At 33.8% G+C, this 72,089-nt stretch overlaps 1 protein-coding gene across 1 annotated transcript; it reads right to left on the bottom strand.

Moving 5' to 3' along the window:
• Positions 1-27,729: 27,729 nt before the first annotated feature.
• LOC149794493 (uncharacterized) lies at positions 27,730-57,633 on the bottom strand. Its single transcript, XM_089966579.1, has 10 exons — positions 57,556-57,633; positions 43,877-43,908; positions 43,441-43,482; positions 41,220-41,311; positions 40,307-40,378; positions 39,598-39,730; positions 38,441-38,550; positions 35,705-35,773; positions 28,724-28,898; positions 27,730-27,860 (listed from the first exon to the last, which is right to left on the bottom strand). Exons 2-10 carry the CDS (start codon positions 43,899-43,901, stop codon positions 27,799-27,801), a joined length of 780 nt encoding a protein of 259 aa, XP_089822705.1. The 5' UTR covers positions 43,902-43,908; positions 57,556-57,633; the 3' UTR covers positions 27,730-27,798.
• Positions 57,634-72,089: the final 14,456 nt, after the last annotated feature.

Here is a 72,089-nt window from a genome sequence, read left to right on the forward strand (position 1 = left end):
ACAGTTGACACTGCGGAATACATAAGTTCCATTTTCAAACAATATTATTCAGTAACAGTTCATGAGTGAAATCAATATATAAACCTCGCAATATGAGTGATAAACTGTAATAAATACATACTACTATTGCATTATTGTAAAATTGTATAAGAATTGATCAGCATTGGTTAAATACTCACACACTATTCATATCAGTGTATAAGTCCAAAACTTGATACCCTTGGATATATAGTCATGCCGCATTCATATTTGTGTACATATACTATATACCGATCATCCATAAAATCAGATACATTATTCACCCGCATATGAAGTTTTTAAAAATACATCACATTTCCAAAGTATTGGATCTAGCACATCCTGGTCTGACAGGCTCTCTAACGCTAATTATTTATCATTAGCTTCAAATTAACACAGAATAACGTCTTCAAGTTGGGCAACGACGTCAGTATATTTATCGCGCTTAACTGTATGAAATTACAAAATGTTTGGCTTTGGGTGATGAATGGGAGTCACAAACTTTAGTTTGGCTAGCCTCGTTTACAAAATTGTGCACATACATGCGAAATGTTATTGTTTGATATATTAATCAACGCGAACACTCGACATATTTGTCTCATTATTTAATTCAACAAATTTTCCTCTGATACTATATTTGTTGAACATCTCCATCAGTAGACAGTTTTTAGAATTTAATATATCAGTATCATAGATTGACTCGTCCATGAGGTCGATCATTATATAATAATAATTCTTGAATTATATATTTTTGCATAAACAATTTAGTTAAGATTCCCCACTAAAACAAATGTCTTCAACACATCTTTGCTAAATAGTCATAGACGGTTGGCATTATTTTCATCTTTATTCTTTTTTATAATGCCACTTAACAATGCAATAATTAAGGCCCCCACAATTATTAAATAATTGGATTTGACCACGAATACCCACGGGGCATATTAAACGGGCCTTTGGTCTTCTTAGTTATAGTCTTGTTTGGCCACATGCGATCCGCATTAATCGCCCTTGCACGTCTTATCATATTTTTCCGCTGTTCCACTGAGCAACCACATACAATTATGTTTGTAGTATGACATTAACTAAAACTATTATTTACAAATTAAATTAAAAGCAGATCCCGTGTGTCGCATTAAAGTATAGAGATGACACAGATCTAGCAGATGAATTACTCATTTATTGTTTTACGATCTCATATACTGTTGCTCAATGTTACTGAAAAATTAGGTGTGTTAGCCACTAGGGAAAACGCAAGATTGCCAGGTGGAATTAATATGGGTTATATGATGGCAATTCCCCACAATGTACTCATCTTCGTACATCAATATTTACATATGCATCAATAAATCTCTTATCAATGATCAACCGATTTCCGAATGACGCCGTTAGGGACGCCACGGTTTCATTTTACATCAGCAAATCCAAATTATAACCGTTTTACGATTATGTTCCTACTCTGTGTGCCTGTGTGCAAGATCCATATGGTCATGGTTGAGTAAAATTGGGCAAATGATCCTATTTCATGATATAAAAAACTGTTTATATGAATGGTCCTGCTTGTTCTGGTAAAACAACGAGGGCTGAAGAATTATTCAGGAAATCTGATATTGTCATTTTAACGTCTACTCACATACTTACTTAAGGTAGGTAAGTTTCGTGCTTACTACAGTTTATTTTAGATGGACAGGTGACACATGGACTCCAGACAGAATGAGCGACGAGAAATACATCCCCATAATCATTATTTTGGACGAGATTTGCACGGTATCGAAAGAAGTTCTGAACCATTTTTCTTGATTGGTTAGAAACTAAATAAACTGTTGTTATCGTTTGTGGACGTCAGTGGCAACCTCGTCCATTCAAGAGAGAACATTCACAAAGTTCGCTTAAAGGTTAAGTCAGTAATTATGAAGATATGTTGGTAGATCATAGAGCAAGAGAAGAATGACTAAAGGAGTTAAAAGATAAAATTAGAATTCTTGTAAAGGAAAATGACAATTTTGGAACGTACGGCGCCCTCACGATTTTATAGTAGCATCAAGGTAATTAGTTTGCTATTCACTTCAATCAGAATTATTTGGACTTCGTAAGGAAGGTTCCTGAGTTGGCAGTTCCTCTGTACTAGCGTCCAAAATATACTCGTCAGCGGAATATTCTCTTAGAGATGCCAGGTTCCAGTTCTCAGGATAAATATGTAATTCAAAATCTCGTTCGTGTTCCAGGTAGACGTCGTTGAACCATGATACAGGACTCTAGGATATGCCATATAAATTCATTCATCGCAGGCATTAACTATCTTAGATACCAATATGTTGATGACTGCGTTGAAAGATCAAATATAGTGTATTTAGCAGTATCAAGAGTTACAAGCAAGTCTCAGCAATATATTATAGTCCTCGCGTGCAGAAAGCTGTCATGCGACAATAACGGGACTAAAGTTCCTGGCCCGGTAAAGAAAAACTTAGCCGCATTTCAACAAGATAACAAAAAATAAACACGAGTTTGATCTTCATCCTAAAGTCATCATGCCGCTGAAACAACAACAAAATGTTAACTGCTCTCAATGTAAGACAATTACGTTATGGCAATATTTTCATAATGACCCACGACAATTTACCGTAGATAGAACTGATAGTAGCTGTGTCTATACACGCGAAGATATCATGGTGACATGTCTTGAATGTAACTGGCGTAGGGAGTCGAGCTCCCCGGCGACGCAAAATTAACGCAATAACCAGGCTGGTGGTAATTGTGTATTTTCAGGAATTACTAGTAATTATTCACGGACAAATAAACGTTTAGTAGCCACGGAATCTAGCCTGTATTTTGCAGGCTTACCCGGAGATATTACCACCTTGGAACGTTTATGTGCGGGTATACTCCAGATAGGATTAGTCACTTTGTTCACCACCTTCAAGTTCATAAAGTTCATACAAACACATATTACTTTGATATCCAGCATTGGTTTCTGTGAGATCTAGGTTTGCTTTGTCATAGTGCGTTTCTTCGCGAATGAATCGATGGGTTTCATAGAACTTCAACGCGTGACCCCATTACCGTATTATGATTGGCAGTCATGGAATCCATTCATAATATCGATGTCTGTACCGGAGCATATTGATGTCCAAACACTCGTTCAACAAGAATTCGGTTAAATCGTTCAACGGTTTACTGACCACGATGTATTGTGGCGTGTCCACGTCTAACCTTAACATTATCGTTCTGCATCAGCGATGATACTGCACCAAGAAACTCTTTGCCATGATCAACGCGTAGCAATCGTTGCCAGTGCAAGGCAGATCCACAGCCACGTTGATAAATTCGTTCAAACGTGGTTGCGACTTCAGTTGCTGTTTTAGTTGATATGGCTGTGTGCGTACTTAATCACGGGGCAAAAACGAGAAATCTGCCTGATGAAATTCGTTATGGGTGATATCATCAAACCATCCATACTTAATCCATTAAGGTGGTGGTAGATAAATTTGTCATATTGCTTGTCCGGACAACCATTCTGCAATATCATGCTTGACACCTGCTACAGCAGCGAGTCTGCTAATCGCCGCAGTGCCCTTCCAATATCCTCTTGGACTATAATAATTCGATTCCTTTGTTTATTATCAGAACATTGACCGCTAGACTCCAGCCTCTAGTTTGCCGCTCATCGCCGTTCTTATAAACCGGTTAGCAATTGACTCACTCATAATGTTTTATCTAGTTTGGAGTGTGAATCAAAATGACATAAGGGATATGTCGTTGTTTCAGATCTTTATTTTTATCGCGACGTCATGAGTATGGCACGCTTGATTAATCGCAAATAGACAGAAAATCAATGGTGGGGTTCAGTCCGACTACCTGCGTGATCTTTTAATAGAAGATTCGTTTCTAAAATGAACTGTTAGAAAGTCGAATGTGTGGGGGTCTGTCCGATGATCAGTGTGATTGTTTTGATAGGAGATTAATTTTTTTAAATGACCGTTAGTAGGGCAATCTTGTGGGTCGGTCAGACGACCAGATTGATTTATTTTACAGAATGTTATTTGTTTTGTTTAAATAGACCGTTGGAAAGTTAATTGTGTGGGTCGGTCAGACGACCAGAGTGATTTTTTTACAGAAGGTTCGTTGTTTTGTTTAATAGACCGTTACAAAGTCAAACATGGTGTTCGAGCCACACTCCCTGCTGTAACACCAGAAACACGAGATTCAATGACAAAATTATTCAAAATCAGTTCCAGAAACGTCAAAAGATTCGGAAACATTTAAGAAAATGCTTTATTTATCCTTTTGAAACTCAAACATCACGTTTTTGGTTTCAATACAAAATTGATCTTTTGTTAAATCGTTAACATTTATTCTTAAAATGAAATACATATGTCAGCGTAATATATGTTAAAGTTTGTGCACGAATGCATTTATTTTAATGATCCTTATAAACTGGAATTAGTTGGCTCTGTAGTTTGGTACTATTAGTCAATCCTTAAAGAAATTAGAAGGAAGGTTCCATGCAATACAAATTGTATCATGCTGTCCCTTACATATAATCCTTAACGGAAACATGATATTTTCTTAGATGACTCTATTGTCCATCCATTAATGTCACCTGGATGAGAACCGCTCTTATTTCAGAAACTTTTACATTTACTAGCTAGAACCGTCCCGTCCCCAACCTTTCAGAACTTATAAGGCGAGTCTATATGGTGAAGAGAAATTTCATTTAAATCCTTAGGTAGCACGCACGCGTCTCAAAAATAATAATAATAGCATTAATATTTATGAGGATGGTTATCACAGTTATGTACACAGCTGTTTCATTATGCACATTACAGGTGGAAAATGTTTGCATTTATAGTGGGGCAATATAACATTTTTAAATAATAATATGTTATTGAGGACATGCATGTTTCTTATGGTAAAATAATTCTAGTATAATTGGAGTCTCTATATAATTTGTCAATCGAATCGGTATCAGTGTCTTATAAAACGAAGAATTCGGATCCGCTTCATAAGGAAAACGTAACTACAGTGGTACTTGCCTATACTCCTTTCCGGCTATAATGAACGATAACGTACGTTTGACCCATAAAAAGAGTTTCATTCATTACAAATGGTATATATGGTACATGCCTCATACGGCAAATTGCCAGAAAGTTGGATAAATCATGTTCATGATAACGAAAAGAAATGAGACCATTTCGTACTTATGCGTTTTATATTTCTCCTAGTCGTAAAAACAATAAAGTCAGTTCAAACACTGTGAAAATTCATTTTAATTCAGTTAGTAGGCAATAACAAATAACGCTACAACCAATTATTTTAGTATAAACAAGACTTAAAGAACCGGAAGTCTTACTTCAAACTTGGATCATTCAATAAGTATATTTTGATCTGTTAAATATATAGATTTTTCTACAAATAGAATTTCTTGAATCTATTCTCCTTGAGTTGGTCATTTTTTTTTAAAGAATTAGAAACAACTTTCAGTGCCAAATAAATTGCAATATACCCGTATTTATACACATAATCATTAACGGATACATGATATTGTTTCAATCAGATGACTCCATTGTCCACCCATGCATGTAACCTGGTCGGGAACAGCTCTTAATCCAGAAACTTTACATTTAATAATCACAACCATCCCGTCCAGTACTATCTTAAAAGACTGTGCTGAGCCTACATCGTAAAAATAAACTGCATTTAAATCAATAGGTAAAACGCAAGTACTTTAAAAATAATAATACTGTAATAACATTAATATAATGAGGATAGTTATCACACTTATATTTATACAGCTATTTCAGTTTCCTAGGTCTTATTTCAGCCATGAAAGCTTATTGATAAAATACTACGTTTCTTTAATTGTTTGGTTTTGGTTTATGTCATTTGTAACATTTACCACCAATATACAGTGTCTTTCGTCCTTCATATGTTTGTTTTCTTTTCATAAATTCTCCCAAACGATCATGTTGCTTTCTCACCTGACATATGCACATTACACGTCATTATACTCAGTGATGAATTTTTACTTGTATAGTGGGCATTATTGAACCTATATCAGTGGCTAATTGGTTAGCAAGATCCGCGATGAATGGTAAACTAGTATTAGGGGCTGGTTATTAATCAATTATTATAATGGAATCGATTTATTCTAGCCCAAGTGGATATTGGAAAGGCAGAGCAACGATTAGTAAACCCGCCGGCGTAGCAGATGTTACACGTGTTCCTGCTGAAGAAATGGTTAGCACGACAGGCAATATGGCAAATTTACCTACCAACCGCCTAAACGAATCGAGTATGCACATCTTGATGTCAGCGTGCCAAATGAAGTTCATCAAGCGGATATATTATTCTTACCACATGATACTATCAAAATACGAAGACGTAAAACAGACAAAGACGAGACGCGCTAACTCTCGTTGACAAGGAAGAAGAATCATTATCAACTAAAACAGCAACAGAAGTAGCTTCTGCGTTTGAACGAATGCATCAACTAGAACCCTTACGATGGTCACATCTACTACAAGTTGATCATGGTAAAGAATTTCAGGGTGCAGTATCATCACTAATGAAGCAACATAACGTCAAAATATGACTCGGACATAAAGCAATTAATGGCGATCAAGCAATTGTTGAACGACTTAATCGAACACTTGCTGAGAGGTTATTTGGATATCAATACGCGAAGGAAATAATTCAGAGTGACAAAAGATCTCGTGAATGGGTTGCAAGATTGCCAAGTGTGATAGCTACATTAAACAATGATATTACTCGAACAATTGCGTTAAAACATGTTGACGCAATTACAAAATAAAACATACCTATAAAAAGACATACATTTTCAAAACACCCAATATTAGGCTATGTTACCGTAAGATATTTATATGAACCCGGTAAACTAGAAGATTTTAAAAAATAGCGACTGATTCTATTTAGAGTATTACTACGCATACAATTTCTACCGTAGTTATACCCACTTGTAGACCTGCAATCTACATATTAGATCATACTACTCCTCAACTGTCATTCCTGAAGAATTAACTTTTGTAAGTTTCCAGCCCCCTTACGCCGATTACACTGAGACAGGTTAGCATCACATTTGTACGTGAATGGCCAAGATTGCTATCTTTTCTATCCATGATAAATTGTCTTGGATTATTACTCGAGGACTGTCACAACATTACTGTGTTACATTCATCACAATGATTATTCTGTTATTGTTTTAGTGTCATGATAAATTCAGCATCGAGATCAAAGTCGCTATTGTGTTTTTTTTCCTTCACACTTTATAACTAGCCAATTTTGTTCCTATTATGTCGCTGTCAACAACATCATTACTAGTTTCTGTAATGTCAATGACGATTCTCCGCAGCTAAGATATTTTCTGACTCGAGACACTGCAAGATAAACTAAATTTGACCACTCGATATAATTATCTACGATCCAAACTCGCGTATTAGTACTAGTTAATCCATGAGATGAATGAATCGTCATTGCGTACCCCAGCGTGAACGGGGATTTGTTCATGATTAACGTATCCTCAACAACACTGATATCAGCTGTGATAATATAATTTAATACGAGATTCTATTTTTCTTATGATCCTGGTATATCGACATCAATATTCTGTAGTCACGTATCAGCCGGTCTATGTCACAATAGTACACGTTGATCTGCGAATTTTTCTTTATACAACTGAAATAATTGCTACTGAAGTTCATCGCGATGAATAGTTCTACTTGCCACTATTAAGTCGCTTGGTTTCCATGTGTTCCAAAATGTATCCATCGAATTTTCTTTGATCACCGTACGTAGTGCCCTACATTATTCGGTTTTAATCTGATTAAATGTTTAAATTTTATTAATATATCATCAAGTGATCTATGTTCGTGTCGCTTTCCTCGTAATAATCCACAAAACTATTTAACCATTAATGTTTAGACTTTCCAACAAGCGGCGTTGTTGACCATGATCACCGCACATGATCACATCTGTATTTGTATCATATCCAATCGAGAAAAATTTTAACACATCCAGCGACACTGTGCATATCTCATTCCATATTATTATGGCGGGTATATATTTCTCACCCATTCGGTCAGGAATCCATTTATCACCATTCCATAGGAAGAAGCTATGATAAGTACACGATTGTACTCCTCATTCTTTCATTTCTCTTGCAAGTCTGTGTTGAAACCATCATTTTACTTTCATAACACCGAAATAGGTCCGATTAGATAAACGGTACTGTGTCTTGATACTGGATCATATACATGATGGCGCCTTTTACATTTGTATCACCGATACAGATAACTGATAACTGATAATTATCCTTGATGTCAACATCAGCGGATCCTGCGTAGCAGTGTAGTTGTTCTTGTTTTAAATTGCACGAGCCCTAATCAGTGTATTTATCAAACCCGTTAACCATCCGTAAGTTTGAATATTTTTTGCGAAATATAAAATGAATCGGTGGCAACTATAACCGCGGTGTCAGAAAATCTATTTACCATCGACAAAAAAGGTATTAAAGCTTACACGAGCATTGAAGATCTTAAATGAACAAACTGCGGCGATTCTTCATCGGTATAACTCAAAATTGAACCAAGTTTACTTCCATCTGAGAAAAGCTATTTCTCGATCTATAAATGTATTATTGTTTACTGTATCCGCGATTATAAAATCCAACTCGGTACCATCCATGATTAATCTTGCACAGTGTCGTCGTTGATCACTTCCACCTTGAGTAAATTTACTAATTATTTTTCTACTAATATCCTTCACAATTCCTTCCTTGTTTTCGTTTCTGATTTACAGTGTTTTATTAAGAAATTCAGTAAACTCGTTTTCACCTAGACAATGACAGTTTTCTTTCATCTCGCAGATAACCTTGTTGGCGTCGGGTTTATCGGGAACGAGTAACCAATCTCCGGTATGCGCACGATATGATATAATTGCTTCGCTAACTGATAACAATAACAGCTTTTTCACTACCAAGCATAAATCGTAACAAAACTATTAGTGCCCATTTATTTTTCTGAAAATGTCGACCAAACCAGACATCACAAATGGGAAGAAACCCATCAGCAAACACAAATGACTCGACACAAGAAAATTCGGTCAAGATAAAATCCGGTAATGGTCAATGTATTGCCACTCAGGTCATCTCGTGACTGGGATGTCCAAACCGCAAAAAATACTCATGACAATATCCCATTCCCAAAAACCTCCCCGGATAACACGCTGTCAAATCCACGGAAATAACGTAGTTGTAATCATAATTAGTGAACCACAATCCACCGTGTCCGTATTCGACACAACTAAGTCTAACATCTTCAAGCAATTCACTGCGTGTTGCCTTCCATGAATTCCTTTCCTGGACAAAATGACCGGCGACTGACGAAAAGATAAAAACAATTACTAAACATTGCCGTTGTCATCTGTATATCGCATCACAAGATTATAAATGATAAATTTCTCCGTTGCTACGCACAAATTGGTCATCTTCTACATCATCGATTCAACTTCGAAAGAACCATACTGATACATGATCAGTCTTACTCGTATCAGCGCTAAAATCAAACATACTTCCGTGGTAAAATTTAACGGGTCGATCTCGTGGAAATACTGTGATCGCGGATGTCCACGCATGAGCGTTATGATCATTAATTTTAATCGGATGTTCTTTCTTTTTATAATACTTTGAATCCTGTAAAATCTCTTCTGTTATCGTTGATACTTTTGGGGGAATTTTATTTTTTTCCAACCTAGATACATCTTTTATTGTGGCTCCAGTATCCTTGACCAATTGAGCCCATTGTTTATTTTTTTTACGTCGTAAATCCGTTAACCCGTTTCCAGTTTCGCGTTTGTAAAATGCTCGATTACTCGCTCGGCTACACAATTTGTCTCTGACAATTTCATTGGCGCTAAAGCATCAATGTTGGGATTATTAATCGTATAAATTCCATAAATAACCTCGGTTACAGGATATGCTCGTTCGTAATATGGTTTGTCAATGCCGATCAACATTCCCAGCTTGGAATTTTTACTTAACACCGCAACGGTTTTATTATGATACACAGGATCATACCTGTATTGGATAGTCAAAGTTTCCATTGACGGAGCAAGTACAACAAACTCTATTTTGCAAAACTAGTTCTTGTTGTCAAGCAAGTAACTAATAATCGTTGCTGCACCGGTATGATAACATCTGTTCTTTGCTTTTCTGATACTTTGAATTAACTTGGGCCTAATCATAATCCTAAACCTTGATAGAATTCTATCCATGGGCAACACGGATATTTTGTCAAGGTCAAATTCAGGTTTAGGAATTTATGCTACAGCAACATCTGTGATTCGAGATAATCTTGCAAACCCTGTTTTTCGTTTTGGCGCTTGTGATACACTCATATATCATTTACGCAAATTTGTCTCTAATTAGATTCAATGCTGATAATAATTTATAATGATTGCGCAAAATGTTTGCAAATAGAAAACGATAAATAAACCGAAATTTGTTATCGAATATGCAAGGGAAAAATCGGCTCGTTTAATAGCCAGCATATTCGACGGGGGAGAAATGGTCCTGCCTCGTGTATATGCTGTAAAAATGGAACATGAAGGCAAACACAGTTATGTAGCGCGTGTGGCGGTAAGCAATATCGAGAATTATCTAGATATTACAAGTGCAAATAGGGGTTTGATATGTCTGAACAAGATTACATAAAGTGCGATTACATAAATAAGTATATGCGCACTAATTAAACACATTTCTTTGTATATTATGGAGAACGAATTTGTAACACACCCTGTATTCGTTAACTACGATGCATCTCGCAAAGAACTATTAAACACTGTAGACGGAAAATAAAAATAGGCTCGCTTAATAAATCTAACTATCACATAGTTTCCATTGGTCGTAACAATTATTATTCTCACCGGTTTGTTTACGAGTGTTTCAATGGATAATTTGGTGATATTCTCGTTATTGACCACATTAATTCAAGCAAGACAGATAATCATATATCCAACTTGAGTGCGGTTACTCAGAGTGATACCTGCCGGTTTGGAGACACAGGAAAACATTTAATTTTTTTAAAAGACCCGGTTATTGCAGTCATTGATACAATCGAAATTGAGTTTCCGTCGACTTATTATACAGCTAAATACTTTCATGCTTGCCAGAGGTCAATAAAACGCGTCGCCGATGGTATAATCTCTACAACATACTCGCGGAAGTACTCTACGTGGGTATCGTTTGTATATGTCTGAAACTGTTAAACAATTAGACAAATTATATTAGTATATGAACCCGACAACCATTGATGTCCTATGAAAAGAAATCCAGTGACTCCGAGATATCTCGGTGATAACCACCAAAATACCCTCGCATGTATATGACAAACCCTATGTTAAATGTATCGATTGCGAATAGGAAAATGTTGAACAAGCTACAGTTAACGGTTACGAACAAACAAAAAAGAATATCGTATAATGAAGATAATTGAAAATGCAATGAGGGATTCACTTCGGTTTGCCAAAGATCAGCTTAAAGAATTTGTACCACTTACTAATGTAATTTAGAGTTTTTAAACAAATAAGTAAAAAAAATCGACGATGAGCGAGAAAGTAAGAGTTTCAATGGAGAATTAACAAAAATGGTTGATGACGTCGACGACGAAAAATTTCCAACTGGACCAAGGTAATCTTGGATCACAAATGTAGTATTATCGCCTATTCGTTCTGATAATCTTCGTGTTAGTTTTTATTTTACCGCGTTAATTTTTCAATCGCCATCGTTACCTTCTTATTATCATCGGACAACGCGCTACGACGATCAGTTTTGCTGAATGTCATCACAAACGAGATTATAATCGTTAGTCGACTGATTGCCTTGATCTTTCAGTGTTGTATTTTCGGTTTCCAGCTGGAGAATAATTGTTTTAAGGTTGTATTTTCTGTTTCTAGTTCGGGATTTTATTCTTGTATGTCACATTTCCGCAGTTAATTTATTTAACACCTGTGTGGCGTCATTGATTTATGAATTTTTAATATTTTTATTGATCCACTGAACTCGATAAAATTATATCCCCGTTCAACCCCTGGTCACCGCGCTGGGTAGCTCTCGTATAAACCCGCACGTGTCCAAATTTTTTATTACCGAGTTAGCCCGTTATGATATTCAGATGTGTTTATAATCTTTTTCATCCGCATCGGACAAATATGTGGGTGTGTTAGGCATATTACAAGCTCATATTTTTCAGGTAATCATAGCAGTAATCATGGAAATGGTAATTATGGTGGTAATTATGGTGGTAATTATGGCAAAATTATTGTAATTATAGGAGTAATTATAGAGGTAAAATCTCCGTAAAACACGTAAAAAACAGTGCTGCGTGATGCATCGGCAAAGGAAAAAAATCACTGCGCCATGATTATCGTCATGATTATCGCTATGGTTACCGCTATAATTACCAAAATAATTGCTACCATATGTGACAGCCTTCGCCGTATTTGTCATTGTTGTATCGGAGAATGTTATTCCGCTGCGGAGTTATTTTTCCCACTCAGCAAGTATTTTAGAAAATAATTCATCGATAATATCGTTGACGCATTTTTTAAACTCAGCTGGATTGTATTTAGAACAATTAAATGCCGGAAGAACTGCTTCTGTTATTGAACATTTTCTGAGAAATATGTGTTTTTGTTTTGTGATTGCAATACCGTTTGTATTATTTATATATATAAATTCAAGACCGAATACAATTTGATTTAATCTTTCTGTTTTAATCCTTCTATTTGCTTGATAACCTCATCACTCGCAGACCTCAAATCAAGAAGATACTGCGTAAAACGCCGACGCAAGATTTCATGTTGTTCTCTATGTTCAGCAGTAATAATATCAAAAATAATGTCGAAACCATTTTCTTCAATAATTAATCCATCAACAATGTAATCCAGTGAATTTATCTCTATCGCGGCAGATAATGTTGGTTCATGATCCGTTATAGCTATCTTGAATTTTGATTTTTTCGATTTGATAACTTCCCTTGGGCATTCCAACAAACTGCCAATAAGGTGTTCCGTCTGGCTTATTTTTATTCACAAATACCAACGAATTTTTTGCTGGTAATCCACCAAATGATCTTCACTTTTAATATTGGGCCAACTGTAGTATAATCGTAACTGGGCAAGAGCTATTTCCTTTACTGGAATCACGGTTTGAAAAACAACATTAAATTCAGGGTTCGTTGAGTTTACTTATATCATAGTGGTTTTCAACAGCGCTGTATTTGCGGTTATCTGCTGTAACAATTTCGTCATTATGATTATCACGTTTATCTAGATCAATTATTTTGTTGTATATTTTAATAATTTAGAATATGCGGTCGTGGCTGCGTTGAATGGCACCAGATAGTTATTAATTTTGCACTCGTGGATGCGGATATTTTTTTCGCTATAATATTAGGAATACCGCAAATTTTCGTGGATGCACTCAACAGTTGCAGATAACGTTCACACACCCAAAACACCTATAATTGCAAATACCTAATGAACCACAACGTCCATGATAACCGCATGTCTACGATATATTTCTACCTTGATTGTATAATCGTCCACGATGGTCCTTAGTGAACTCAGTGTTCACGCGCATGATTGTGTCTAAACGTCTGCACATCCATTATTATTAATTTGATGAACTTAAATCAACTACGAATTCTACATACCATGTAAGTGACGTTGTTGCCAAACTTGGATCGTTAGGTGCTATTCTGAAGATTTCACTGGAGCCACTGTCTATTATTGCACTGACGTTATTCACACCAGTAGCCGTGCTCGAAGACACATTAAATTGTACAGCTGAGAATACTGTGCATAGGTAAATACCTTTAACAGTTGCGGTGTATCTGATAGTGTTACTTTGAGGTGTTCAGGAAATACACTACATCGATTACACAAGATTAATATTTTGTTTGTGAGGTATTTTATCTTTGTCAAGTCGCTTATGATGACGCTGATATTTTTCTTGTTTACGTTTACGTGGGTGATAATCGCGCTTTCGAGTTTTGCAGGCTCGGTGTATGGAGTTACAAATAAATCTTCTGAGACTTCTTTAAGCCGTTGAAAATTATGGTGAGCGTTATTAAACGAGCATACATGAACATCGTACTTGGCCCGACATCGACGTACTTTTTTGTTGCGGCATCTTCGTCGGATGTTGGATCTCTTAACAACACTATTTTATTTCCGTTCATGTTAAGTTCACCTGCAATTGTGTCGCCGGTATTTTTCAAACGATTAGCAACGTTTTTTGTAATTTCATTTCTGATAGCCGCTATTGATATATTTGTGTCTCTGACTGTGACCGTCGCCAATAAACACAGGAATGATATCCGCGATAGCACCAATAACTCTCTGAGCTATGTCATCGTATTTAATATTACTGGTTTTTAAAGCGCCGTATTTATCCTGAAAAAAACACAACTTCCTCGCTGTCAACTCCAGTGAGGTCCAGTGAGGTCCATGATAATAGCGAGTTCATCTTTTGCCCCGTAACTTTATTTTACTCTTAGTAGTGTCTCCGCAGGATCATCCATAAATATCTATCGTTATTTATCTACGAGCATCTAAATCACGTTTTCAAAACACTGCACTGGTATAATTGTGCACAACTTTGTGAGGTGGCAAAGTTGAATTTGATACAGCGTCAAGTACGGCAATTGCTTCACGGCCACATATTGGTGGATCGGTTAGTGTTTGAGTCAGCAACGTTGAATACCAAACCGCTATTTTTCGAGGCGTAACATAGCGGATAAATTCCTGCGGTGGAGTCAATCCATATGAGTCAAATTAATCAATTCCACGCGAATCAATCGCGTATGCTACCTAATGCGTTCCTACACCCGTGCTATTATCTAGATTAATAATACCTGTTACGGTGTTGTTTGGTCGTTTCGACAACTGATCACGCATAAAAACAGCTCTAAAAGAATTTATATTTAGTTGCTTAGCGGCATCAAGTAAATCAAAATTTGAAATAGGTGAGAAACGTTAGTTTATCAACGAAGTGTTCCTGAAAGTCTCAGACCTTTTCCCGTTGCTTTTTTCAATACCTCTCCAACAGCTATTTCAATAGCACATAATGCATCTGCATTTGCAACGGCTGCTGATGATTCAGCTTTCAATGCTGATATCATAGCGAAAAGTGGAAATATATTGCCTGTCTTAGCAGCATCATTAATGGCACTGGCCCAAGTCGTATTCCAGTTTTGGACTGATGGCTATATTAAGATGTTTAAGTTTACATACATACATACATACATACATACATACATACATACATACATACATACATACGTACGTACGTACGTACGTACGCATTCATGCATACATACATACATACATACGTACGTACATACATACATACATACATGCATATAAGAAAAAAAGAGAAGTGTTTTTCATTCCAGTGTTGAAATTCTGCTGTGTGAATACTTTGACAACAGAATGGTATGTGTGCCATAGTTTTATAAAAACTACGTTTCAAGAAAATACGATGAAATTCAATTTTCCTTTCATACTTTTTCGCATCATTTTGATGAATCAGGCTATGGAAGTGTGTGTCGTTATCGTGTATTTTCGAAGTTTCTGTTGAATCTTATGTGCTGTTGGAGATTTGTTGAGATACATGTACTGTTGGAGACATGTTGAGAGGCTGCATAAATTATGTTTGATGCTACTGTGTTAATGGATGCTGAGGCTTGATGGGTTTTTGTTTTCCAGTTTGTATATCTAAAGCATGGGATAAACAAGATACTTTATAAATACATATGTACATATTTTTCATCTATTGTAAGTTGAATTCACTCACTATTCAGTGGATTAGTAGCCTGATTAGTAACTTGTTCTATGGATAGTATATGCTTGAGCAGTTCATTACCTGTGTCATTAACTTGGACAAGTGCACCAGAATGTGCTAATGCTAATATGAACACATTACAATTTAAGTAATGAGTACCTAGCATGTCCAGCATTGTATATATTATTATGACTAATGTCCCACAAATTAGGGTTGATAAATGAATATAGTGACAAAATGGATACCAAATGATACCCAGGATTCTGATAGTGATATACCGTGCGCTTCTCAATTAGAACGCTGTATTCTTGCAGAAATTAGAGAAAAATATGGCAAATTGGACAGTCATTCAAGCGAGAGTTATCGAGTAGTCTTGACGTAACGTTCCTTCGTCATATTCGTAGTTCTTTGCATGATATTGGTAGGCTCAGCTACCCAAGTTATCCTTCTGGTCGACTTGTGGAGAGAACATCGCGTTCTGATAGTGCTCCGGAGAAGGAAAAAATAGCAGACGACATATATGCAATATTTCATTTTCTAGAGGGAGATGGTAACACTAGTGAAGTAAAGGCATGCATGTCTAGGTATGGAAAGGAAAGCAGAGAAGAACAGACAGTTTCAGTTGCTTAAGGGTCTGCAAGAAACTAGTCAAGAAATTGGTCAGTCGAGTGACATGGATCAGTCAAGAGGTAGTATATAAATTGGTGATTGTGGAATTAATAGTCAAGTAGAGAGAGTTGAAACCAGCATTCCCATATTGCAATATGAAAAATGTATTGATCTGAAACAATGTGTGAAAGATGAACTACACGTCAATTGTACAATTATTATGGAAGAAACGAAGAGAATGAGGAAGGACATCGTTCGTTTGGATGGGATGATACAAAGTAAGGATGAGAAAACTGAAAGACTCGAATCGAGCATTGACAAGGCAAGGGAGTCGGAATTGCGTTTGGAATCTGACCTACATGCAATGGCAGATGTAATAAAGATCCAGGCGATGAGAAACAAATTGAGACAGTAAGTGCACAGATGCATGGAATTCAGCTCCAACTTACAAACTTTATACAGCTGTCTTGCTCCTATGCAAATATGACCAGATCTTCTTGCCTATCTTCAAATACATCTGGTACACCAAATACAGCTCCGAATACAAGTGTAATTGATAGCCATCATCTAGAATCCCGAAATAGGATTATGTCAGATCAACAAGAATATAAAAGTACCGGCTTAAGCGTTTCCAGGCTACCAACATACAATATTCGTACCGAAGGTTTGATGCAATCTCAAGTAGCACAAACCCCTAACACTTCATCACCTACTGTAACATGTGAAGCAGATAAAGGAAGAACATTTGAAAAGAAAATTGTTCAAAAAGAAAATCACACTAATCACACTAATCAGACTCAATTATCGGATGCTAGAAATTCTCTTCAGAAAAACAATGTCGTGAATGATAAGAATAATAATAATTCGAAACCTATCCAGGTACGAATCAGTACTGTGCCATTCGGTGGAATGAAGAGGAGTTCGAAAACAAAATCTTTGTTGTTATCTCGAATTAAAGCAGACTATGGCCCAGAAGAGCTAAATCATGTAATACGCAGACATGCATACAATCGAGGAGTAAACATCACAAGTATTAGGATTCTTAAAAAGTGGTCAAATAGGAATGGAGAAACCTATACCGTTCGTGTCACTGTTCCGGAAAATCTGCTTACCAAATCTTTACAGCAGGGATTTTGGCCGGAATTTGTATTAGCCAGAGAAAGGTATGAGAGATAAATGATCCCGTGTCTCTAAATTGTATGCGGAAAAGCTTTTGTTTACTTTTTGAATGACTGCTCTAAACATAATGACTTGGAATGCGAAGGCATTATGACAGGAACACCCTATCTTTGTTCATTAATTCCTACGGTAGATATTGTATGCATACAAGAGCATTGGCTATAACCAGAGCAACTGCAATTTTTTCAAAGCATTGATAGGACATTTACTGCTTTTTCGAGACCGGATAACAGAATTGATACATGTCCATGGGAAAGAAAGCGTCCCTCAGGATTTGGAGGAACTGCAATTTTCTATCTGAAATCATTACCGGTTCGTCCTATGAATAAAATCGGGAACAATAGAGTTATTGCAGTTGAAATTAGCCTGCGCGCTATCAAATTGATTTTGTTCTGTGTGTGGTTTCCTTCCACAAACGCCTCATTAGATGATTATAAAGAAATAATGGAAACTGTGGAATGCCTTTATGACGAATATAGTCAAAAAGGTTTAGTGATTATCTATGGTGACTTTAACGCGGAGCTTCACAAAAAAGTGATTTCAAAAAGTACAAATGATAAAGGTTACATCCTTCATCTAATGTCAACATGTGATATTTTCCCTTCTGGAATACCAGGTTATACATATTGCTCATCAGACGGCAAACACTCGTCCTTGATTGACTACATTTTGATTCCCTCCTCCAAAATAGATTTAGTCCGTAGTGCCAATATTGAAGATGGCCATCATCTCAATCTATCTGAATATTTACCTGCACGAGCGGAGTTGTTAGTTCCAGACGAAGTCCTAGAATCAACATTTTCCATATATCCAGTTAGAATTAACTGGCGCAAAGCTTCTTCAGAACAGCAGGAGCGATACAGAAGTGAAACCAACGAGCACTTAAACTCACTGGAGCCATTTTTACAGAACATTTCAGATGTACAAAACGCCCTAGTTACTGTTGCGACTGTTTTACGCAATACAGCTGACAACATTCTTCCAAAGAAAACCTTCCTGCCACACTTAAACCATTACTGGAAATTTATTAATGTGGCTGAACTACATAAAGAGATGAGAGTAAAACGGGCGTTATGGACAAAAGAAGAACGGCCACGTGGTACACAGTTTCAAACTTATGCAGAATATAAAAATGCGAACAGAAAATTCAGAAACCAATAAAACAAGGCAAAAGGCCAACACGAACAGGAACAATTCAATGAGCTGGAAAAAGCTGCAGAACTGGATGTAAGGACATTCTACAGAATAGTAAGACTTCATAAGATCATAAGAAGGGTCAGAGACAAGATATTTCTGAACTAAAAGGAGAAATAATACGGGGCCCTGATTTGATTCGTGACGCGTGGCGCCAGCATTTTAAAATTTTAGGTACTGAAATGCCAGATATTCATTATAACGAATCGTTTGCAACGGATATCAGAAACAAAATGAAGAATATTGTGGATTCAAATATTGATGACGGAGCAGATAAGGATATGTGTGAAACCATACTACAGAAAGACATTGAAAAGGCTGTACGAGAGCTGAGGAGAAACAAATCACGTGGACATGATAAAATAGATGAAGAGTATTTAATGTTTGCCTGTCAATCGATTAGTTCTATTTTTGTAAAGTGTATAGTAGCATGATTTCCTTGGAAACCTATCCTGACTACTTCAAAACTGTAAATGTTATACCTATCTTTAAAGGTGGGACATAAGACAGACTAGATATGAATAACTATAGAGATATCTCAATCGTTCCAGTTTTTCAAAACGTATTTGAAAAAATATTGTTGAAAAGGCTAATACTTTTTAGTGAAAGAATCAATTCCCCTCATCCTTTACAACAGGGATTTCGAAGAGGATGCAGTGGCATCACTGCAGCCTTTATTATAAGGGAGGGAATAGCCCATTATATAGAAGGTCAATCAAACGTTTATGCTGCATTCCTGGATAATGCTAAGGTCTTTAATACAGTATGTCATGATGGTCTCTTTTATAAGCTATTCTATCTCGGAGTTCAAGGAAAACTGTGGAGATTGATTAAAAATTCTTTTTGAGAAGTTAAGGCCCTTGTTCTGCTCAACGGGAATCATTCGGAACCATACTCAGTCAATCAGGGGGTAGGACAAGGAAGAACGCTATCAGCATGGCTATTCTTAGTCATGATAAATGACCTAATATCCTTGATGGAGTCAACAAAATCTGGAATACAAGTTGGTACCTTAAGTATCCCCTGTGTTTTACTAGCGGATGACACGTCTTGCTATCTTCGTCAATTTAATGGTATGTGTGTTTTACTTCGCAACCTTCATGACTATGCATCGAAGTGGAGACTCCAGTATAATGCTGACAAAAGCAATATTGTCATATTTTCGAAGAAAAGAATCATGCAAGAATATAAGTTCATGCTCGGAGATAAAAGGATTCCAATAGTCTCTTCTAGAACCTATGCTGGGGTTGCTCTCTCCACAGATCTTTCTAATACTGCTGCAGTGAAAAGTGCTTGTGATAAAGGAAGATCAGTATTTTATTCCCTTGTTGAGACTGGCATTTTAAAAGATGGAATGAATCAAATTAATAGTTCTAAAATATGGTCAAAAATAGTACTACCTGCAATGACATATGGATGCGAATCATGGTCCAACTTGAGCCAGTCACAGGTATATGATCTAAAAGTATGTCAAAGAAAAGCTGCAAGAAGAATTATAGGGCTTCATCAGCGCTCTTCTACGGAAACAACAATTAGCAGTCTTGGACTGTGGTCAGTAGAGGGACATGTAGATAAAATCAAATTAGGTTTCTTCAATAAAATCTGCAGAGCTAATGGTTCACTAGCATGTAAAATTATATTCAACAGAAGAATTCTTGACTTTCTGATGCAAGAGAGCGAAAGCGTAGGTTTTGTTAAAGATATATATCGTGTTCTTTTGAAATACCAGCTTATCGGTTTTGTTCCACCTATACGTAAACACCCTATATTCTGTCCCGAATCCAGTCTGGAGGAGGCATATTAAAACGTCAGTTCATTCTGCGAAGAATCATTGTGGAGATCTAAACTTGAAATGAGACCTGAACATTTACATTATGCAAGTGTCCATACTAGTTTTCAACCCCTCGCTGTCTGGAAGCTTGGTAAATGTTTTCCTAATAAAACTTGGACTTTCGCTAACATTGCCTATTTAACTATGTTTTCAATTTCAATAGAGAATGAATATAAATGTGAAGTCTGCAAAAGATTAACTACAGAGCCAAGCATATGTTACTATACTGCCAAGCCCTAAACGACAAACCTAATACTATGTTTGAAAAACTAATAGATGCAATCGACATTCTAGACTCGCACTGGCTTTTTGGTCAGGACAATGACTCATTACTTCATATCCTTTTGGGCAAGAGAGTGTGCATCTTTGATTCTATGGATGATCAATCATGGCAGGCGTTCATGTATGTGGTGGCTGATGGAATAAACACAATGTACAGAAGAACAAATGACCTTGAACACGATATATGATTCTATGCTTGTTCAGTAAACTAGGAATATGGACCCATTTCATTTCGAGCTTATAAATTATCTACATGCGTTCTAAGTGAGACAGAACATGATAATCCATTTAAATCGTTACAGTCGAATGTAAATAATTCCAATTCCTTTATTTTCCTCTCTTAATCTATGTTGCATATATATCTTCTTTGCAATGAGTTCTCTCACTCATGTGCTTAGATATTGCGTTTTCTTTGCGTTTCTTTATATTTTTATATATTTGTGTATGTGTGTATATATATGTGTGTATGTATGTGCATCTATGTATATATATATGTATACATGTGCATGTATATGTATGTATATGTGTATGTGTGTATGTGTATGTATGTATGTGTGTGTATGTATGTGTGTATGTGTGTATGTGTATGTGTATGTATATATATATATATGTGTATGTATGTGTATATATGTGTATATGTGTGTGTATGTATATGCATATATGTGTATGTATGTGCATGTATGTATGTATATATGTGGACGTGTTTACATATGTTTATATTTGTGCATATGTGTGTATATGTTTATGTATATGTGTGTATGTATATATATATGTGTGTATGTATATATGTATGTGTGTATGAATATATGTTGATATATATGTGTATGTATGTGTGTAGATGTGTGTATGTACTCATATATATGTATGTGCATATATGTATATATATATATATAGCGTACTGTAAGTCCATTAATGTCAAGCTATGTTCCTATCTTTTCTGATTTAACGAACAATTAACTGAATGAAATCTCTTCTGAAAGGAAATAAAGTCAGTCATACATACATACATACATACATACATATATCTGTTATAAGTTTTCCATTTCTTTTTCGTTGCTATCTCGAAGTTAATGTTAAGCACATAAGAATATAGACTTATTAACTTTTTGAAATATTATCATCATCAAGCAACTGTTAAAAGATCAGTGCCATGCTCAGCCAAATGATTGCAGATTTCCATAATTGCAGGTATTGAGACATTTCGTTTTGTCAATGCGGTAGCGGACATATTATTACTATTTTTTGTTGTCACTTTTATGTTCTATTTTATGATCTTGTATTATCCTGAATTTGATTAATCTGACGTAATCTCTGTTGAAGAGGAAATAAAGTCAGTCAGTCAGTCATACATGCATACATGCATACATACATACATACATACATACATTACGTATGTACGTACGTATGTAAGTACGTACATACATACATACATACGTACATACGTATGTACGTACGTCCGTTCGTGCGTGCGTACATGCATACATGCATACATTTATACATACATACATACATACAAAAATACGTACATACATACATACATACATGCATACATACTTAAACACATACATACATTATACACATTACACTTTGTGCAGCTATATAGATAAGAATATACAATACATTTATGATGCACCATCGGCAAGGGCATAAATGTAGGTACATATTATGTAAATGAATATACTTGAAATGCAGTGGAATCTAAATTATATGTCTAATAAATTATATCATATCTGTTTTAACCTTTGCATCTGCATGTTATTGCATTAGATAACGCGTATATAACTTTCAACTGGCGTAGTTTCTAACAGAACCACATATATAATTTCGTTTAAAGTCAGGCCAAACGGTATCAAGTATTTGAGTCTTGGTGAAAACTATTCAGCAAGGGATCCACTTGTGTGACTGAATTGAAAGGAAATGGTAAACGTGTCCCTTAGAGGAGCTTAGGTAGCCATTATCATCTCCATGAACATCATCAGTCATCGTTATTTTATCTTGAACGATATCAATGATGATTTAATAAATTATACTTCGATAAGTGTTTTACCCAATTTAACACGAATATCAGTCAATAAATCGAGCTTTGTATCTATCTTTGTCCTCAGCTATAGAAATACTATGTGCAGTCGTAAAGACTTGAGCACATATACATACACATATGCACCTACAGTTACGAACTTTATTAAAGTCTGATAGAAATGCTTGCAAATTTCTAAAATTTATTAAAATGGTATTCAAGTACATTCGTGTTTTCAAACACTGTGAATTTGCGCAACACGCTGCAATAATCTCATTTATCACATTATTATATATTTTAAAACGTGTGTAATATAACCTAAACGTATCTTTCTTTAATCATTCTAACAAAAGACACGGTTCCCGTGTACACACGGTCCTACATAAAAAGAGATATCAGGATAAAGATGTACATTTAATAATCTTTCGAGCAGTTGTTTAAGACACAATGACCGATATTGACTTTGTGGGATTTTATAAATTCATGTCATATATAAAGACTATTAGAAATTATGATACAAATTAATTTTAATATATACATCAGCTATAATGCATAATCTGAATAGCTATTACTTTTGTGCATTGCTGTTTATTTGTTTGTGTTGTCTCCTTTTAACTATGTGGCTTGACAACGTAATCTGGTGACTGCACTGTAGTGCGTCAGTTTTACTTATACAGCATATATATATATATATATATATATATATATATATATATATATATATATATATATATATATATATATATATATATATATATATATATATAATTTTTTAATATACATATATACATCTTGTATGCTGTATCAATGATATACCACGAGATGTATAATTTTTTCATTAAAAGGAAACGAGGCTTGCCGAGTGTACTTACAGTGAAACATTTATAAAAGGACTTGTATATCATTATACTATTCATATAATTTATGTATACCACATACAAATTTTCATTTTATATGGGATATAAAACTGACGGCAATAAATAATTCACTTTATGGGAATGAACCCTTTACAACGCCTCGCATGTACGTAGGCTCAAACAAGATGTTCTGTAGTGATTCAGAATTTCCTGTAGACTTCATTCATATTAACTGCTATATTAGTTCATTAGCAATATTAAATGAAATTAAAATACAAGGCTGATAGTTAATAGTCAACTTATTTTTAAAATAATGTGCATTCGAACATTGAATTTGCAGCGTTCGTTGTCATGAACAGTAACAGGGTGGTCATTCGCATATATAGGAACTGTACGGTTCGAGCCAGAAACATCAAAATAATTAAGGAACAAAAGGTAGTTAAACAATTTAACCCTAACTACATTTCATTGAAATAGCTTCTGTCCATATTTTGCTATTACTGCTGACTGTCATTGTCAATTTCAAATCGTTTCCGCTGCGTGGGCCTGTTTGAGAATTCGTCTGTTAAAAGAATTTGACCCAGGTATGGATCTCGCTCACGTTTTGCGAGAGGTTCCTAACAAACATATTTCGTACTTTGATGTTCGATCCGAAGAATGGGTGGCTGATAATCTGATTCTGTTGAAAATTACACGTTTGTCTCCTGTTCTTGATTTTGTCTACCTTTCATTGAGTTCAAGATAATCGAGGCCATTCACATCTTTCTTCATTGAAACACCCCTCCATTTTAGATTGTAATATTGAGTCACTCTCCTCACTCAAACATGCACAGAGTAGTTAAACCACTATGTCTTTACAATGGCTTCAGGTTCTTCCATACCCATTTGTTATTTTGCTATACAAGGCATTTATTTGTTCATCTGTGATCTGTTTAATCCGATCGTGTTTATGTCATTTTCCTTTAGATTTTAAATATTTTGCTTAGCCCGAAGAGCTTCCCTTTTTAAAGCAAAATGTGTATCTGTTCCTCACATGATTGTACTTGCATATTTCTTGATTTTAAGGTGGCTAGCAATGGATCTGATTACGTTTCGTAAAGTGTTCGATTCAAACTCAAATCCATCGTTTCTCCTAACAGTTAGTATAAAATCAGCCAGGTGCTGATCCAAATTCAGATGGGTGTATCCGTGTACATTTTTGAAATCATTTTTAACGGCAATAATTTTATCACTAGCCTTACATTATGACTATGTCAAGAGTGTTTAGATTCTGGTTACTTTCTATAAATTGCAGTATATCAGCAGGCTCATGGTGTACAAAAATCTGTTTTTCCTACAATGTCCATCTTCATTTACACATGTATCATACAGGTCTCTTAAGTCACAGTTTAGTAGATCAAATGTTGCTTCATCATCTTGATTATTATGTTATATCATTGCTTTTTTATATAAACAAAATGTTGTATTGTATGATTTTTGAAAGAGGGAGAGACTGGAAACATCAGTGAAGACAGAGATGACAACAGAGAACCCAGAGTGGAGCTCAATAATATTTATTTTCTGGACTTTGTATAGTTGTTTCTTTTTTGTATAAAAATGTTAGTTTCTATAAATGGTTTTACATGGAAATCATTTTCTTGTTATTTTCACCTTTTTAAATCTAATATTCAACGAAATTTAGATCCATGTTTAGAGAGTATAATAACTATAAAAACATGATCATTATTGCCATGGGAAAATCACGATTTGATATATACGGATACTATTGACAGAGCAAGTTGCTTTATACCAAAACTTCAAAGGCGATGTTATTATTAGGACATAATGTTTTAGTACAAGTAACAAGATTGAAATTTTCTCTAAATGGTATTCAAAGTAAGTTGATAAATTATATTGAAAGTAAATTTCTATTAAAATATATTGAGATTGAATCCATTTATTTCGGTATTACAATTATATACTACTTAATACAGATTGCGCCCTTATAATCAAGTACATACCGTCTATACATACATTTTCCTTGTATCCTAAAGTCGGCACACACAAAAAGCTACATGTAAAGTACCGCATTGCGGACACCTAGAAAAATCATAAGCTATTACTAATCGCGCTGACGTTGTAGAATTGTCTGTCTAATGACATACATAGATCTAGACGATAATCTGTAAGAGACTAAGAAGCCTCACTGGAGATTCTGGCCTTCGCAAGGAGCTAGGAGCGCGCCATATTTGGCGTTGTCTTAAGAAATTGGTATATAAAACCACAACCACGGGTTGACACCAGTTTTGCTGGCCAGAAGCTCAAACAGACTTTTGTCTTTACAGGTAAGATTATGATCTATGTACAATTTTTCATAGTATAAGACTTTCAGTGTTATAGGAATTTTTAGTGCTAAGATGTTAATCTAACATCAGTACGTTTAAACATTAGATTATTTTAATATTTCTTTGTTATTTTTTAATATAATGTATTAGAAAGTTTAATTGTTTGAAGAACTTATATTTACTTATAATTATATTATTGATTATAGTAAAAGCAACGTTCGCTACCAACTTCATACTCAGTAAAAGTTAATTTAGAAATAAAATACTCGTTAAATAATAGAGTTTAATATGTTGACTTTTTAGAATAAATTCAGTAAAATATATTTCAATTACGATATTAGACTGAAATATTGAATTTTAGATTCTTTTGCTATCGTGAATTTATTCGATATTTAATTATCTGTATTACATTCTAAACGGCAGTTATTATACAAGTATGATGTTGGTAAGTGAAAGGATATCGTAGTTTTATATGCATTTCTTATATCAGAAAATTGAGCTTGTTGTAGTTTGATATTGAAATGTAAGTTTATATGTTGAGTATTTCAATAAAGTTTTGCTGGCCAGAAGCTCAAACAGACTTTTGTCGTTACAGCTCGACCCCGTGTATTCTCTCATGCCAAGCTTCCCCAACATGTAGCTGTATTTACAACATCATCAAGTGACACCTCTTTCAAGAGGATTGAACTTCCTTTCTTCTCTCTCTCTCTCTCGGATTTGAGAAACGGATTGACTTAAGAGTTTACGTCGCAAATCTATTCGTAAAACTATTTTGAATCTATGTTATATATATATATATATATATATATATATATATATATATATATATATATATATATATATATATATATATGCGCTTTGTTTAGCGCATATCACGTATATAAATTGTCACGGGTATACTGACAAGGGGTCAATTTTTCACCTGTTTGCCAGGACATTACTAGCCATTTACATATAGTAATTAATATATGGAAAGATTTCGTACACCGGAAGATAGCAATTTAATCAGAATGAACATACGTATGTATTCTGACAGGATATCCAATTGTGCTGTGTTTATATATGGAAACTTTAGCTATAAAACGTTGCTGTTGATCCCAATTCATTGAAGACTGAAGCGCCAAGAAAGAGTTGTGAAAACTGAAATATGACTGGCTACGCAGACAGTAGTAGCTTGAACTGAATTGAAACAATATCTCTCTCTTTCTATATCTGTCTGTCTGTCTCTTGGTATATATATATATATATATATATATATATATATATATATATATATATATATATATATATATATATATATATATATATATATATATATATATATATATATCTGTGTTTGTGTGTGTGTACTTTTATACTGTTAAAGTATTCGTTTTGTTACATTTCAATATTTTTCAAGTATCAATGTTGCGCTTGATCTATTGTCTCATTGCTTGATATAAACAACTATTCTTTCGTTGTATTGTTATTTATTTTTAATGCTTCTTTCAGTAAGTTGTGTATTTCATGTGATATATTTTAAAACATAATGATTAAACCGTAGATTAAGTAAGAGATCTATGTGATGTATAGTGTTTTATTGCGTATCCAAACAAGGTATCTACACATGCCTTCTGGCTCCATGCACCTCATTACATGATTCTTAGGGTAGTGTAGTTAAGTCTGCCTGCTTTGGCAAATGTGGCGAGTCTTCCTGCAATAATAATAATAATAATGGTATCACAGTATATAATTTAAATATTACATACTATATATTTATATATCTATATTGCTATCACATAATATTCATCGCTTTGTATGGCACGTGCTCACTATTAATATTGAATGCATTGCTTTTTCTGCTAGCGCTACTACTACTGCTACTACCTATCTCTACTTTTACTATTGATGATGACAATGAATGCTGCTGTTACTACTACTACGACCACACTAGTACTGTTACACACATACTACTACTACTATTTCTGCTACAAGTAATCCTACTACACTAATACCACTGTTATGAATTTGTTACTAGAAAACCATATATTTAAGGATGATATAGATGACATTTTAAGTACAATGTCGAGATTAAATGAACCTGGATGATATTAAAGCAGTATCTTTGTGAAGTTATAATTTCCACATTTAATATGAATACATCGATATCTATACACACGCGTGTATCCATCTAATCAGCTTTCCAGCCTGCAAGACACATATTTGTAAATGCATGCATAGAGTTCTGCACATGTACATTAAAAACTGTCCAGACAAGACAAACTTTGTTCATGTGCGATGTATATAGATATAGATGTTAAATTTAAGATACTATTTGAATTCTAATATAATCTGTAAATCCCATTACCGTTTGCTGTTTTGGAATAAATGGTATATAGTATGGATACTTTTCTATGCATATATAATAGGTGATATAAATATGAAGGGAAGTTACTTTTTACTGCAGAGTCATAGCTTTAAATAAGCTTCGATGTCTTCATATGTCAATGTAGTAAAATGCTGGAGTTTAAAAATTCTTTACGTACACCTTAAGACGCTCTCTGGATATCTACTTACTTCGGACTGATATACAATCAGCATCGTTGCAAAGATCGTTTCCACAGCAAATGTCGCACACGTCTAATTGACGTTTTCTTCCGATTAGTTCACCAGTGCTAATAAGAAGCATCAGATCAACGCCTGTGTTGATGCCTTGTCTTTGGAGATTGGTTATCGTAAGTAACTGACATTGCTGAAATGACAATTCAGATCATCGAGTAAAACTTTCTCTGGGTTCACATATTTTATTAAAAGCGTCGTGTTGCGTTATATAAAATACAGAATGTTAGACGATTTATTGTCGCTTAGTGTAATGTAACTCCTGCACATTAAAGTCTCTAATTGTTATTCATGAATTAAAATCGTGGTGATCATCTTTAGTTGAAATTTCACACGTGCATAAGGTACATTTAATTTAATAAAGTTCGTAAAATTGCTTAGGATCTATAAATAAAAGTATTAGTAAATATATTTAAACATTTTGGACTTTTACCATGCGATAGGTTGGTCCGATGGAATATTCTAAGAATCAAAGTGCTATTAGAATGGATGCATCGTGTGACTCCTACAATGTTGCAAATTGCTCTTTGTACGTTTTCACCCTGTTGCTGGTATATAGAGTAGTGTTGTTGGACAATTGACATCATTCTTTCTTCTGGTGTTCTTGTTGTAACATGAAATCTGCAGACGTATCTTATGTTGTATTATAAATTATCTGAGGCGACAATATCCATTGCTACATAAGTTTTCAATGGAAATATAAAGAGCTCATTAGACTATAATATTTGTCTGGAACTACATACACCATCTTTTCAAAGTCGCATATTCTGCTTAGCATCGTCACATATATACATTACTTAGAATTACATAAGGGTATTATTATTAAAGCATATAATCATAAAAACATTTGCCTATCGAAGATGGAAACAGGTGTGATTGTCCGCATCTTCACATTCAAGTTTTATTAGATATAGATTATTTCGCGTTAGCATCAAAGGGATATTTCGATGTTTTAGAGGAGATATGTTCTAATTATATGGATATTGTCAAAAGACTTTTAAATTATGTTTTGTTAGCCAAAGAGAATCACGAACTAAACATTTAAAATGTGCATAAATTAAATGGATCGTTTGAACGTTTCAACATAAATGTTTTATACATCTCAGTAAAGACATAATGTCCATAACTGTTAGTGTAACTTCCATCACATTTTGACGAAGATCGATCAACAAATACAGAAACTGTACAATTGATATATATTTGTCATTGAGTATGGTTTCAGATACAAAACAATGTATATATCTGAATAAAATTATTCTGAAAATGGAAATAATCAAAATTAATATGAAATTATTTTCTGGATTTATTCCGTTGTAATATTGCAAACATAGTGACACAAGTAAAACATGTGTGCATTAAATACAGATGAAAACTATACGATCACCTAATTGAACATTTCGAGTTCGAAGGCTTGTATATGTTACATGGATTCAGCTGTTAATCAGTAAGTGATTAAAGAAGTCTTTTCGCTTCGTAATCTGAAATATGTACCATATCAAATTGTAGTTCCAAAATTGTACAGACAGGAAATTCTTAGTCTGGCCCATGAAACGCCTTCTACTGGTCTGTTAGGGATTAATAAGACATATCACACGATCGTTAATCACTCATATTGGCCAACAATTAAAAATGTTTTTAAATACAGCAGATATTGTCAAACTTGTCAAATGGTAGGAAAATACTAAGGATCATTTGCAACCTATTCCTGCATTTGACGAACCATTTAGCAGAATACTGGTAGATTGTGTCAGTCCCTTACCTAACATAAAGTATGATACACAATACTAGTTGACCATAATGCATGCGTCAACAAGATTCCCAGAGGCATTTCGTTTGAGGAATGTCAAAACTAAAACAATAGTGAAAGCTTAGATAAACTTTTGTTTATACTCAATTTGACCTTTCCGAATCTGTTCAATGAGATCATGTGTCAAATTTTATGTCTGGCGTTTTCCAGCAATTTATGCACGAATTAGGCAAAATATCAAATCAAATCTTCTGCCTAACACCCTGATAGCCAAAGGGCTTTTAAAAGATTTCTCCAAATGTGAACAATATGATTCAGTCATATTGTGTTGATACAGTTAAAGATCGGGGTGAATGCATTAATTTACTTTTGTTTGCTGTTAGGGAATTAGTTCAAGAATATTTAGGATTCAGTCCATTTTGACAAATTTTAAGACATACTGTGCGTGGACAATTGAAGAGTTAACAGAGTAACTTCTTTGTAATATGTTTCCAATTTTAAGCACAACTTGTTTAAGGCTTTTGAGGTCGCTATAACTACTCTGCACTCTACTCAGGCAGAAATGAAAATAAGGTAAGACAAAAATACAAGGGAAAGGAATTTTCAGGATGGTGATATAGTTCTGGCTCTCTTGCCCATACCACAAAATCCTCTTAAGGCCAAGTAACATGATCCTTAAACCGATGAAAAGAAAGTGAATGATCTAAATTATGTTTTAAATACACATGGGAGGCGGAACAGATACAACTTTGCCACATATATATGTTAAGGGAATATATTGAGAGAGATGGTCAGGCTAAACATGTAATTAGTTAAGTCAACGTTTAATGAACATGATTACGCCTGGGCTAGATAATCCTGATGCTTACATCAATGATGTCGTCATCTACAGTAACACCTAGAAAGAATAGTTATCGACAAATCGGAAATTCTTAAATAAACTCAGTGATGCAAGTTTGACAATCAATATATCCAAAAGTGAGTTTTGCCGTGCCTGTCTAACACTTATAGGACATTTCGTGGGGCATGGACTAGTTAAACCTATAGATGCTAAGGTCGAAGCTATGTATGTAGTCACTGTGCCTATCAGTGATATGCAACTGATGCAAATTTCGGGTATGGCTGGGTACTATCGGAAATTTTGTTCCACGTTTTCCATAATTTCTGAACCATTAACTAATTTATTGTCAGGAGATTTCAAAATGATGCTGATCATCCAGTGTGCTATGTTTGTAAGAAATTAGATAAGCACCAGAGAAATTATTATACAATGATGAAGGAATGTTTGGGTTTGATATTGTCATTATAACATTTTGAAAGTTACATTAGTTCAGCATATTGTTTTCTTATAATATACGGAAATAAATTATTCGTGAACATTTACAAAGCTTGTTGTCTTTACCCTTTTATGTTTCTTATTTTAGGAGCATAGACTCGTAATAATTTGTTTCACCAGTTGATACTCTGATGACACGGAAATTGCAGAGATTGTTTACCTCGCAGATGACATATTCAGATTTAAGAAATTTGCCACTGTCTAGTTAATTTGTTAAGCTTGATTCCAAATTAATTTTGATATTAAAAATATTCTTTATTTATGCAACTAGTTTAACCTACGCTATAAGATATTCTCCCACAATATATGCTTAATATTAAGAACAAATTGCAATATAATGAATTTGAATATCAATTGCAATATAAGAACAATTCTTCAGACTACGACGAAGGTACATCACCCTATAGCATCATATGAAATTGAGGACTTGCCTTTAATTCACCTTTCTGAACATTGTCTTTAAAGTTTGGAGGTGCAACACGGCATGCTTGATAACTTTTGGCTGGTGATATAATTAAAATCTTTCAATTCAGAATTTCAGGACTATTTGCATTCAACTCGAATGTAATTTTGTTGACACACGTATATTATATTTCCAAATAGCTTTTAGTTTTCGTAACATGTTTGCAAAATGCAACAAAATTTGCAAATTCTATGGATTCCATCTAGGACAATTTATAACTGACCCTTTTCCGCAATTATTCAGCCAAGACATGAACTAATATGACTGCGAAAGATTGAACCACTAACCCAAACTATTTTTTTCAATCTTTATAATTCAGAGATTAAAAGAGTGGCGTGATATAAAATTCAATGAGATTATTAGATATCATATGAAATTGCATTTACGTTAATTTGACTATAAGTCGACCTTATAGGCTGCAAAGATAGATGGAAAGAGAGATAGATACTAAACAAAAATGACATAAACTATGCAACTTCCAGTCAAAATGAGAAGTGAAACGTCTCGCAAATAAATTAATAACTTACAATTTGTTCTTATTAATTACATTACAATCCACAATGCTTCACACTTTAAAGCCACTTCTATGATAAATCCATGCATTCAATTTAAAGGCCATATGCCGGTATAAAAGAAGTTCAGAATGATGAGATCCATAATATCCCATAAATTCCATTACATGTGCCTTACAAACAATTAAAGTAAAAATCAGTTATAATTTGTGACTTATAGTATCCTATAAATGTTACTATTGTCATATGTCACAATGTTACATAATTCGTTCTCTCTCATTGAAGTTCTCAAATTCTCCATCCTCGTCCAGCGATAGTTAAACCGTCGTAGTCTGGTCATTCTACCATCGTCCGACTCCGTGTCTTCGTTTTCAGTCATTGGGGTACTTTTGTAGCGACTGTGCTCTGGCACCGTCTCTAACATTTTGATCATGCAATCTCTGAAATGTGTTAAAGGCTTCAACTAAATACGTGCGATAAGGTGTTAAAATAACTATCCTTTGTTGCTTGGCACTGAGTGGGTGTCAGTTAATCAGCTCTACCAAAAGTTTATCATATTGGAAAATAATGACTGTTGCCTTTACATGATAAATCCATGCATTCAGTGTATAGGCCATATGCCGGTATAAAAGTGGTTCAGAATGATGAGATCCACACTATCCCATACATTCAACTAAATGTGTCTTACAAACAATTAAAGTAAAACTCAGTTATAAGTTGTGATTTATAGGATAATATCAATGTCGCTAATGTCATGTGTTACAATGTTTCATAATTCATCCTCTCTCATTGAAGTTTAGTAAATTCTCCATCTTCATCCAGTTGTAGTTAAATCATCGTAGTCTGGTCCGTCTACTATCGTCCGTCTCCGTTTTTTTGTTTCATATTATATGTGGTGCCTATGTAGCAACTGAGCTCTGGCTCTGTCTCTAACATTTTGATCATGCAATATGTGAAATCTGTTAAAGGCTTCAACTAAATACGCGTGACAAGAGGTTCAAATAAATATCATTTGTTGCTTGGCACTGAGTGGGTGTCAGTTAAGCAGCTCGCTTGAAAGGTTATCATAAGGAAAATAGAGATTGCTGCCTTTACAAGATGAAATCGACGAAGTTGAAGCATTCATGGGTGGATGGAACGAGCGCATGTACTAATTCAAAAAGAATTGTAAACTTGAAACAGTAAGTTATGCTTTTGCAAACAGAGAGAATATTGGGTCATATGCAATGGCAGATATTTTGCGAAATTTTAGTTCGGAACAATAAAATCTTATTTATAGAACAACTGGAATCAAAAATTTTCTTGCATCAAAAACAGTGCTTATACAGCAAAACACAAATTTGATACAAAATAGAAATTTTCTGAACTTGCTCGAAAATGTAAGCATCATACCTGGTTGAAAATTCTTATTGCCCGATACTTCACTTGTGGTGAATTGTATTAGATTTACCCATAATATATAACAATCCAAATAACTATAGCTGAACGTATTGTTGAATGAATACCATCATGAAATGGATCAACACAGTGAATGCCATACACTTTTTTCTTAATGGGAATAATAACATCAAGAATAAAAATAGCTAATTCACAGTATGTTTATGTATACAGTCATATGGACTTTTCAGCATATCCACCATCTTCAGTAGCCAAGGCGTCGATGTGAAAGACTTATCTACACTTTGGCATATTGAGCAGATAGTTATGTGCTTCTTTGCCAACTCATCCAATCAAAATTATGTTGTTCAAACTTGAACACGGTTCCAGAATGACCAAGACAAGTTGAGAACACAACTGGAATGGAATGGTAAATAATCAATTTTCAGCTTTCACGCAAATAGACCTGCATTGGATTCCCTATGGAACGTAGTCAAAATTTCGATGTTAAACTTCACAATTATCCGTTTTGGTAAATTGCTTCTACTATTTTCGGGCGATGTGCATTGCATATATGTCGCTAAGACAAAGACCTATACAGCGGTTTGATCCTCTAAGGTGTAGATAAGGATATGATATCGGAACAATAGTTAGGGAAGATTGCATTATCCTTAGATTTATGTGTTTTTGTATATCGCACTTGTGAGATTACTCCTGCTCAGCATGAATCAAATTTTCAGTTGAAAAGGTCTAGTCGTATGCGTGTATATACCATATATCATGCTATTTCCGCTCTAAGTCAATTTAATGGCTATTCCACACCAACATAACATAATAGTAGCTCGGTTCAATTTAGGCCAATTTAAAAGACATAATAGCTTCTACTCTACCATTTTATTGAAAAATACATGTGCCTAAACGGCTGCATCCAAAGACATTTACTATCGGATAATAATATCAATGAGTCTGTCACAATAGAAAGCATATCATATTAGGTACTGTATGAGTAATTGAATGGTTTCGATCCATACAACTCTTTAATTTATTTTTTATAGAAATGTAACATTTGTACAGCAATAAGCTTTAAAGCGACAATTTAATACTATCCTACATCAAATAGTTCATTTAAGCCATTCTGAATTTAATATAATTAAAGATCCATTGAGCTACTTTTAATACGATCTGTTTAATTTCAATGTGAATGCCATGAAAAGTTAAACAATTATTATATATATTGCTTGTCACAGTATATCATCGTGGATATATCCTTTTTAGGCAATTCTTGCATACCTTAAATTATATTTTCCAGTGTTATTATAAAGTTGCTTTCATTATCGTCAGCAATATGTATTTACACCATCATCTGATATATTCATGTTGTCTTTGCATGCCATAAATAAAACAAAATTACAATTATATGTATAGATGCCATGTCTTGATACATCTATTCACCAGTTTCTTTACACCAAACCTCTATTTATGTAATCCTATCATATTTACTCACCAACAGCTGTTGGCAACTAAACTCATGCGTAATGACTCCACCGTTATTTCTGGTTGTCGTCCTACAAACCTGCAAAATAACAAAGAACAATATGAGGAGTCTCAGATTTTGTAAAACTCGAAGTAGTGGTATATATGTAATTGGGTATGGTAATAATACTATAAAGAGTGCAGACACACAAACTCAGGAATATTTTAGATAACGGTAATCAATGATGTGGAAGGCTTCAATGAAGATGAAATGTTTATAGTTCATGAAACTGATTGGTATCACATATTCCATTTAAGTGAACAAAATACAATAATTGGATGTAGTACAATTCAAAATAAAACAAATATGCAGCCATGATCTGAATCCCCAATTCCTAAATGCAAAACCTCATTTTATTTTTAAATGATACATTTAGAATCTCCCATATGACAGCAGTGCCAAATTAAAACAAACGTATTGAAAGGAAACAATTACGACCACTTACATAAAGTATATCAGATAAGTCGAGTCGGAATGTTCGTAAAAAAAAAACAATCAGCTAAAGTGGAAAGATTGCAATCAATTGAACAAGGTGGTTTTATTCGTTCGTCATGCTTAGAGTGCAAAATGTTTCATATGATCAATTAATGTGAGAATGTTTTGTATATATATGATTGGTACGTCATCGAAATGTAATTATCATGACCAATGGTCAGCTTTCTATTTAATGGATTATGTAATAAATGTGGGATTGAAATTTTAATTGTTTTTTTGTTTACAAAGTAATGTAAATATACTTGATTTATTTTTTATTCAAGATGTATGTCATAAGGCATTTAAACGCTGTATATGTAAAAATCAATCATTGACAAATAATATTTTATCCTAACAAGAAAGAATTTAGAATGCTGATATACTGTGCATTATATTCACTTATTAGTGGACTGCAACAATGCAATATTTTCGTATCAGAAGGTTTCATGTGGAAACAATTCTGGGTGTTTCGTTCTTGCTCTTCACGACGAGTTTATAGAAACACCGAAACATTATCACATGGGACGATGTCATGCCAAAACTCATGTTTTTTTACTGTGTTTCCGTATTATATATTAACATTGCTACTAGTGTTTGGTAAATATACATAAATAATCTAATCTGGCAATATGATATTAGCTTGTACAAGTGTTTGTTTTATTTTACCTCTTTGAAAAATACGATACTACTTCAATACACAATTATCCAAAGGTATCGGACACTAATTGCCTTAAATTGATGTGAGAGAAGTAAGGATAGGAAAAGCTAAAAACAATTACATTCAAACAATAGTATTGGTAGCATGATCAGAAAGAAAGAATAAATGAAATAACACCATAACGAATAACAAAAATACCAGTATTTGAAGACAAGTGTATCCAAACCGATCGAAAGATTTGAATTATATTGAAAGCAAACGATATTTTATACAAGCATTTTAATTGAAAAGAACACGTCTTTAGTGTACTAGCATTATTGCTTGAAGCTTAATTATTAATGAAACGCTAAGTACAACCACCAATCAGAGCAGATTATGAAAGCTTACACGTTACCGATTTTAGGGCAAAACCTCAGAATCAAAATCATGTCAATAACATTCCATGTTATACAGGAATGTTTTTTTCATGTAAATTATACCCATATTTTCTCAAAACCACTACTCATTAGGTCGGATCTTCCATTCATTGAAGCGTGTGCTACATATATCCGTACAAGGGATTACTAATGAGGTTGTAATGTTCACTTATGCCTTGCCTAGATCGTAAAATGTAATATCGTCCATTTTTGGGATGGCTTCATGACCGATTTATCATACCAGAAATGGAAGTTTGAGTTTAATTCTTCGTTGTGCTCTTTAATGTCATGTATAGCGTATGAAGTTGGTATGTACATCAAGCCAACACAAAAAGAGTAACTCCACTTTCTTTTGATTGCACTGACATCTTCGCACGTACGTAATGTTTTCTTCCTTTCATGTTGGGAACTCAAAGGAAACAACGGCGTAAGATATTGATCTTTGCATGTGATTTTTTGCGGGCGTGAGGTAGTAATATTGGGTTTTCCTTTTCGTCTTGTAGGATTCGATTGATGTTATTAACTCGGACGAAAACTAGTTTTATGTATTCAGCTTGTTTTGTCATAGCTTTAAGCTAATGCATGAAGTAATTGTTTTACACATCAGCATAGTTTGATTGTTTTTTATTATTCTTATTGTATATTTATAGACGTTAAACCGCAAACTTAAATAGCTACTATATGTAAACATTTGCAGCTAATTCTACGAACTGAAATAATTGTTTTAAAAAACCACGAAAATTGAACTCGTACAAAACTAAAATGATAATATAAACTATAAGAGTATAAAAATGTTATGTGATCTACTTGTAGATGCAAACATACCTGGAAAGGAACATTTAGTTGAATGCAAGATAGATATATGGATTATATGTATTATATATGTATTATATATATATATATATATATATATATATATATATATATATATATATATATATATATATAGTTGCCTTATCTCCCAACCTCGGATTCGTCTTCAGACAGTGAATAACTTTAAATAACAAATAACGTTTCTAAGTTTCCAATTTAGTAGGAATTAAAACAATTAATGGAGAAATCGCACAAATCTATTATGGTGAATTATAATCAAATGTCTATCTGTCTAGTTTTTATTTGTTTGTATGCATCTGTTTATATTATCAAATATGAACATACCTCGTCATCTGCACAGAATTTGATTGTTCTGCACTTCCTTGCATCAGTGACAGCTGTTTGCCTTGCGTCATCAAATGCCCCGCAATAATAGCACTGGTTGAGATGACTCCCTATAATTAGAAGCATGAACGGTTAAATACCAAATGTGATTGAGCTGAAACAATGCGACCTATATGTAAGTGTTGATATAGTTTTCATAATTCTGAACATTTAGATTGCCTGCAACATGTTTCCTAATGAATGAATTAAAGCTCATTTGGAAGCTCACACGTCAGTCGTCATTGAGGTTTTCTCTATGTTCGATGGTCGAACTTGCCACTTGAAGGTCAAGATATCTCCTTCTTGATAGATTTGATTAGCCTGTATGCCTAGTAGGCTGTAAAATAACATGAATACACTATATTTCCTTTTTGCAGATTTGACAAATACAATGAATGCGAATATACACGATAGCGAGGACATTAAGCATAATAGATGAAATGATTCGTATGGTATATCAACCTTTATTATTAACTTACATTCATTGAAATCAGTCCCTCATTCCGTCAAACACATGACAAATCTTTACACAACGTCTCAATGTTTCCGGCCTTCTTAAATATTCCTCTGTCTATCATAATTTAGTAATTGCTTTTAAAGACCAATGTTCCTAATATCTGTTTGAATTGGCATTGAACACAAACTGATGGAATAAACCGCAGTTACACGTTTCTGCTGAGGTTATGTGTGGATTGACTCATTCTACATTTCTTTATTAACATGATTCTGTTACTTAGGATGTCACATAATTATGCTGAAGTAAACAGTAAGCAAAATATTTCATTTTTCGAAAAGTCCAATATTTTCTATAAATGTAACTTACCTGTCCCAGCAAATTAAAAATGTCACAGGAACAAATCAGGGTCTGCTTGTTATTGGTCTAGGAGCCTGCCTTATGTAAAGGCTTTGCTTTTGTTGACTAAGTGCCTTGGTTTCCATAATATTATTGCTTAATTATCCAAATGGAAAACGTTTTGTTTTCAACAATGTATTAGGAGATGATGTACAAGTTCAACCTAATTTTTAAATCCTCTTTTTACAATCAGAAAGCAACATCATTAACAAAATAATAGACGTCAAATTTACAGCGAATGATGTAAATAAACGCTTATACATACCTGATTTGATTCCGCAAAGATTAGCGTTACATTCCACTGTCGTTGCTGATTTCGTTGTATTGCAGCAAGCTGAACAAATCACGTGATCTGATACGGACCTCTTCCCAGTTTGGTCCGCCCCTGCATGGCACACCTATTAAATTATGGCTGCTTAAAGCTCATAACTTGATGACGTTTTGAAAGCATGTTATGCTTGGTATGCGGTAGAAGGCTATAATACTTAACAACGGCTTATAAAGGGAAATTGACCTTATATCTCTTTATAACCGAACAAAAATAAAATACGTTTTCAAAATTTTGTAAATTGTTTAAAAATAAATATATATGTTTAGCTGTTTTCCATACGAAAGGCAGACAAAAATTGTTTTTCTTTGTTCTCTCTGGTGAACATAAAAATTAATTTACTGTCGCTTCGTTTTGAGTATTGAAGCATCGTTTCAGTTTAGTTCTGAATTAGTCTTTTATTCCATTTTCCCCTTTTTAATTTTTACAAGACTGTGATACTTGATAATGTCTTGTTTAAGCCTATTGGTATTAAAATTCGTTTTAAATCTGTAAGTACCCTCTGTATCTCTGAATTTTAAACAGGTCAACATATAACGGATATTGTAGCCCCACGCAATAGATAGGCTTATCTTTATTTAAAAAATCGTTGGTTATTTCGCCAATTAATTGCCCAGAGTTAGTATTGCCAATATCAATTTCTCACCTTTGTCAATCTGCAACCGCCATTGAAAACAGTCTGCATCTGTGGTGTGAGTATGGAATCCATGTAGCATTCCTTGTAAAATATTAAAATGTTGTCTTCAAATGTGCTTTTTGTTTGTCTTTGCAGAACTGTCTTTATATGTTTACCTGTTATTGTATATATATATATATACGTGTCAACAATTTCAAACATGCATGCACGTTTAAATAACTAGCAGAAGATAATGGCCTAAAAACTGGGAGAAACATATAGTTCACATTGTAACGTATGTAACTGCTATGCCTAATCACGCGTGCAATACGACGTAATGTAATCCTCTTTTTAGCCTTGTAAATTAAACTTTGATTGTGATAGGAAGTAATTTGGAGCTGTAATCTGTACTTGTCTGTCTTCGTTTGGAATTTCACTCGTTATCGTTCAAAAGACACTACTTGTTAATGTCTTCGTTGCTCTGCATAGCAAACGTACAATACAATTGAGTATTATATCGACCAAATGATGAAACGATTCGATACAGCGACGATTGAATGGAAAAGTATGTGTATTTTAAAGCACGCTGATGGCATTTGCATTTGATAAAAGGAGTGCAGAGAACTCAATTCTTAGAGCTGACAACCCACACAGAATGAGATTTAATATATTTCTTGCGATATTTTGACCTCACAATAATGAAACAAATGCACCATACATTTAGCAGTAAAAAAATTACTTTGTATTTATTGCGAATAGTTTTCGGTTATTCGTAACTTTTCATAATTCTAAACTTTAGATTCGCCTGCAACATGGGAACCAAAAATTCACATTACTGCAATTGGTAAATGTATGTTACTCATATTTGCAAGACTATGTTCATTTTAATTAAATTGTATACCTTTCTGTTCATTTTAGAACTAGTAATATAAAAGCTACATACTTCACCATGTGAACAAACTTTAGTCTCTCTGCATTCTTCAAGTCTTGAAGCGCTCCTACAAACTCGACATTCCAACAGGTTCGGTGTACCTGCTGATATATATATATATATATATATATATATATATATATATATATATATATATATATATATGAAAAAGCGCATATATGAAGTTTAGTAAATATTCGTTGACAGGAATACTTTTAATGATCAAACATTGCACTTGTATAATGTGCATGGCAATCTGTTATGAAAGTATCATATTAATCGTATAGAAAATTGGTTGATCGTTTGATTTCAGAAGTTCACTTCAATGGAAACGGAGCAAAGGGAGAAATCATATTTTCTAAGGAATAATTTATCATATGGGTGGTAACGTATTCAGGACTTAAGTACTGCTGTCGAAATTGTAAAATTGTAATTAATGACAGATGTATGTTTAATCTTGGTGTGCGTCCTTGTGAACGTTTTTCAAATTTCCTTTTTTATATGGTGGACCTTGTCCTGTATATTTTTTAACTATAAAGTGTCATTCTTATTTGATCTAGTCATTCAAATTTTTCTGAACTTTTAATCGTTACAGTTTCAGTGTAAGGAGGGCAAATCAATTAATATAATTTCAACAATATTAATAATCATGAACATTGTAAATGAGATATTGGGCAGAATTTTAATGCAGGTATTCATTACTTTCATGGCGCATCACTCTAGAATAAACTAAAACATTACATCAGTTTGTTTAGCTGTTTTAAGTATTATGCTACATATTATAGATGTTTGCCGACGAGGACATTGGCTATATACTAATGTACTTATATTACATAGAAATCGACCACAAGTGGAAAATTTGAAAATTATGTCAACATACAGAGGTACAGGACATTATTAGTGCATTGAAAAGAAAACCAAATATTGCCGATTCAATTCATATTCAAGAGGAATTGTGAAAGGTTCCTTCTGGTTATTAAATATTCAATCATTTAATGCATACAATGAATTTGATTGAGTACAATGTATGTTCGGTACATTTGGTATTTTTATAATTCTGTATGTTTTCTACTTTTTGCCAAGCTTTATAATCATGAATATATGATACAGGTGTTATATGTTTTCGCAATTTTGTTTTTCAAAACTATAATATATTGAGCACAGAACAAAAAACCTTCCAGATCAAATATTTGTTCATATTCGTACTTTGAAACTAATATGTTGCATTTATAATTGTACCTTCCATGCAAAGCAGCTTTATGTTACTAATTTCTTTTGTTTTTGATTAAAAGTGTTTGCGTACACTTATTTATAAAGAATATAATTGAAATGGTAAAACTATAGAAGTCAAATAATTTGTATGATATTTATGCAAAACTTCAATTTTAGCTGAGAGCAAATTTATTTTCACTCTTTCTTGTTTCTATTAATCTTTATCTTTTTTTCTCTCCCTTTGAGGTAAGGAATTCTAAAGTGATTGTTGTTCCTTTTCAGATACATATCCTCATCTTATATTTTTGAGCAATCAAGAATTCTAAGTATATGTATGTTTGATGTCATATACTATCAACATAACTAGAATGTGTTTTTATAAGGATTTTGTATTGTTTATGTACTTGCCAAATACTAATTTCCTGCTTCTTTCCTTCTTAATTATAGATAACATTGTGAAAGACAAATGCAAAATGTGTAATTTCTCAATATTTGTTATGACATTGTTATAATCCTTTAATCCACCTATTTGGAAAACCATGGGCCAATAAAAACGCATGGAAGTTGGACAATAGATATACAAAGTAAAATCTCACTCTGGAAAGCAGACACCACATGCCATGCATGCACGTAATAGCTCCATATTTCAATCGCCTTTATTATTTAGTCAATGTAAGTATTTTATTCTGCTTGCAAAGGCTTTATCACTTCACCATGTTTGTAATCTGTGTCAAAATGATTTTATGTGCGCTTTCATCAACCTTGAATATGCAGATAATCCTACTATTAGTTTGGTTTAGCTTAGAAATCAGGCATGCGATATTAACAATATGTTCACATATTTAGCTGCGAGATGCCGTTGAAACCAATATGTTTTTAACATGCGTTACGTTATTTATTATTCCGATTGGTGCTTTAAAAGATAACGTTATCTGGCAGTAAGTAAGTAAACAATCCAATATCTTACTGCATTCTCTTATATGATACTCACACATGAGTATTTATCACTCTTCATACTTACTTTGAGACACAACTGATGCAAAGACACTTGCAAGAAAAATACCTTAAAAAGAACAATACACATACATAATTAAGATGTATTCAATATTCGTTTCATATCTATACATACAGGCAGTTGTCCATACACATACATGCATGCAATCATGCACACACAAATTGTCATATATACGGCTATACATGGAAACTGAGAAAATCACAAAAAGGTAGGTAAGTGAGCGTATGTATGTATTTATGTATGTATATATGTATTTATGTACGTATGTACTTATGTATGTGTGTGTGTATGTATGTATGTATGTATGTATGTATGTATGTATGTATGTATGCATGGATGGATGGATGGATGGATTCATGGATTCATGTCTTTTGTTTATTTGTGCCGCTACTCATCTAATGCTTACATTTGTCTATCAAATTTCCAACAAAATAATACTTACAACAAACCGGTATGGGAATCGCCATTGGTTATCTTGAAAGAACAAAAATATAAAAAGATAGTCAAATACAGCCAACAATCATTTAAGGTTATCAACCTAGCCATTATAATGCGTAACGTATACCTCAAAAGGTTAATGAAATATATCATATATAATAAACCTTATTAACGCTTGAAAACATCCATATATATATATATATATATATATATCTTCTTCTCTCTCTCCCTCTTTCGCTCTATCTATCTATCTATCTATCTATCTACCTACCTACCTACCTACCTACTTATATATCTATCTATCTATCTATCTATCAATATATGTATAGTTAAGTTTTGTTCTCTTTGAAACTGTAACAAGGAAAGAGTGAACACAACAGGCTTTGTAACATTTTGCATATAATTTATTTCCCTAAAACATAAAGGCATAAATGAGAAAAAGAACTTACATTTCTACAGACTAGAATAAAAAATAATCCAAGAATTAAAAAATTTGAAGTCCTAATAGTAAACCGACCTATCATCCAGACAACCCCAATGTAGGTAAAATCATCGATAAACACTGGCCCATCGTGGACTCGTCGGATGCACTAAGTTAATCCTCCTAATAGACATGCAGTAGCCTACCGGAGATTAAAACACCTCAACGACCTCCTAGACAGGGAGAAGCTAAGACCCATCACTAATCAAGACCACACTAGTCAATCTGGCCCGTGTGGCGATAAAAGTTAAAACCTGTCAACATGTGATACAGACCAGGACATTTTCTAGCACAGAGACTAGAAAAAACTAAACATACATGGTCCAAACCAAAAGTGCAAACAGATAATGTCATTTGTCTTATAACAACCTTCATAGATCTAATTGGTTTGCAAAGAAGCTGTACAGAAGCCCGGTCGCACAACACTTCTTCCTTGGAAAAATCATTCAGTTAATTAACACTTATCGCAATTATTAACATCCCCCAACTGGAGTTCCCTAACCAGGAAAGAAAAGGAACTTTACTGGATACGCTGCCTTAGAACATTGAAACAAAGCGGTTTAAACCAAGAAGATTAGGAAAAAGACAACCATGTACCGATAAAAGTATCTTTTGCAGCCTATGGCTAACATAAAAATGTAACATCAGGGATATAATTTGCGCTTACATAAATTTACATATAATAACAGACTCATCCATTTCTAGGTGAATACAGTTATTTTACAGTATCAGCAACAAACTGAAATAAACTATTTGAATAATAAAGGTAACATGTTTAATTTTGTAGAGACAGTAATGTAAACATAACCTTTGTTCTGTTTTATTTGTTGGTCTTGTTTATGTTTTGTGTTTTGTTTTTGAAAAACACCCAGCAAGTCGAGCAAATTTTATGTGATTCACGACATGAAATGTTTGATAATAACTAACTTTACACCTGTGATACTATTGGAAAATTGGATTTGTTTTATGCATGTGTTTTCACGTGCAACGGCTTTGTATATACATTATATATTGTCCGAACTAAAATGTGTTCTGGTTTCGTTTCCGTGTACTACGTTGCCCGATACAGTTTTATTTAAATCTCACTTATGTTAAACCTCTGAGTTCAGTTAACCCCATGATACGGGAACTTGTGTGTGTGTGTATGTGTATGTCTGTGTGTGCGTTTGTGTGATTACAATTTCTAACGTGGCCTGAAGAATTTGAGTGATGCTCGCTATGGAGTCAGCCCTGTGACTGTTCATAATGATGACCAGAACTGAAGCATCATGTTTCAGATATATCGCTTCGTGTTCACAAAGTCACATTAACATCACACTAGATTTACCAGTGCCTCTTCATGCTGAACGCAAAGGGAGGCAGCTGCATGGACCATTTGTTTAAGTCGTTTGATGTGACTCGACCAGGGTTTCGAATCCTCGATCTCTTGCATCAGAATTTGACGCTCTATCCACTGAGACCACCTGAGCGGTGGCTACAAGAGCAAAGTGCTTGCAGAGAGATTGCCAGTGTACTTATAGACTCGACAGTGGCAAATTCTGTAGCCGTATAGGGAAGTCAATATAGCTAGAAAGGAACATAAAACCGAACTTGCACTAATTAGCATATAATAATATGAGATTACATAACGGTTAAGTGTACACGTTGTGTTGGATTTTAAGACAGTGTTCGCAACGCCAATAGCACAATATCATTATATCCTGTCAAGATCATACGTTGCATTTTATTTTCGGATTAAAACACATAATGAAATGTATTTAACGATTCGAATGTTTTTTTTTGCTTCCGGTTTTATAACACCTATCAGTAAGGGTCTGAAAGCTTTATTTAATGTTATAATATGAGAAGACCATCCTTTTCAGTATTTCTCTCTCACGGAGTTAGTTGGTTTACGCGGCAGACTATGAGAACATCCGGCTATCTCTCTCTCTCTCTCTCAGTAACTCTCTCTCACTTCCTCCCTCTCTCTCTCTCTCTTTCTTGCTACTTATATTTGATTTCATTTATATTTGATTATATTTGTGTTTGATTTGATTTGATTGTGTGTGTGTGTGTGTGTGTGTGTGTGGTTTGGAATCATTTTATCTTCATTGCCTGTCAATGTTATGTAATTTTATTTACTAGGAATTTGATATTTTCCAGAAAATTCAGTCTGACCTGTGTTTTTCGATAGATACTTAATAATATAAACACCTGTTTCTAATTTTGACTTAATATCTGGCCTTGATTGAAGGTCAAGTAAAAGCTTGCTTATATGAGTAAAATGATTGGTTCTTATCAAGGACATACCGGAGCTATGTGACTTTTACAATTAAACATCATCACGTCATCCTCTATTTCGCAATCAGGCATTTCCGAAAATGCGAAATACTTAGGATTAATATTGATTTGTAGAGAGATTTATCTGAGTATCCGGGCCTTTAACACTCGATGTCAAGTTGTTTTTCTTCTGTTGTGCCCATTATTCAAGATTTTAAGTTATGTTAATACTTCTTTAGATTATTAGGACTCTAGAGGTATAAACAGTTTCTTTGGAAATAAGTTTGCATTCATACAGAATTCTTGAACAAGGACATTTCTAGAAAATTTGATTCGGATATCTAAAACCGGAGGATAATTTGATGTGTTTGTACAAGTAACAGCAGACGTCAACACTGTACAGGCTACATCATACTTCATCGCCTTCCATCGTGGATTCTTCGTCGAGACTCGAACTTGGAATCATTACAATATTTTAATATTAGGAATTCAAAAATTATATTCGTTGATTATTTTTGTATTAATCTTGGATTTGATTCTGGATACCGTAAGTTCTCATATTTTTCATTTTTACATAATTCTTGAACAAGGACATTTCTTGAAAATTGTACTTGGAGTTCCATAACCATGGTAAAAACAATATTTTTCCAGGGAAAAAAAATATTTGTCATATTTTTCAAAGCTTGTAATTTTCACTCTTTCTCGTGTTACAGTTGTTCTAACATAAACATGTAACGCGCTCTCTCTCTCTGTCCAAATGTCTCTATGAATCATCGTATAGGGTTGTGCTCCAAAATCCACGAAAACAAACGATCATGGCGTAATTTGCCTATATCATGCGATGATGTGTCTAAACCTATGAATGATGATGAAATACAGTCACACAATCCAATTGTAAGTGGAAAGATATACATCGAATATATAAACATATAATTATAACAATAACTTAAATCTATTGTAATACATTTGACTGATTTAATTACCTCTTGTTGGCTCCTCATTTCACTAAGTTTATATTTCCTATTCTTTTGAATATGTCGCATTCACTGTTTAATTTCATGGCTATACTGTGTTTGTAGTGCTTTAATTTCTTCATTTATGCCATATTTCTTGTTTAAATCAAAGCTGTGTCTTATATTTATCAAACAATATAAATGAAACTATGACATCAGAAAAAGAAATGAAGCAACTTATCATATGCAAAAAGAGATACCAATTACTCTAAATATGCCATTTTGTGACGAACATACTGGAAAGAGGTGTCCAGATTTCACACAGATCATTCATTCCGACAATATAAAGTTGCTTGCAGTCGATCTCCTGGATTATAAAAATTCGATAGGTGCCAAGATGATTATTCTTGGAGATATCAACTTTCACCTTGACTGTCCCGGACACCCAAACACATCAAAACCAATAAATTGCAATAATGTTTTCAACCTCAAAGGGTCAGTTAACCAACCGACTCATAAACATGGTTACATTTTAGACTGGATTCTTCATAGACCTGATGATAGCATTCTTCGGTCCTCCCTGGTATCCCACGAACTTGCATCAGATCACCTCTGCGTTATATGCCATCTTGACGTATCAGTCCCTAACCCTCAACCTTTATCTGCTACTATGAGAAACATATATATGATAAATAGAACCAAACTAATGCATGATATCCAAAAATACCTAACAACTTTCTTACCTCCTACAGCAGAACAACTCGATAACTGCCTGCGTTTATTGCTCGACAAACATGCCAGTGCAGAGTATCAATTCAAAAGTGTTCTCCAAGGTATAGTAGTGTTATGGACTAGCTTTGCACTGCGAAAAGAGACCACCGTAAAGTTGAAACAAATATATGAAACCGCTAAGAAGAATGTCATAAATATAGTCCATGCAGAGAAGATGGCAATCGTATACTCATTATTCCCACTATGAAAACAAAGTCATACGGACAGCCTTCTTTTGCATACCAGGGCCCAGCAAGGTGGACTGAACTGATCACTGAGCGTAGACACAAAAACACAGTGATCACATTCAAGAGTGCTCTCAAAAATCACTTATTTCGACTGCGAAAACAAACTGAAAGACCTAATAATGTTCCCTACTTTAAATATTCTCAGCATGTATTTCATGTTTTCTAATTTCATAGTGTTTGGTTTGTAATCATATCGTTATATGTTTTTTATGTTATAGGTGTTGTCTAATGTTGTAAAGCGCTTAGAGCTTGTAATGATTAGGCGCTATACAATGCATGCGTCGCTTCCTTTTAGTGAAATATTGATACATCTCGTATTATAACTTGTTCCCGATGTTACTATTAGTGTCTTCACCGTAACCTAGTCTCAAACGGGATCTTTAATAATCGAAACGGGAATTCGTCCAAGTCCGAGTATAGATACCAATGCTTTTACAAAGGATACGTTGCTAAAATCACATTCCTCTTCTTTGAATTATCTTTTATTTAAAGACATCATTTTACATATAATATTTCATTTGTTGTATTAAATACTCACTTATTTCGACTGCAAGAACAAACTTAAAGACTTAATAATGTTTCCTACCTGAAATAATATTCTCAGCATGTTTTTTATTTTTTATTTTTCTTTTTCATATTTTAAAGGAGACCAGAAACCAATGAAAATATAGAATAATAATAAAAGTACTATAGCAGTAAACCTTATTCTGAAGTATCATCTTCGACCATGATGCCAATATTTAAATATCGGCCTATCTTTTAGGAGCTGAACTTCCGTGACCTCGTATGCAAAATTTCCGCGCCTATTCGGTTACATTCGGGATGTGACGTCATATCAGCGCCTTCAGCAGCCCAAGTGGGAGTTGCCAGAGTAAAAGACAATGCCGTTTTGCGTTGCTTACGGGTGTAATAGAACATTAAGAAAAGCGTGTGGAAAACATTTTTTTTTTCTTTTCCGAAAGATAAAGGCATAATGAAAGAATGGATACATTATTACAAACGAGTCGATTTCAAAGCAACACCATACATCACTCTGTGCTCGTTACATTTCTGAAAGGAATGTTACGAGAGGGATCATGAAAAAATGGAAGCTCAAGGATACGCAAATGCTAGGCCTAGACTAAAAGTTGGCACTGTTCTAGACATACCTCTGGATATTATAAATCCTGTGGAAAGTGTTAAACGTGTAAGTTACGAAACTAGGCATAAGGCCAAGTAAGTGACCACAAAATGCAAAAATCATGTCACAGAACTTTTATCTACACCAGCAGTGCTAAAAACAAATCTGATTGCCCGACACCCTGGGCCCCTCTGGTTTTAGTTTCGGCCCATCCTGTGTTCAAAGTGAAATGAGTAAATGTATTTTCAAGAGGTTGACAAGCATGCCTTAACACGGCACAATCTAAATCAAATGACCAATGTCCTATGTGAAATTTAGATCTGATTTTCATCCAATGGAAGCTTTGATCAAAAGAAAATAACATTCTAAACCTGTCGTGTTTCGAGAAAACAAAATTTTCAGTAATCTTAACAAAATTGAAAATTAAAAACAAAACATTTTCAGTGCATGCCTGTTAATGTAGTATGCATAAACGGTAACCTATATTGATTGGATCTGATATAAAACTATCCCTTTGGCAGTTTAGATAGCAGCGATTAAAAGAAAAGATGTCAGAGTTTAACATTAACTGGCTGACAATATAAACTGAGGGGAGGACTAGACTATTGACCCAACCCTTTGCCCCGATGTGCGAGCGTCCATGGGGCATGCCTTTTCTCCCTGCGATACGCCATATTATTCCTACAGGACAAGCCCGGTTTGCAAATTCTGTTCAGCTCTGGCTAAATTGCAAAATAGCTGAAGTTTTGATTTAAGCAAACAATAAAACCGGTGTGACTAATGAACATAATCCTTATCCTAGCATTGATCTTATGAAAACAACTGCCCTTCAGACATACTTCAAAGAAACCATGTTCGACAATGTGCGTATGTAAGCACTAGCAATTCTGCAGTCACAAGTTATCGTACACGTGGCAACAGTTTTTCCCACGTTTTATGACCCACCTTATTTCCTTACGTTTAAGTCTTAATCCATGTAACACTGTTTGCTGAATAAAATATTTATTCTGAATTAGCTTTTTAAGGGCACATATACTGCGTGGTGCACTTTGTTTTATTCCTTGTTTTAATTTAATCATAATGATTACACTTTACATATACGGTTGACGAATGTCAGGTGTTAACTGGCCTAGTTTCTTTGGCGGAAATGGAGATGCGATTTTGTTTGCAGAGATAATTTCACAGCGATCATTCGTTTAAGCTAATTGATGACAATTTTATTCTTTTTTTATACTATAGTACTGTTGTAGTTGTTTAAAAACATCTGAAATTTACTTGAATAATGTTTAATCTTCACCTTCTATTTACTGAAGAAAAACAAAACTGTTGTGTGATGTTAATTATTTCGTTCAGTGCCTCATTTAGACGTGTGTGCGTGTGATTTGAATTTTTAACGTAGCTTTAACAATGTTTCAGTCATATCGCTACGGTGTCTGCAGTGTGGCATTTTAGACTGGATTGCATAAGTTATATCTATTTATAAATGGTTTGGGGTTGGGCTTTTTTCTTCTGACGATGGAAAAATTGACAGACATAATATAATAATCGGGACTTCGCTGAGAATTATTAATGATATAATACGAGATCCAGAGGTAGATGAGGAAATACCCTTAAAGTCGGGAGGTATTTCTCCCGGCTTGATAGTTGACAGGTATGAACTGTCAGGGCTTGTGGAATTTCAGTCGGGGCTTGAGTTTATTTAAGTCACCAGCCCGGTGCATGTGCCTAAAATAATTCGCTTAGCACTGACCAGTACAGAAAATAAGCTATTATATCAGGCAGTAGATTCAACTTTGAATGTGCAACCCAATTGTGGTCTTCTCCTGTCTGCCTCGCTCGCCATGTTGATGTTTGTATTCGAGGACTGGCTAATATTGCGTCACGGGACCACGTGATCTGCCGTCTCGGCAATTTACGGAATCTTGGTATCTTCCACGCAACATAATCACTACCCGCTTATGATATTTAATTTGAAGAGAATTACATACGTAAAAGGACAATTTTGATTTCTGGTCTTCTTTAATATTTTTCTAATTTATGGTGTTTGTTTTTGTAATAATATTATTATATGTTTTTTATCTTATAGGTGTTGTCTAATGTTGTAAAGCGTTTAGAACAATACAGTACAACTCGAAAAGTTATGATTATTTTATGTAGTCTATGAGTGAAACACGCCACTGTACTGTGTGGGTATTCTCATTGGGCAGTGAACTAAGCTGTGACTGTTAAAGTACTCAGACTGTTATCTAGCTAAAGAATCACAAACATATATTATTTTTAAAGGACTTGGGAAGTTAACAATATATTATGTTTCTGCTATGCATAAATGCCCTACCATTCGACGGCATTCTATTCCAAATGAATGAGCTCCTAATATTTGATAATATTCAATCAATAATCTCTGTATCATGTACCAAAAAGAGGAAATCGTTATGTTTGAATAATGTTTTGATCATTTTACATAATATTCATTATGTGACTGCAACGCACTCTACTGATATGGGCTATTCTCATCTAACAGTAAACTAGTCTAAGTGTGTTAAATAGCTTGGACTGGAATCTAGCAGATTCAATACAAGGAAATATTGTTATTCCTCAAGTAAGTATCAAAAGTGACATATTTCATAAAGTAGTTCCCTTTTGTAAAATTCAGGCTCTTATCTATTACGTTCCTGACATACAATTTCAACAAAAGCCCCTTATGCCAATATAGTCCTAAGTGTGTCTTTAAATAGATTCATTTGCAAGAAGTCAATTATGTAATGCTACTTTAGAACATAGCTTCAACAGGTTTTACGGAATCGTCAATTTAACAAACTTTTAAGTACTGTAAATATTGTAATTGGAAGATTGGATAAAGCACCAATGTGTCGGGATGGCCAACACACGCCGTTAATTGGGGTCCTTTGTTCATAAGAGTATTAAGTTCCCACTTCGTTTACTATTGGTTTGTGTATTAAATGTCCTCCGGTATCGTCATATTAATTTTATTTTTGGGCATTATCTAGTTTCATTTGTGTAATCATTATTCGGGAGTTTGTGCCCATGAAAATGGAATTAATTGTTTTAGAAAGCTGGTTTCAAGCCATTTGTGTACTACTGTACTTCAATTTGTATTATTGTCCTGATATATATGATCTTGTCTGATATAGAAAAGATGCAAATATTTTGCGTCGTGTGAGGTGTAGCCTGTATGTATTATTTTATGAAAGGCCAACTGGAAAGCCATATTGATTCTTTGAAGCATCTTAACGCAAAACATACAGTAATGACAAACGTTTCAGGCGCACTCAATATGCAAATAAAGGACAGATATTTTTTTTATAATTAAATCATATCTGCTTCAAACATGGGATTAGCGTAAACAAACATTCACCTTTTAGTATTGTTTTATTTTTATTGAAAGGGTATTCACATGTACTGTTACAACATATGTATCCATGTCAACGAATAGTTTGAATATACCAGTACTTCCGCATATTGATATCAAATAAAAATAACATATATATGTATAAATATCGAAACATGCTCGATATTTACAGATTACCATGACAAAGTTAATTATCATTGTACTGTTATAGTATTCGTAAACACTTGGAAAATGTTCCAAAAAGATTCAAATTATATTTTCCAATACCGAGGGATAAAGGTAAAAAGATTTTGCGTATTGTTTAAATTCCACACTTGTTTAAAACTCATAGGTATTGTATTTATTTTTGTTTGACCATAAAAGAGGACATATTAATTCTCTGCTCTTCGAAATTTGTATAGTTTTTTGGAGAATGCGAGATCATTGTCATATTTGTACTGTTATTTTTCCCGAAAGGTTGACATGTTGTCACAAGCCTCATGTTGAAATGAATTATTAAGATTCGTAACTGAGTATGTCTGAACGTAAATCTACATAAGCCTAATATAAACTTTTTATCTCTTCTGTCCAGCCTGATAAGTTTAAAATCAGCGATTAATATGTATGTATGTATGCATGTATGTATGTATGTATGTATGTATGTATGTATGTATATATATATATATATATATATATATATATATATATATATATATATATATATATATATATATATATATATATATATATATTAAAATTATGTCCGCATATCGTGCGCGTGACTGTAAAAGATATATTTCACTGAATGATACAAATTCCAGTCTAAAACTCGTACACCCCAAATTCTTTCTATTAAATTATCAGTACACCTTAAATATGCTAAATAGGGCAATTAACTAAACTATAACTCTGGTCTGAAATTCATGAAATCAGCTTAATCCTTCGTGTCGCTTATTTGTGCCACACATTCCGTTAAGTAATATTAAGATGATTTTGGTATTAGGTCTCGAACATGAGTTATTTACATCACCATGTGACACTTGAACACGTTGTGGACACCTTCAGAGGAAGCTGTTATTAGCCACACAACAAATAATACAGCCAAGCAAGACACCTCATCAGTTTCATCTTGATGGTGTAGGTAACATCATAATATTCATACTGTTTGTAATAAATGCAAATTTATGTGAACATATCTCCACATCGTACGACATTGACTACGATCAACGGTTTAAACATCATGCCTATGGGTGAATGTTCAATAGTAATTAACTGAGCATTTATAAATATTGGACCTGAGATAATGTTTTGCTTAATGCCTGAGCTTGCGGTTGCATTCTATGTCACGTGAACGAGGGGCTAAAATGTATTATTATATAATAAATAACCTTAGTATAATATCCTAAAATCAATCATTCCGTCATCGTATTTCACATAAGTGCGGGCAAAATATTTGTTATGTTTTGCTATTCAAATAATACACAAAAACTATACAAATTAATTCAATATTGTGTTTAATAATTCACATGTGGTTGATGCTATGAATGAAACAAACTATTCTAATGCTAGTTTGGTAAGGAGATTGCGCTAATGCGTATCTCAAGAAATGCAAGGAAATAGTGCCATTCTTAAAATGCTAGGGAGATTAAGCCTCCTACATATAAATTACATACAGTAATCTGCGACGGTACATGATGCTATGGACACGTATAGAGGAAGCTATTATTTGGTTCGCAAAAACAAAATAAGTTCAGATGAATACAACATCAGACTCATCTTAGTGGTGTAGGTAAAATCGTAAAAGTCCAACTAATTCAACCAAATGATGCTATAAAATATAATATTACCAGAGGGTACATCAATGTTCAAGATAAGCATAAAAAATATTATGCCTATGGGTGTATTGCCAGTAAGAATAGTTTTGTAACTGAGAATATTATTTAATTGTGTCGCCCTATTTCATTTGTTTTCCTGTTTATTTCTTGTTCCTGACTTTATGGGTTTGGAATAGTAATCGGTAGATTCCGAAAGGGCTTCGGCTGGTTTCACACCAGTTTAGCATTGATGCTTTCCAATTTGTTCATTCAAAGCCATTATGTATATTATAACAATATCTACCAAACATACAAGCAGCAACTTTCCACCTTGTTTAATACTGCTGCTTTTATTTATACTTTTTAGGTCATTATATAGAAATTGCGTTTCAGTGTTTTGTTTCTGGTTTATTATTTAATCATCTTGCATGACATTATGAATTTGTGCCCTGAAAAAATAATCAATTACTTTTGTAAACGATTATACTCTTCCAAGGATTTTGTTTACACCAATATTTTCATCTTTTCAATCATATCCATTGTTTTCTGGACCAAAACAATCATCTTTGATTCGTTGCACTCAAATATTATGCTATTACATTTACTGCACTGTTTATGGACAAAATGAAAATCAAATTGATTTATGAAGCAAAACAATGAAATAGAAAGCGATATTGGCAGAATTTGCAAGCGAAAATCTTTGACGACAGAATACAGATTTTCATTCTTGCTAATACATGTGTAGTGTTCTTTTTCTTTATAAATGTCTGTATGATGATGGAAACCTGATAGTAATAATTGGTGATGTCAAATATTTCATTAACAAAGTTTTCATTTTCGAAGTGCAGTTAGGAAGCATAAATATGTAAACCTATTTAAGTCATAAATAAGCAGACACTGCGATGAAAATATCGAAATATCGAATGACGCTTGCTGTCTTGAGATTGTTCTTGACGTTTCTAATTTTTACTATTTTTACATTACTCATCAATATTTAAACTTTACCTTGCAATATGAAGGAAAAATTTATGAAAGTCTATCTTTAATTGAACGTACAATTTTGATTATTCAATCCGACTTGTTATGTATATTTAGTTGTATTTCCTTCTTCTATAGGTTGTAGAGTCTTATGGAAAATAACTTTGTACGTGGAGGTTATTCTTCCCTAACATTTTTACAGACTCCATGAAAGTGTATCTACTTAAGTATGTCTGACATTGAACATATAGAGTCTGACCTGAAACTGATTCTATCTTCTATGTAGGACCTTAATCTTAAATTTACCAATAAGTCTCCATATGGTTATCTTCACACTGGGAGCGCGTGACTTAAATGCGATAGGACTACACCTTACAAATATTAAACAAAACAGTTAACTAAGTTATAAATCAGGTCAAAGGTTTTATTAAAGCAGTTTTGCTCCAACCTCTGACTCACCTACTCTTGTTATAAATTCCACTGAGTAATGTGAACATATTGTTGATATTAGCCATGATACAGATGAGTTATACACATTACTTTGTGCGCGAGCTCATGCAGTTGCCAACCTTATTAAGCTCACAACAATATAAGATATGCAGGTAAGCAAGACACAACATAAATCGGTTATTGAAGTTGTAGGTAAAATCATACGAACTCTACTGCCTCTAGCAAAATGAAACTTAAAAAAAAATACCTGCTCGTTTATCAATACCAATGCTATGCAATTTACTTTTATGGCTATTGGCGTGTTGCCAATATGAATATGTTATTAGGTACTATTATTACTATTTTACTGTTTTCTCATTGTACTTTTGTGTTCCATGTTTTTTTTTTTTTTTTTTTGGGTTTAATCGTTTTCCTTGACATTGTGGCATTGAAAACGGATACTGAAAGCTCTTCGGCCGCTTCTAAAATAATTTCTTTTCAGTATTTCATTCATATGAATTTGTCTATGACTAAGAAAGATCTTTCTTGATACAGTGCTCTTGTATGTACTGTTATTTCTTGTATAATTTGAATCAAGCATATATTGCTATGCTTAAAGACAAAGATAAAAATACAGTGATCTATTTACCGGCACGATGCAGACTAATGTCATATTGACAACATATTCAAGCTCAAACTATATGCAAACCTAAGATAAATATCTATGCCGACAATATATATCGTTTAAGGAGTGTTCCTTCTCTTGATAAAATGATTTTATTTTTTGATACACGAACATATACAGATTTATTTAATTCGTCAAGTGGAAAACAAGGTCCGCCGATTACAATACCATAGACGGAATTAATGAAGACCAAATGAGCATCATATGATTGTTTTTTTATGTTTTGATTAAAATCGTCTTTCCCATGTTTCATTACAGACATTTGTTTCATTTTTGAATGAGCAATTTGAGTTTTAACTATTATCTTTTATTTGATCAAGCGTGGAAATTTAGCATTTTCCTTGAAAGTTCTTATCCAGGATGATACAAAGAATTCAATTCTTAGGGCTACTCTCAGATCTAATTGAAACTATTGAATTATTATGCCTATTTTGCTATGTCCTCCTACTGCAAGTTTCGAGTTCTCATGTCTTCCAAATTTGTAAAGTTCTATGGGAAATATGAGGATAATTTACATTCTTATCGTTATTTTGCTTGCTATCTTCAATAACAAAAACATAAAAAGCCATGTTGAAACAAACTGTTACGGTACTTACATGAGCTTGACTTCAATTTACCAGAGTCTAATGCGAAACTAATTCACTCATCTATGTAGCATACTAATCTTAAGTTCAGCAATGTGTCCATGTGGCTATATTCTCATAGGTAGCTCCTGACTGATAAGCGTAATTTTTCACTAGTTCAAAACAAGTAAACTTCCACTGTTCGTGAATCTGAGTTTAATTAATATTGACATTATACATCATACATTTGACATATATACGTACCGATCAGTTGACCCGAGTGGTTACAGTTTCAGTCTCGGATGCTGAAGGTAACGAGTTCGAACAAAAGTCTTAATAATTGGTTCTAATAGCTGCCTCGGTAGTTTGGGAAGCATTAAGAGGTTATATGTAGGACTAAACTGCATACATCATAGTAATATGACTGAAATTCGCTTCAAAGTCAGGTGAAAATGAAAATCACACACACACACACACACACACACACACACACACACACATACACACACACCGTGATGCATTACGATTGCAAGGCAGTAATCATCTATATTCTTCTTCCGCAGTGAACTAATCCACGCTTGTTCAAGAGGGTAGACTAAACACAACTAAATGTTGATATTATGAACGAATGACGCAGGGCATCAGGAAATATGTAACATACAATTGTAAAACAACGGGACATTCATATTTCCTATGAAGGTGGTCTTTTGATTGCCTTTATTCGCTGCTGTCGGTGTTATCATTGTTGCCGGGATAATCTGGTCTGGTCTTTTATAATACCTGAAGATAAAGATATACTTTAATTGTGGAATCGCACGTATTTCATTGAGTTTCTATTACAGAAGAAAATGTTCCTACGGAAGTTTATAAAATTGCACTTGTAACCTGAAGGAGATGTGTTTCGACACATTATATGTAAGGTCATGTACTATGGTGGCCCGCCGTCCGTCTTTCTATCTCACACATACATACACACAGACACTGACTCTAACAGCATGAACCATATCCAAATAGAAGTCATATTTCGATTTTTGAATTGTTCATATTAAATTTGACTTCACCTTGTAATTTAGGTTCTATATGTCTCTTTTTGACCATGTATATATTAGTTGGCTTATTCTGTTATATGGACCTATTTTATATATTATTCAGCGTCATTCTCAGACAGTTAACTACAGGGATGTGGCGTCATTTAGTACCATTGTTGGCCGTCAGATGTGTTACGTGTCCAGCATTCGACCCTTTTTGTTAATATTTTCATTTAGCCGTAGCAAAGGCGTCATTGTAGAAAATATGTCATTCTGGTAGTGCATATGCAAGGTAATCTTAGAAAGACAAATGTACTGCTCTGCAATTTGTTATTTAGATTTAATTTGCATTGTCTCTTATTCAGTCTTTATTTTTAATTTTGTTTTTATTTTATTATATGCTATTGATAATAAAACAAGGTATGTTGATTTTGACCTCCTAAATTATGATCAGTTTCTACCGAGCATGAATTACTGAATTTAGTTTTTTAGTATTATGCAATCCGAGTCTTGAAGTTTTAAAAAATTCCATGAATCGCCATGTCTGCTTGTTGTTTACTGAATATTTTATATTATAAAATTAGAAATTGAACTCTAATTATTACTAAGATTTAATCTTAATAAACGTTATGAACATTACGGAAGGTTATTCTCCGTTATTTTTTCTTAATATATAGAACATGCCAATAGTCACGTGACCTGAGTTCAAATAGAAACCTATATAATCTTGTAACTGGAAAACAATGATTGATCCGTGCCGTAAGATCTTACATAATCAATTGTAATATTTTAGTGACTACATATATTAATTTGGTCTAAAAATTAATTTCTTCAAAGTACTTAAGTCAAATGAGCGTTCTCTGGAAATACAAAGTGCGCTTCAAAAAATAACATTCTTGGAAATAGAGACTTTAATTTATACTGAAATTTCAAATAAGGATGTATTGCCGAGTTGTAATTTTGTGATCCAACAAAAAACTATTGAAACATCACCATGACACATGTCAATATGCACATCAGCACTTTCAGCGTTGGATTATGTTTGCATTTCTATGTTTTGATTTCTACTACAGTTTATTCGGAACTTTACGTATTAGGACGTGTGTCTGTAATCCTAGGATTATTTGGGATATAATTCGCAGTATTGTATGTTCACTTTTTGTATATGTTCCTTTTGCATTTTAAGGAAAACAATATCTTGTTGAATTGTACAACGCGAGCTGATTCTAATTCGTTTTTGTTACATATTTTAAGGCCATTAAGTCGTACTAATAGGAATGCATCAAAATGACTCAAGTAGGTAATTATCACACCGTACGTTACAATCATTTTATAGTCATATGAGGTGTTGGTGTTGTGACAGCGAGGAACCTGCAATATTTTGGTTACAAATTACCGCTTTTAATCAGCTTGAAAAAAACCCTAGTTCTGTTTTAGAAGAGACAGAATATTAATTATACCAATCAAAGTAGTTGAATCATACGGTATAATTTTATGAAAAGAAATAATAATTACATGGTTAGAAAGAAAGTTTTACACACATTACCCATCGACCACGACCACCGCCGACGTTCAGACAATTAGCCTTTTACATTCTCGTAGATTATTACATTGACTATATGAGGCATCACTTTCACATTGCTGCGTTTAATTTTATTTCTCGAAGTAGTGTTCAGCAGTGTAAATCGTGAAATAAAGCCTCGGCGCGTGGAATTTCGAAAATATAGAATAAGTTGGAAATTAAAGAACTCAAGGGATCTAAGAAAAGTTGTGATAAATGTTAATCTTACTAAAATTATTTAAATCCTAAAACGGGATATTGTTAATAATAATAATAATAGTAATAATAATAATAATGTTACTAATACAGATACTAATAACACTAATACTACTACTACTTCTACTACTACTACTACTAATAATAATAATATACTTTATATATTCTCGATCGACCTTTAGGAAAATGAATCATCTTTGATATGGTCGAAATGAATTAAAGTGTACATTATGCACATTTTGTACAAAAAAGATGTAGTATCACAAACTAGTTGCAAATTACAGCTGGTAGTTAAGAAATTATTATTATTATTATTATTATTATTATTATTGAGTCTTAAACGACAGCGGTATGCATACATTTATTTCAAAGCGCTTTCTTTTTTTGGAGGCTGCTGGTATCATAAATGTTCTTCACTATTGCCCGTGTCTGTTTCTGGAGCAGCTGAATAATCTTATGAGAAATCTTCTAAGTTTGATCTGAACTTTTAATGCATTACACTAAGCACATTTCTGCATCATAGGTGACATACTCTCTGTTTCCATTAACTTGTCTAACGAGGGAAGTTTACTGTTTTCGTTGTTTTGATAGATCTCCCGTTCATCAGAGTTTTCATATACTAAGGGTTGTATAATATACTTTCTTACTAGTGCTTTATATCCACATCCTACCACATAGTATTGATCAAAGCAGACAAAAGAATACGAATTATACAATACGAAATAGTTTTACGAGTATGGCATACCTTTAAATCAATCTGCAAATGCTAAATGCAAATCAGCTCTGAACTCTAAAATCAGGCTTTAAATTCCAAAATTTGTTTCCCCACGCACCGTATTACACAGAACCATTATTATTATTCAAATGCATTTATAATAAAACTGCAAATGTTAAAAATGCTTGATCTCTGAAACCGCACTTAAGCGTATCATGAACATTCCTGACAATCAGTATTTTGCTTATCGGTAAATTTATAGTTGAAAAGTCTGTCGAGAATTGCCGTAGTATCCCCATTTATGTATATTGTGTTGTAGTGTTTTCTTTGTTCACAAATATTTGTGATGTTTGAGGTAGCTTCAACCGTATTACATTTTAAGGAAATATTCTTTTCTAGTTCTTGTGAGACAGTATACAAAATAGTAATGATACAAGTTTGTGAAAAGATCCTTCCTTACACTAATTGATATTAAGTTGTCAAAGCTGTTCCTAGCTCGGGCGATGTACAGTGTCATCATCACACTAGTAAACCCTGTACATATATCATACTGCAATAGCTGCAATGTTAACCACTTTAATGATTCCGGTGTCATAGTGAAACATTTCCTTTTTCTTGTTAAAACTAGATTGTAATTGGTGGGCTGTAACGTCGAAACGTCTGTAGGTTATTGTCATCAGTAGGAAAGCATAGTACACGACGAGGTTTTTACCTATTTACCAATCCGTATTTAACATACAATGTGGCGACATGTGGTTGTACTCACTGTAAATAATTGTGATAGAAGATTATATAAAACATAAATATTGTTCTGACTTGATTATAAAATGACATTTACCCAAACTAAGGATAAGGTATTAGAAATGTAAAATGTGTGCTTGAAAATGGTGGATAATTCTATCTTCCCGAACACTTGACATTTACCTTGATTCAAGGATTTTGTTTTGACAATATTCTGCGAGCACATTGCACATAAATAAGCAATATCTTCCCGATTGCCATCGTTCATTGACAATGTTTTTCACAATAATGAAGACAAACATTGACTGAAATTATGTTCATCCGAAAGTGGAAGTGATTGCAATTAAAGTATCCCGCAAAATTACCGATATTGGCAATATATTTTTTGTGGGAAATGCCTTTCTGGTAAACGTCATTTTGTCTTCAACATTATTTTTCGTATTATTAATTCGGATGGGTGAATGAATTCAATGTCAAAGTTGAATTGAGGGCTATTTAAATACATATTTGTCATTCTCGATTAATCTCATGGATGAGAGGGGGATTTATTTTTGACATATTCATGTTCGTATGGTACACAAACTATGACAATTATACTTGTAGGACAATGTTATTGACATTGTCATAGCTTTCCATCCAATGGTCTTTGGACGATAAAATATTTTTAAAACGACCTTTTGAAGCTTGAAAGGAGTGGATTAGTAAACCAAATATTGTATGTTCATCTTAATGTTAGGACATTGTCGATAGATGTTTCGCTTTGTGAAAGTTAAATAAATATCCCAGTACTCCATTTTACATAACACCCAATTCATCATTTAAATATGCAGCAAGAACTATGTTTCAATTTAGGATCAGACATTTTCAACGTCGGTAGTTCACTTATGCACATATGGTGGAATATCCTTTATTCCTGCATTATTTATGCATTGCTTTCACAAAACAATATTTTCCTATACAATTGGATCAAAAATACAACATTTAAAAGGTTTCAATGAACAAAAACACTAGGACATTTTTAGTAGTGATTTAAAGAATGAAATAACTGGAAAAAACGCAAAGACAAATAGAACATTGCATTTGCTAAATCTGGTGTTTGGGCGGAATGAAAACAAAAAGAAAGTGAAAATAATGACCAATAGCGATACATTTAAAATACGCATATAGCATTGATAAATCTGTACTGGATAGATTCATAGTTGCATCAAAAGTTATAAACTAATACAAAATAGTCAACGTTGTGCAATACTAAATTATATTTCCCATGGATGAATTAATTATTTGTGTTTATTGTTCGATCCGTATGCAGCGAAATAAGAATAACAAATGATTGAAAACAAGGGCTCTCCAACAAACGTTAAAATTACTGCTTTCATCGTTCTGTTAACCGAGCTTAGCGCTCTAACGTTCAGACCGTCCCAAGAAGGCAGACTACCCACATTCTCGTATTTATATTAAGACCAAAGACGAAAATACTAAATTAGACTGAAATCATGCTCTGATTTCAATGGCCTCATAGCCGCACACGTGACGCCATGAGGTGATAGTACACGTGTTCCATATACAATAACTATTATATGACTTGATTTCGCAAATAAGACTGAACATATTAATACAGTCGTAGCAAATCAAAACAGTCCCAACTTTATTCGTCACTATTATTTCACGGAAACCTATTTTCAGATATTCAACCACAAGATGGAAACTGCTAGTTTTAGAGTGTGGTCTTTCTTACTAGTAGTGTCTGTTCACTTGCTAAATGATTAGAGAAATATACATTTCACACAGCTAACAGATACACAGATGGATATATAGATATATAGTTAGATAGATAGATAGGTAAATATATTGACATATATATATATATATATATATATATATATATATATATATGTTGATAGTTGAATAGCTAGATAGATTTCATTCCGCCGAGAAGCGCCTATACGTGGGACCCCAAAACTAGCTTAGGACGATTTTGAGAACATACAATTTAAATTTTTCATCAGCTGTTAGATAAGCTTTTAGATTAAAGAAATAACGATGAATTCCCTCAAATATAGCTCCTGACACTTAAATATCACATGCTATAGAACTTGTAAGCCATTTGATAAGTTTTTTTTTCCAATATATTCATTGTAAGCCAGCGTTGATTTTTCTTTTTATCTTCATTGGTCTTCTGGCCATAAAAGTGTTTACTTCTGCCATAAATCTGAAACCTCCAAGATTGAAAACAATCCAGTAACATAGCTTCTAACATCATGAATCATTTATGTTCATGTAATTTAGTGAATTGTACTTCATAATCAATTAACAATCATTCCGTTTTTCTTATTTAATTTGATTTTTGAATGGATATATTAATGATCAAACAGCATGGACGTGTTTTATTGCATCTTTTAATATGATATATTTTACTGGAAATATTTCAATTTGGCAGATTAGATAGGGGTCAAATTATTCTATGGTTCGTCGATGTAATTCAATCGGCTTTTCGCATCCTGTTACAACATCTAACAGTGGAATTCAAAGGTGGCTATACCAACATGTTTATAAGCTCACGGGCATGTGATGCATGCTCGCCAGGTACAGGACAGCTGTTTAGGTAGGCTTTTGGTTGACTCTAATTAAGCAACTAGCGCCATAGCATAGAATATAGAGGCAGGAATATACATATATATGTAGATTACACAACACAGACATATATTTAGATATTCGAAACATTGTCTTAGTGAAATGATAAAAAGAATATGTGAATGGAGATTTTAAGGGAAAGACGGATAAGTGCACATTAATACAACGATTAGACAAACGCTTATGCAGTAACACGCAAGCGTTAACGAGTTGCTATGATTTTCATCGATATATTGTTAAACTTAAACGCTTCAATATAAATAATGTGTAATCTTTTCTGACTTTGCGAGAAAAGAAATAAGCAATGATTTGTTTACAACGTGATCGACAATGTATTACTTTTGTTATGCTCTTAACACTTTTATTAGCTATATTAAATAGAGGAAATAGGAGCAAGTGCCTTTTCTAAGCACATACGGAGGCTTTCGACCCTGGCCGACATATGCTGCCATCCAACATTCGAAAACTGGATTACGAGTTTGATGCTCTCGCAAATGAACTGCCGTGGATCGCATTCCACTTAGATTAATTTGCGTTTCTTCAATACATCTTTTTCTACTTTTGTTTACAGTTCAGATGTCCCATCAATAGTTTTATTTTTGTATGCCAGTCTTCTGCCTTTCTTTCAATGTATTTTATTCGCTGGAAAATACCTCATTTGTTGACAACCATCAATTTGTTTAACTGACAATGGCCAACGTTTACTAATCAACGAGAGAAAACATGCATTGTAAGATGAAGGTCATAAATGGGGTCCCTACAACACCGACCATGCTAGTGACATATCATAGGCACATGTTTTCTGTTGCTGATATTAAGAATGGTGTAATATATATATATATATATATATATATATATATATATATATATATATATATATATATATATATATATATATATATATATATATATATATATATATATATTACTATAGATTTTGATATAGATTTATTCATCAATCTTGATCTTTCCTCAAAATATGCCATCTGATTTCTGCATATCTGAACGATATGACCCATGCCAAAGAAAACCTGATACGCACCGAAACGGTACAAACTTTTTGACAGGAAACAAATTCTCCATACTGCATTGAAATGACCAAACAAATCCAATCCGTCAAAAGCGGAAAAGTTAGAAGTTAATTGAAGCAAAAGAATAAACAAAATGCGATCATTCCATACCAACTAGAAAGGTGTTTGCAATGCGCAATTATTGGAAATATCACTCACTTTTAAGCTGACCCAAAAGAGTATTTGTTTTATAAACACTAATGTGCACTCAATGAATTTCAAATGACTGGGAGTGTACCATGTGCGCATTAATATCGAATCCATGGTTGTGTATTACTTTTGCAATATACAATACAGTGAATTAGTTTGTTTCTAGTAGTGCATTCCTTAAATTGTTAGCTTTGTTGTTGTTGTTGTTGTTGTTGGATTTAACGCCATATCTAAGCTCACGATATGCTATGCATAGTGGCAAGTATTAATGATGGAGGAAGAACCCGGGAAAACCCCGGGAAGAACCACCGACACACGAGAAGCTATTTGCAAGCTTTCTCACATACTCACGTTAGCCGAATCCTAGACTTGAACCCACTCTGACAGAGGTGAGATCGCAGTGATCCGCAACGGAGAGTAATACTGCAGTCTCAAGATGGTGCAGTAACTACTCAGAAAAGCTCGTTTTAATTTTCCCATACAAATGCAGAAACCTATAAAGGTTGAACACTTACTATAATTCTTAAATAGTTGCTATATTTTATTGCTTGCTGCAAACTGCATAGACCAAAATGTGCTTTTCATAAGTTTTTGGAAAAGATATTCCGACTATGGTATGTCATTCAAGGTCATTGGGTTCCATCGCCCATTCTTATCGTGTTTGAGTGCTTATTTTCCTCTATATTCAATAGGATTCTTAAGGCGGTAGAGAAAAGTTAATGCAGTTTGACTGTCTACAGGAAGTACTCAACATATCAGATACCAAATATATTTACAGCAGTTGGTTCTGTTACATTGAAGTATGTTGAATTTGGCATACTATACCAAATAATGATATCAGGAACTCGGAAACATTATAATTATTTGCTGCATTATTTTATATTAACCTTTGAAACATGAACATCATTAGAACAGATCACACATTACATCTGCGTGATATCCCCATGTCTTCAAATAATGTATATATTTTGGTGTTTCTATTTTGCAAAGCAAGCAATATGCTTGCCGACACAACTACAAATGTCTTACCTAGGCTAACCATATGAACGAAGTATTGCAAATGGTTGGTTGCTGTTTCAAATTGGTGTGTATACTTGATATGAAATTTTATATTGTGATACTCAAACTTACATCTAAAATGTCATAAAAATATATTCAGCATTCGTTACGACATTTAGAGAAGATATCGAATAATCGTGATTATCTAGATGAGATGTAAGCAGAACAAGTTGATGCCTCCAAATCAACTAGCTCCTAGAACACACAAGACAAGGATAATATTCGAAGATAGGTGTTATTTTGTTACTTGGTGTGATGGAATGTATTGTCATAAATTGATATTTAAATGGAACGTATGCTATATATTCATTATTTAAATACATATGATCGGATACTGTATTTAACATTTATATAGGCCAATGAATGAAGTCACGCAAATAGTGCTCTTCTTCCTGCTTAGTCTACAACAACAGCAACTCATATTTAAAACAGCAAAAATAAAGTGCATAACTTACATCTTGGGTTTGACGTGGATGCGATGCAGTACCATCTATATCAAACTTGCTTACTAGAGTCGTATTATGTGGGATTTTTGTAAGAATTTGTTTGTTTCATTATTTTTATACTCTATAACATCCGTAGTTTATGTTAGTTGGTTGTTTCAATCTTATTGGTGCACTATGTGACATCCTTCATTTCTTTTTATGATTGTTGGTTACCAATCGTTAAATTAAGAACACATAACGCTTTCATAAACTACTTCTTAATGCTTACAAAATATCACCATGCCTTGGATACATTTGTTTTGATTGGATATCGCTTAAAACATGTTCCGTTACTCGGCCTTAAACTGTGATATTTCAGAACAAAACTTCTGTACCGCATTGTTCAAAATAAAACAGTCAATTAGTTTTTTTTTACATATTTGTTTATATATCAATTGCAAATACATTACGAATTTATTTCAGACGGATCGAATACAAATATTAATTATTGCTGATATAAAAGTATATCCGAAATTTATCACTTATATCAAACCAGAAAATTAACAGTATGAACATCGTTCCCATATAATTTGTATGTGACCATTATTGGACCAATTCATATTTTAAGACTGAATATTATAAACAAGTGTCTTAAACTATGAAACTAAATAACGTTTGTTCTGCACAGCGACCATGTTCCGCTAGTTAGTTGTAAAATGAAACCATTGCAAACAATTACAAAACCAAACAAAATAATTGTGTTTCATTGCAAGCACTATCATTTGAAAATCTTACATCGAAAGCTAGAACTATCTGCCAGAATCTGACAGTCTAAGTGTTCCTTTTATTAGATAAATTGTCTCCTAGGCGAAATGTGAACAACACAGACAGTTGTATCAGTCAAAATAGTCATCTCTCTCAGTGTCCAAGAAACTGTGGATGAGATTTATAGCTTGCTCAAACTGTCAGAGTTATCACAGCTGGACCGAAGGAATCGTCATTTCGTGGAAATGTAGCTGTCATTTAGTCGTGTGTGTAAGTTGGCTTGCATGGTTTGGTTTAGATTGGTTTAATTTGGCTTGGCTAGTTGTAGAAAGTCGATCAACATTAATATAATTGTTCTTAGCCAATAATAGTCCCGGCACAGATAACCATTGACATTCTGAGATTATCGCAGTTATCACACACTCTTTCCTTGCTAGATTACTGGCTACCGAAACAAACATTGATTTTGTACAGAGATATCAAGTTGTTCTAACAAATATGACGGGGAGAATAATTCCAGACCTTCGGTATTCATCATGGCAATGACAGCTAGTTTCAGAATGTCAATGAAATATGATAAATATAATCCGATAGGAAACACGGCCATTTCCTTTATTACACCTCACTGATATAGCGGTATCTGCGTAATCGGTCAGGAATAGTATTTGATGTAAGCTTAGTTTAGATGCAACGTACATACGTATTATAACTTTAAAGGGAGTTTTCCTTTAATACGCTTCTGCAGTGAAATTAAAGACTGGAACGAAACTAGCAAGTACAAGTCTCGTATGTTGTATCCGCACCGTAAGGTGAAGTGAATACTAATATCAAAGATCAGTATTTCAGTATTGACAAGAAACAATAAAATTGAAGATATGCTATTCGATCTTAAATGATGGATTTGTCTTAGATGCAAACATAAATATATCTTGATAATTTCATTCCTAAATGTTTTATTGTGATGCACATCAAAGGAGATATATATTTACACTCATTAATATAATATATGTGAGTCTTGAGTAAATGGTTTGTCTATGCCTGATATCCATCTTTTAATGGGCTATTACTATATGTTATTTTACGTCTCTAATATTCGTCTCTTTATAAGTACACAAATTAAATATTAAGTGTCTCATGGTGCGCAGAGCCTATATATATATATATATATATATATATATATATATATATATATATATATATATATATATATTCGCAATTCCTGAAATTGGATCATGGGTCTGACATACCTTTCTGTTATCTTACAAATACTTTTACAGCGACATTTAAAGCACCATTACGTACCTACATACATGCCTACTTACCTACCTACCTAGCTATCTACATGGATACTTACATGCATACATACATACATAAATACATATCTACCTAATTACCAAGATACATACCTACATTGATACCTACCTACCTACATAGATACCTACCTAAGTACCTACCTACCTACCTACATGCATACATACCTACTTACCTGCCTACCTACCTACCTACCTACATACATACATACATACATACATACCTAATTGCCTAGATACATACCTACATAGATTCCTACCTACCTACATACATACATATATACCTACCTACCTACATACATACATAGGTACCTACCTACCTACCTACCTACCTTCCTACCTACCTACCTACCTACCTACCTACCTACATACATACCTAATTGCCTAGATACATACCTACATAGATCCCTACCTACCTACATACATAGATACCTACCTACCTACCTACATACATAGGTACCTACTTACCTACCTACCTACCTACCTACCTTCCTACCTACCTACCTACCTACCTACACACATACATACATACATACCTAATTAATTACCTATATACATACCTACCTACCTACATAAATACCTACCTACCTACCTACCTACCTAGCTACCTACATACCTACCTACCTACCTACCTACCTACATACATACATACATACGTACATACATACATACATATATACATACATACATACAAACATACATATATACATGCATACATATATACATACGTACCTTATTACCTAGATATATACCTACATAGATCCCTACCTACCTACCTACATACATAGATACCTACATACCTACCTACATACATACATACATAGGTACCTACCTACTTACCTACCTACCTACCTACATACATACATCCATACATACATGCATGCATGCATGCATGCATGCATGCATCCATGCATACATACATACATACATACATACATACATACATACATACATACATACCTTATTACCTAGATATATACCTACATAGATCCCTACCTACCTACCTACATACATAGATACCCACCTACCTACCTACATGCATACATAGGTACCTACCTACCTACCTACCTACATACCTACATACATACATGCATACATACGTACATACATACATACACACACATATACACATACATACATACATGCATACAATCATACATACATACATACATGGGGGCCCCGAATGGCCGAGTGGTCTAAAGCGCTCTCCGTTACGGATCACTTCCATCTCACCTCTGTCTGCGTAGGTTCGAGTCTCGGATTCGGCCAATGTGGGTATGTGAGAAAGCTTGCCAGTAGCTTCTCGAGGGTCGGTGGTTCTTTCCGTGGATTTCTCGGGTTCTTCCTCCACCATTAATACTGTATAGCCTATCGTGTGCTGAAAAATGGCGTTAAACCCTACAACAACAACAACAAGAACAACATACATACATACATACATGCATGCATGCATATATACATGCATACATACATACATACATACATACAAACAAACATACATACATACATACATACATACATACATACATACATACATACATACATTACACTTTGGTCAACTATGTAGATTATTATTTACAAAAAGTACCAATGGCAAAGTCATGAATGTCAGTGCGTATATACAAATCAATAATTTTTAAATCAAGTGGCACTATATTAAATATCTCTTGAATTATATCATATTATATTTTGCTACTATCCTTTGTATTTGCATCTTATTGCATTATTTAACGCGTTTGTAACTTGTATTTGGCATATATTCTAATGAACCACAGACATAATTTCGCTAAATGTCAATTCAAACGATATCAAACATATTTTTCTCATTACAGAATGAAAGACTCATAAATAGTTTGGAATACTATTCATCAAAGAGTCCACTTTTATGAATAAATTGAAAGGAAATGGTAAAGTTTCCATGGAGCAGCTCAGGTAGCCGTCATCATCTGCATGAACAACATCGGTCATCGTTATTTTATCTTGAACGGTATCAATGATGATTTAATAAATTATACTTTGATAGGTGTTTTACCCAATTTAACACGAATACCAGTCAATTAACCAGCTACTAATCTATCTTTCTCTCCACCTATAGAAATATTATGTGCAGTCCTAAAGACATGAGCACACAAGCATACATGTTTTCAAATATATATACATATACGCACCTACAGTTACGAACACTGTGAAAGCCTGTTATATATGGTTGCATTGTACTAAAATTGAGTAGCATTACTTAATCCATTATAATCCGAGCTATAGTAAATTGGTATTCAAGGACATTTAGGTACACCAAAGACTGACTTAGCTTAACACGGCGCAATAATCTTATTTATCACATTATTATATATTTAGAAACGTGTGTAATCTAACCGAAATATATCTTTTGTCTATGTTGATATCTACTTCAGCTATAATACATGTTCTGAACAGTTATTACTTTTGTTTGTATTGCTTTATATTCCTTTGTGTTGACGTCTTTTAACGCTGTGGCCTTGACGACGTAATATATTGGTTGCACTGTAGTTTGTCAGTTTCTTATACAGTATGCATACATACATGCACACACATATATATTATGTACATTTGTATCAGTGATATTCCACGAGATGTATAAATTATTCTTTAAAAGGAAATGAGGGTGGTCGAGCTTCCTTTTAAGGAAAAAATATACAAGGACTGATATATCATTGATACAGCATACATACTATACATAGATTTCATTTATACCAAATAAAAATTTTCATTTTATATGGGAGATAAAACTTAATACAATAAACAGTGCACCTTAAAGGGTGGTCTGCCAGGACATTACTAGTCTTTTACAGATAGTAATTAACATTTTCAATGTTTTCATACACCGTAGGAAAACAATTTGATCAGAATGAACATATGC

The sequence above is a fragment of the Sinohyriopsis cumingii genome, chromosome 8 (assembly GCF_028554795.1).
Source record: "Sinohyriopsis cumingii isolate HCF-2022 chromosome 8, ASM2855479v2, whole genome shotgun sequence".
Taxonomy (NCBI): Eukaryota; Metazoa; Mollusca; class Bivalvia; order Unionida; family Unionidae; genus Sinohyriopsis; species Sinohyriopsis cumingii.

Excerpts from the sequence above, each read along its gene's own strand:
- LOC149794493 (XM_089966579.1), bottom strand. The coding sequence starts at position 43,901 with ATGGCGATTCCCATACCGGTTTGTT. Across the intron at positions 43,483-43,876 it reads GATTCCCATACCGGTTTGTT|GTATTTTTCTTGCAAGTGTC; the intron begins GTAAGTATTATT and ends GTTCTTTTTAAG. Across the intron at positions 40,379-41,219 it reads AAGTTTGTTCACATGGTGAA|GAATGCTACATGGATTCCAT; the intron begins GTATGTAGCTTT and ends ATATTTTACAAG.